At 33.1% G+C, this 72089-nt stretch overlaps 3 protein-coding genes across 3 annotated transcripts; all 3 read left to right on the forward strand.

Annotated features, from left to right (window-relative positions):
• The first annotated feature begins 5142 nt into the window (after window positions 1–5142).
• On the forward strand, window positions 5143–15271 carry LOC128996380 (procathepsin L-like). The gene is made up of 7 exons (XM_054421678.1): window positions 5143–5213; window positions 6611–6711; window positions 7364–7516; window positions 8085–8270; window positions 10421–10612; window positions 13544–13709; window positions 14980–15271. Exons 2-7 carry the CDS (start codon window positions 6616–6618, stop codon window positions 15186–15188), a joined length of 1002 nt encoding a protein of 333 aa, XP_054277653.1. The 5' UTR covers window positions 5143–5213; window positions 6611–6615; the 3' UTR covers window positions 15189–15271.
• A 4811-nt stretch (window positions 15272–20082) lies between these two features.
• On the forward strand, window positions 20083–28867 carry LOC128996382 (procathepsin L-like). Its single transcript, XM_054421680.1, has 6 exons — window positions 20083–20179; window positions 21223–21375; window positions 23137–23322; window positions 25509–25700; window positions 26441–26606; window positions 28644–28867. The coding sequence occupies exons 1-6, from the start codon at window positions 20084–20086 to the stop codon at window positions 28850–28852; spliced, it is 1002 nt and encodes a 333-aa protein (XP_054277655.1). The 5' UTR covers window position 20083; the 3' UTR covers window positions 28853–28867.
• Window positions 28868–32693: 3826 nt separating this feature from the next.
• Window positions 32694–42609, forward strand: LOC128996381 (procathepsin L-like). The gene is made up of 7 exons (XM_054421679.1): window positions 32694–32712; window positions 37111–37211; window positions 37854–38006; window positions 38783–38968; window positions 40580–40771; window positions 41161–41326; window positions 42199–42609. Exons 2-7 carry the CDS (start codon window positions 37116–37118, stop codon window positions 42405–42407), a joined length of 1002 nt encoding a protein of 333 aa, XP_054277654.1. The 5' UTR covers window positions 32694–32712; window positions 37111–37115; the 3' UTR covers window positions 42408–42609.
• Window positions 42610–72089: the final 29480 nt, after the last annotated feature.

A 72089-nucleotide genomic window follows, 5' to 3' on the forward strand; every position in this document is an offset into this window, starting at 1 on the left:
ATGCATTTTATTTGCAAAAAGAATGGTTTATTGTAAAAATACATAAGAAAAACATTGTAAAATTGTATTGTAAAACATTTTTTGGGGAGAAAATAAACCCTATAATATACTTTATTGCCTGTAAAAACGAATTTAAGATAATAGATTTTCTTTATAAAATTAAAATAAGTCGAATACAAAGGTTTTTACGATCCAGGTTAATATGTATTCGAAGTTCCATTACTGTTCTAAACTTGGCATTCAATTAACTCAAAGACTGTTAAGTGACTTAATTAACAAGCAGTAAACTAACACTTGTTCTGCCAACTTTAAAATATATTACTCCAAACCTTGAGTCAACTCTTCAAATGCAAATGAACCAACTAGTTAACAAAGAAATCCACTGACTGGAAAGTAAAGAATAATTTTATGCAGTGAAATAAAAATAAACTAAATATTGTAAAGTCTAGTAATTTGATAAGAGCTAAATATTAAGTTTCAGGAGGTAAGAGAACTCCTCCCATTTTCAAGTAATTAACTATTAACTTACCTTTGCTTATTTAACCTAATCCATCTAAAGTTTTTCCCACACATTGATTACATTTCATATAACATAAAAAAACTATTTACAAATCACAAGGAAACTAAACATAATCAACATTGTACTTATTAGTCCGAAACCTCCATTTAAATCAATTCATAAAAAACCTTAGGGGAGTTAAGGTGAATGAGGTAAATTCAGATAAATCCCCACGTAAGTCTCTTAAAAACGGGAGGAATTAATTATCTTACCTCGCGAAGCGTGGTGTAGTCAAAACACTTAGCGCGGGTAAAGAACATTTTTAAACTAAAATTTAAATATTTAATCTATCCTTCTCAATAATTGATAATTTATAATTATAAATTATTTATTATTGTAATAACAGTTTATAATTATTATTAAAAACTAAAAAACTGTAGTGCAAACTGTTTGATGGTTAATCTTAACGTTTGTTTAGTAAAAATAAAAACGATAAAGCTTACGGTACATATCATGCTTTAATTATATTTTATTTTGAAATAACACTTTTCAAGCTAGGATTATGACACAAAGGATGTTTGAGGATACTTAATTATCATTTATTTAGTTAATCAGTTCAATCACACTTTCATTACTGGATGGATTGGGCTGAAATTTGGTATGATGATAGCTCACATTCCCGATTAACATATAGACATATTTTTATCTAAAAAATTCTTTCGGGCTCTGCCCCAGTGGCTCTGGAGTTTCCCATGTTAACCTTATGAGTACTTATATTTAAATGGAATTAAAGAATTTAGTCAGCTGTTGCAACTAAAAAGTTAGGTTCTGTGGTATGCAAAAGCATTAAAAGTCGCAGGATTAATAGTAACAGGAACTGAAATGAAAAGATAATATGAAGAAACTTTGCCCCGACCCGGTAATTTGCCAACATTTGTAACTTAGTCAATAAATTATGCCCTATCTTCCTTTCTCAGTTTTATAGAGTACCCCACTCTAAACCCCACAGTGCAGCTCTATACCCCACTTTCTCTCGTTTCTATTGTAATCAATACTGCCAGAATAACATGGTATTAATGTGTCATACTTATGACCAAAGTGTGTTTTTAAAGTGAGGAAGATCCTTTAAGTAAATAGTATTTTTTTACATAATTTTATTTCCATAAAATAAATTTATGTTATTATACATCAGTTTGAACAAGGCTAAGGCATACTTTCCCAGATATAAGTTTTTCGTCAACCAATTGTGAAAACCCTTTCTTTTATGCTATGACAAGGCCTTTTTTCGCAATTGTGTTCAATATCATTCCTCAGTATTTCGTCTAGTTACGATTACAAAGAAAGATTTCTTAATCTGATGTTTGATAACACAACGTTCTAATGCATTCTTATGCTGTTGAGCTATTAGGCACAACAGGGAATAGACAAATAAATTTACTTCTATATGGCAAATCAAAACTTCAGTAAAACTAAGATTGTAAAATCAGAATGCCAATAAAGGCTCATATTATACATGCGATCGTATAATAAAGGTATAGGTTTCCTAAAAAATTAATCCATAATCGAAATAAACATAAGGGACAATTAAATAAACGTACTATTTGAACGTACGTTCTTTAAGCCGATAGTTTTGACAAGTATGAGTAACACTTCTAACTGAAATTAAAAACGTGGATACATGAAACTTATCTTTGTTATTTTGACAATGATTTATTAGTCTAGCCATTCGTACAGCAAAGCTCAGTCCACAGAGAGGAAGGTCCTGCATTACAATGACGTCATACAAACTGCTAGGATCAGTGTGAACGTTCAGCAAAGCTCGGTCCCCATAGAAAAAGACCCTGCATTACAATGACGTCACGCAAGCTGCTAGGATCTGTGTTAACGTTCAGCAAAGCTCGGCCCCCAGAGAGGAAGATCCTGCATTACAATGACGTCACACAAGCTGCTAAGATCAGTGTGAACGTCCAGCAAAGCTCGGTCCCCATAGAGGAAGACCCTGCATTACAATGACGTCACACAAGCTGTTAGGATCAGTTTAAACGACGTGAGGAGCAGCACAATCCCACAATGTGTCTCTTTTATTGGTCTTTTGTGTCGTAATAGTGTCATTTAAAGACTGTCCGTAACGCTCTATATCTCTACGTGTTCACATTATGTAATGTAGCCCATTACTTTTGTACCTATGTGGAAATATATGGTATTTTAGAGGTTTGTGGTGCAGTTTATTTTTACATTACTAATGCGTTTTAATTTTATTTTTTATTTTCTCCTCCTGGACATGGTATACGGATAAGTTTTATTTGCATCATAATTTATGCAATGAGTATTATTATATGTGGAAATATTTGTTTTGTTCACCCTGAACACAAAAATTGTTTTCGAGCTGATGTCTGTGTGTGTGTGTGTGTGTGTGTATTGATGTGTACAGCGCTACAGACTACACCTGTTTTTAGATTTCTATTCAATCTAGTATGCAGGTACTTATCCATAGTTTCTCAAATCTGATTAGATTCTGAAGAAATTGCACAGGCTGGGCCAAAGATAAAACTCCATATATTCAATAAATTTTACACTGAGCTTGGTTATTGGAGTTTCCAAACACTAACTTATAAGCAAACTCACTACGTTTATACATCACAGCGTAAAAATGTTTGATTCTATCTCAAGATATACAACCTTAGTATCACTTTGACAAGCTCAAGTGTTCTCATTCATAGCTTAATTGTTGTTTTCTTCTTATCTACACACTCCAAGTGTGACTTTGCTCTAATAGTTACATTATAAGGCAATATATTTTGTTTGTTCTCAACTTTCCCACTTTTATTTTAAGCTCTGTTCCTGATTTGAAGATAACGAATTATGTAAGAGATTAGAGTATTCGAGGATTTTTATGCTTTAAATCATCTATGTACTCATATATCTGTACTTTTTGTAATGAATTTTATGATGCAATTAACAAGATATTTTAAACAACTTGTCCAATCTTCTAGGGTCATATCTGTTCTTTGATGAGGGTCAAACTTTAACCTAGCCTATGTGTTATAGTGTTTCTGTCAATTTAGTTTAAGACTTGGACAAATTGTCTTTACATTTTCTGTGCGATTAGCCTACTGGCTGCTCTGGTGATAACTTATATCCCAATAGAAATATGTAGAAAATTATTTAAAATGTAATAATGCATCTAATAGGTCTTAAAGGAATTCATTTTGACTTTGCGTGTGCACTAAATAGTATACACCTGTGTATCCAAGTTTGAACTTCAGCTTATACAAATGTTATACAATTCATATGAAAAACATTTCGATATACCCATACCCAAACCGCAAACATTTGAAAAACCTTAAATATATATAATACCTTAATCCCTCTTGCTTTACATATTTATGTAAACGTGCCCATTATGTTCACATCCTTCCGTAATAGTATATTTCGTACCTAGGGTCAAAAATGGGACTTCGTCTCGAACTTAAAAACTATCTTGAGCCGGCAAAACATTTCGGTCTGAGGTACGAACGCTATTTTTCACCACACTATACCCTATTACCACTATTCACCACAATAATAATGCACACTGATACCCAACACAACTACAACTTTAAGGTTATGTGAAGAAAAAGATTGATGAATCAGCAAAAATAATAATAAATAGTTGCTAGGCAGCGTTGACAATAAAACAATTCAATTACAATGCAATAGATACTGATTGTGTAATGTGTATTTAATATGCATTCGTGTTTTAAGAATTTAAGCAGGCAGCTGATTTTGCTACCCTAGGGATGTAAAACCCTGCTCGGTCCCCAAATAATGATGACAGCTGGCATGGCCAGCAAAACGTAACTTTCAGCCAATAATTTTATGTTATACAACTAAAAACATCATGGTGTGGTGAAAAATAATTATTGTTTTATGTATGGATTTTGATTTTATTTGACTACTAATCAGTTTTCTATGTGGCTTTTATATTTTATATTTACTACCTTTAGCGGTTTTTTTTATATCTAATTCGTTGAATATGATCAAAAGATTCACTATTGCATCAATGGATACACATTTCGTACGTGGTTTTGAGATATTCTACTATCAGGAGCTTTCGAGTTAATCAACATATCTTCATTACGGTTAAACACCAATAGCATATTAAAATCGGTACCTACAAAAAAGTAAATATTTGATGGGCTTGTTTGTATCCCATTAATTGTTTGGTAATTAATACATACGATAGTAAAACAAGCTGTAAGGTGTTGGAGATTTATAGTTTAGAGGTTCGGAAAATGTTCCCTTCTTCTTAAAATATTACGAACATAACTCATAACTCATAACTCATTTATTGAACCAAAATAACAGATACAAAATTTGCATTGGTCATGTCAACAAAGTTTGTCATTTCTGTCCATGAAGTTAAAATAGTACTTTTACTTTGGCGCAATCTCTTCCATTGAGACCTAGTCAGTTAATTTCAAACGTAACAGTTTATGTTTGGACTTCTGAAATTTCTGTTGTTTTTGAAATATGAAATCAAGACACTTCTCACTATCTAGCCACAACAATGAGATAATCCTTTATAATGGAAAGTGTCAAAACAATCAGTTCTTATCATCAAGAAAATTCAGCATTGATTGACACTTTTATCAGTCGATTGATCCACTCAACATGACTATAAATTGGTAGCAGTCAAAAAGATTAGTTATGCTGTTTTTGTTGGACAACTAAGGTAAGTTGTTACTATTAGTCCTATTGTTATCAGTTTTTTTTATAAGGCACAGGCATTTTGATGCAGTATGTTCCACTTTTTAAAATTTTAGTATGATAGTTGTTAGGATATTAAAATGATCGCTCTCTAATGAAACCATTTGAACTTAATCCACTAAGACAATGTAATCTTAAATAAGTTTTAAAGTCGCTACAAATGTACATATTGACTTAAGGTTGGAGTAAGAGTGTATCTATGGTCTAAACCAGGCCAGAATAAATGAATTGTCAATTAGATATTAGTATTCCATTAATTAAATTTTTTTTTAGTGGAATAACCTTTATGTTTGCATGTTTTTTTTCTTTTTAAAAGATTGTAATACATCTAACTTTTGCAAACAAACATCAAACGATGCATCGATTATTTATTCCAAATGCCAATGGTGATTGAAGATTATATGAAATAATATGTTTTTGATTATGATTCAATTGGAGGAATCGTGATTTAGCGAATTTTCCATGTAGGGAATAAGCTATTACCTTTATGGTAAGATCTGATTCCGGGACTCATTTCATCATTTTTAGTTTGAGGTCCTCAAAAACGAAAACACCTAAATGCTATATAAATTTTGATGAAATTTTGTAAAATCTTAAAAACCTACATTTAATCGAACGAGTTTGCAAACCAGCACGAACAGACAATGGGAACGGGGGTTTATGAGGGGGGGGGTTTATGCTGTAAATAATAGTGTTCTCATTTTTGACCTTACAAATTGTTTGCAATTTCTCTAAACCATTTTGTAGAGATTAAAACAAGTCATTTATTATACTGAAGTGCTGTTAAGCAGAAAATGCCGAAAAATTTTAAAATTATAATTCCCATGTTGTTTTTAGTGACGGCAAATAAAATTTTAGTTTGCTTGTTAGGAACATATTTATAACAAATTCGGAAAATTTGTTTTTATTATATCTAAAATATTAAAATTTCACTGAAAAGCATTTTATTACCTTCCCTGTAGCAGCATACCAATGTACTCGTAAAACGAATTTTATTTAAATAGGGAATAAGTATGTATTTTATTTTCTAATGAGACATTTTTGTGAAAATTCAATTAGACAAATGGAAATTTAGTATGCAGGTTTGCCACGGTTGGTGTATTTTTGGTAATGCATTCAATAGTTCTATTAGTTGTCAAAGTATTCTGTAATTGGGAATGTTAATGAAGGAAATTTAAACTTTATCTGAAAGCTGTGTTAATTATGAACGATTCATCAGTCTAATAATACTATTTTAACAATGTTGCTGGCAACAATCAGGGCTATCCAGGTTATCAGAATGACCTCCTGATATTGGATAATGACTCATGGGTGCTCTCAGACAACATAACGTTTGTTGATTATTTCAATGTTACTTTTCAGTCAAGATGAAGCTGTTATTGTTGTTCGCCCTTGTTGCTTTGGGTTACTCCCATCACATCGCCTACCCCGAGGAGGACGAGGCCCAATGGGAACTCTTCAAGGTAAGACATCTTCAAATTTCTTGATAAAAAAAAGTTTTTTCGGCCTCAAAAACGTTTTTATTGCCTCTAAAACAAAATTTGATATTGTGATTTTCTGATAGTAATACATAGTCCCAAAATGCTTAACTTTGACATCAATTAACATATAATTTATTTAATTGTTTTGTTATAATTAATTTGATACAATTTGAACGCAAACCTTTTTTGGGCGGGAATTATGAATGGAATCTTAGACAAAGTTAATCCATACGTACCACTTTCGATACTACATAAAGATATTTACACCAACACCAAATCAATCCTTCCAGTTTTATAAGAGAATAAAATGAACGAAAATTAAATAACGACTCGAATTTATTTATATCTTTCAACTAACCAAGAAAACCTGAATTAGCAATATTCACCTTTAATCTAAATTAATCTAGCAGTTTGTTTGCTTCTGTTTATTGTTAGAACAAAATACTATATTTAGTATTACGATTGTACAGCACTACAACATAAATGTATTTAAACCTACTTCATAATATAATTTCAGTATTGAAAACTTTTAAATCTTTCACATTTAAACGGAATTTTATAGCAACTTTTACTTTTAAATACATCAATTTCAGTAAATTAATACATTTCTAACATTGATAATCTTTTATTTCAGATCGAACATGAGCGAGTGTATGGAGATGAGAAGGAGGAGCACGCGAGGAAGGAAATCTTCATGAAGAACCTCAACTTCATCCGTGAACATAACAAGAAGCACGAGCGAGGAGAAGTTACCTTCACCGTAGGAGTCAACCAGTTCGCTGACATGGTGAGATGTGAAAATATCTTTTGTTTACATTATCTAAGCCCATTATTTGTTATACCATACATGAAAAATTTAAAGTACTATTTCACTCTGTGGTTGTGTATATAAACTTGTAATGTTTTGTATATGGTGTATCTGTTGCTATGATTAATTATATTTAAATAAATGAGTAGGGAAATTCATGTACTTTAATGAAACATTGAAATAAGATTTTTTTCCGATTTTACACGCTTTAACATGATATGGTTTTAGACATTTCTATTTCAAAGATTTTTGAACTCAACCAAATACACACACACATCAATCACTTTAAATTCCTCTTTCTTGGGAGGTTTAGGGGGACGCAAAACATATACTTCCACCCAAAAACTCAAACTCAAACCACAAAGCCTACGATGTCAAGGGATGGAGAGGGAAAATGAGAAAATTGGATTTTGGGCTATACAATTTCTACGTGATTCTCATTCAAAGATTTTGTATAGAAATTTATTTCAGCTGGGCCATATCAATTAAATGTCAACTTCACTATTCAAAAGTCAACGGCTTTTATACATGACTAAATTGCTTTTAGACCAACGAGGAGTTCCGCCAGAGGATGAACGGATTCAGACTGCCCGAGGGCTACCAGAGGAGTGGAGCTAAGTTTGAGATTGACGAGTACCTGGAAGCTCCCAAGTCTGTTGACTGGAGGAAGAAGGGAGCCGTGACTCCCATCAAGGACCAGGGACAATGTGGATCTTGCTGGGCCTTCAGTACGGTAAGTTCGCAAACCTGGGGTGTTCCAATAACTACGGCCCGATGTGTAACTTACTTACTGACTCACTAATCAGGTATACAAATGTTTACCCACTTCTAGAATAGCTAGAGATCTTAAATTTTCTAAAATTATAGGTCTAGGTCCCAAACTACCAGGGAAATTCCCAATAGTTACATTTTCAAATTTAAACTCCACAAAATATATCAAAATGGCATATTTTAGAAAATTCTAAAAACAGGTTTTTTTAACGACAAAACACTTTAAGAGCTAGCTGAGATATGAAAAAAATGGCATGGTCAGGAATTAGATTTTCTACTTAACACTCATTGGCGTCTTCCCAAAATATCACACTTTCACCCGTCAATGCCCTACTTCCAAAACATTTTAAATTTCTCGGACTTTTAAGTGTTTTAATTTTTTTTAATTACTTTTAGCACATATATTTGTGCTTTTATGCTCCCAACTTTGAAGGAACTTTAAAAAATAAACTTGATGTACAAAATATACATTAAACCATCTTAAGCCCCCCCTTTCAACAATCATCATTTAGAAAATTTATGATATACTGTTTATAGATTTCTTTACATTGATGCTTTAATCACAACAGTGAGGTCAGGCACCGAAATGACCTTTTCACCGTACCGATGATGTTAGCCCCCGTGTCCCCCAAAAGTTTTCCCATAAATAAATAACCCCTATATTAACACTTTGCAACTGCCAAGTTATCATTAGTTTTTAACCAAGGAAACATTGCCCAACAACCTGGGACACTTTACCATGGTGGATCCAATAATAAAGGAGGTTTGGGAACCTTATGCATGTTATGTATGTATAAGTCGGCAAAGGGGTGGGAAAATGGACTTTTTTACGTAGAGTCGAAAGTTACAGGTTTAGGGGCAAACAGCTGGCCCAAACGAAGAGTATTGTAAAGTCAACAATATAGTTATTCTGTATAAACACGCATAATCAAGAGTGAACATCGATATGAATATCATAAATTTTTGGGTTAAGCAATTATAAGTTCAAATATGGTAGAAATTTTTAATTCGGTATTTTTATTTGTTCATACAAGAAGTCAGTTATTTATTTATACAAGAATTTATCAAGAATAGTCATTGATTAAAAACACCCTTCATCCACAACTAAACACTCAAAGAGTTAATTTACCAACACACTAGTTTTGTGTATTGGTAAATATATCGAACATTTGTGTCCTCAGCTTGTATTTTCAATTTGGCACTACATTTAAAATATCGTTTTACAGTTTAATTAATAAGCAGTTAATTAATAATTACAGTTTTAAGTTTCCAGCAAAACTATTTCGAGTTTCCAAAGGACGTACAGTTACAAAGGAATGATTTATAACGGCTAAAATGAACATTAAGTTAACCCTTGTCATTTTCATGATTCATTTCCTAAAACCACATCGGTTGGCTCTTTTGTTTCATTTTCATCTCGAGATAGAGGACATGTTTCTTTGAAAATAATCAGTATCCTACATGTGAGGGATTTATTTATAGCAATACGATTTATCATAACAACAAAAATTCATTAAACCTGTTCCGTTTGGTACTAATAAGTATTAATGTTATAATTTATAACTATTATAAATCACCATTAGCTTTTTTGTAATATTAAACGTTATGAAAATGATAAATAAATTTTAATGGCTTAAAAACAAGTTAACATTAATAAACAGTTTAGGTTCAAAATAAAAAGTTGATTTTTTTATCAGCATCACAGTGGTATAAAGTATAGCTTTTAGTGTTTATATCTTAACCTGTAAACAAAAAAAAGTTTTGTTAAAACGTTTTTAAAAAAAATAACGGTTTACTTTAGACATTTGTCATTATGATGAGTGAAGAAAGAGTTTTAAGTCTTATACAGTTCACCATGTGACTTTTATTTTGAGATATAAATTTTGTTCTTGCTTTGTGTACTATTTTTGCAGGTATTTTTGAAATAGAGGATAGTATTAAACATCTCTCTCAAAACGTCTCAAAACTCCTCTTATTTATAACAATGCAAATGCCCGCAATAGTCTCCTAAATTAATTAAACACTTTACCACTATGAAAAAAATTAAGAGTCTACTTTTCAATTTATTTACTTACTAAGACATCCTGACGTAATACATTCTAACTGTTTCAGACTGGAAGTTTGGAAGGACAGACCTACCTGAAGACCAAGAAGCTGGTGTCTTTGAGTGAACAAAACCTGGTTGACTGCAGCAGCAAACAAGGAAACGAAGGATGCGACGGTGGTTTGATGGATGACGCATTCAAGTACATCCAACAAAACAAGGGAATCGACACCGAGGCTTCCTACCCCTACGAGGCTGAGGTAAACTGATGAAAGAGGCAGAGGTTACGTGGGTGCACTCTTTTCTCATTCGTAGAACTATATTTTAATCTATTTTTCAGTTTCCAACCTAAATATTTATACAAAGAATAAATTCCTGCATCAGTTATCCGTATACGTTGTCTCCTGATCGAAATAGCATTCTTTTTCTGACACTACGTATTATGCAGAACGGTAAACATTAGTAATAGTAATCTAACAGTAACTTAACAGGATGACTCATGCAGATACAAGGCCAAGAACAAGGGAGCTACTTGCTCTGGCTACGTGGGAGTGACTTCAGGGAGTGAGAAGGCTTTGCAGCAGGTCGTGGTCATTAGTAATATGAATCTAACCGTAACTTAACAGGATGACTCATGCAGATACAAGGCCAAGAACAAGGGAGCCACTTGCTCTGGCTACGTGGGAGTGACTTCAGGGAGTGAGAAGGCTTTGCAGCAGGTCGTGGTCATTAGTAATATGAATCTAACCGTAGCTTAACAGGATGACTCATGCAGATACAAGGCCAAGAACAAGGGAGCTACTTGCTCTGGCTACGTGGATGTGACTTCAGGAAGTGAGAAGGCTTTGCAGCAGGTCGTGGTCATTAGTAATATGAATCTAACCGTAACTTAACAGGATGACTCATGCAGATACAAGGCCAAGAACAAGGGAGCTACTTGCTCTGGCTACGTGGGAGTGACTTCAGGGAGTGAGAAGGCTTTGCAGCAGGTCGTGGTCATTAGTAATATGAATCTAACCGTAACTTAACAGGATGACTCATGCAGATACAAGGCCAAGAACAAGGGAGCTACTTGCTCTGGCTACGTGGATGTGACTTCAGGAAGTGAGAAGGCTTTGCAGCAGGCCGTGGTCATTAGTAATATGAATCTAACCGTAACTTAACAGGATAACTCATGCAGATACAAGGCCAAGAACAAGGGAGCTACTTGCTCTGGCTACGTGGATGTGACTTCAGGAAGTGAGAAGGCTTTGCAGCAGGTCGTGGTCATTAGTAATATGAATCTAACCGTAACTTAACAGGATGACTCATGCAGATACAAGGCCAAGAACAAGGGAGCTACTTGCTCTGGCTACGTGGGAGTGACTTCAGGGAGTGAGAAGGCTTTGCAGCAGGTCGTGGTCATTAGTAATATGAATCTAACCGTAACTTAACAGGATGACTCATGCAGATACAAGGCCAAGAACAAGGGAGCTACTTGCTCTGGCTACGTGGATGTGACTTCAGGAAGTGAGAAGGCTTTGCAGCAGGCCGTGGTCATTAGTAATATGAATCTAACCGTAACTTAACAGGATGACTCATGCAGATACAAGGCCAAGAACAAGGGAGCTACTTGCTCTGGCTACGTGGGAGTGACTTCAGGGAGTGAGAAGGCTTTGCAGCAGGTCGTGGTCATTAGTAATATGAATCTAACCGTAACTTAACAGGATGACTCATGCAGATACAAGGCCAAGAACAAGGGAGCCACTTGCTCTGGCTATGTGGGAGTGACTTCAGGGAGTGAGAAGGCTTTGCAGCAGGTCGTGGTCATTAGTAATATGAATCTAACCGTAACTTAACAGGATGACTCATGCAGATACAAGGCCAAGAACAAGGGAGCTACTTGCTCTGGCTACGTGGGAGTGACTTCAGGGAGTGAGAAGGCTTTGCAGCAGGTCGTGGTCATTAGTAATATGAATCTAACCGTAACTTACCAGGATGACTCATGCAGATACAAGGCCAAGAACAAGGGAGCCACTTGCTCTGGCTACGTGGGAGTGACTTCAGGGAGTGAGAAGGCTTTGCAGCAGGTCGTGGTCATTAGTAATATGAATCTAACCGTAACTTAACAGGATGACTCATGCAGATACAAGGCCAAGAACAAGGGAGCTACTTGCTCTGGCTACGTCGGAGTGACTTCAGGGAGTGAGAAGGCTTTGCAGCAGGTCGTGGTCATTAGTAATATGAATCTAACCGTAACTTAACAGGATGACTCATGCAGATACAAGGCCAAGAACAAGGGAGCTACTTGCTCTGGCTACGTGGGAGTGACTTCAGGGAGTGAGAAGGCTTTGCAGCAGGTCGTGGTCATTAGTAATATGAATCTAACCGTAACTTAACAGGATGACTCATGCAGATACAAGGCCAAGAACAAGGGAGCTACTTGCTCTGGCTACGTGGGAGTGACTTCAGGGAGTGAGAAGGCTTTGCAGCAGGTCGTGGTCATTAGTAATATGAATCTAACCGTAACTTAACAGGATGACTCATGCAGATACAAGGCCAAGAACAAGGGAGCTACTTGCTCTGGCTACGTGGATGTGACTTCAGGAAGTGAGAAGGCTCTGCAGCAGGTCGTGGTCATTAGTAATATTAATCTAACCGTAACTTAACAGGATGACTCATGCAGATACAAGGCCAAGAACAAGGGAGCTACTTGCTCTGGCTACGTGGGAGTGACATCAGGGAGTGAGAAGGCTTTGCAGCAGGTCGTGGTCATTAGTAATATGAATCTAACCGTAACTTAACAGGATGACTCATGCAGATACAAGGCCAAGAACAAGGGAGCTACTTGCTCTGGCTACGTGGATGTGACTTCAGGAAGTGAGAAGGCTTTGCAGCAGGTCGTGGTCATTAGTAATATGAATCTAACCGTAACTTAACAGGATGACTCATGCAGATACAAGGCCAAGAACAAGGGAGCTACTTGCTCTGGCTACGTGGATGTGACTTCAGGAAGTGAGAAGGCTTTGCAGCAGGCCGTGGTCATTAGTAATATTAATCTAACCGTAACTTAACAGGACGACTCATGCAGATACAAGGCCAAGAACAAGGGAGCTACTTGCTCTGGCTACGTGGATGTGACTTCAGGAAGTGAGAAGGCTCTGCAGCAGGTCGTGGTCATCAGCAATATTAATCTAACCGTAACTTAACAGGATGACACATGCAGATACAAGGCCAAGAACAAGGGAGCTACTTGCTCTGGCTACGTGGATGTGACTTCAGGGAGTGAGAAGGCTCTGCAGCAGGCCGTGGCTAAGATTGGACCAGTATCTGTCGCCATCGACGCCAGCCAAGACTCCTTCCAGTTCTACAAGAGCGGTAATGTTAATCATAACTACACACATAAATTATTCCTTTGAATTCGTACATCGTGGTTATGGGGTTCTTTTTGGCCATGAGGTTCTTAATCATTAATTTACCAAACGATAGCAGTTACAATCCTGCTAAAACTGTAGGAGTTCATCACAATAAACCTAACGTATTTCCAATGCTGAGCACAAGGACAAAATGAAAGTTATGCTCCATTTCTGTTTTGCATACCAGCCAACCGTTCGAGGAAAGATGCTGATAGGAATGGACTCTCTGATCTAATGTGATCGAATCTCTGGTCATGCATTACTTACGCCCAAGAGTTCCTTAATTGCGCTAAGCCCTCAAAGGGTCACGAAAATGTCCCTTAGTCGCGCTTAGTCCAAGCCAGGTAGATGTGAGTTGCCGGCAGAAGGAATGTCCCTGTTTACATGTCATCCTTTAAACTTACCTAGCCTAACCTAACCTTATCAAACCCAACCTACTCAATAATAAAGTCAAACAGGACCACCCCTTGGGGCAGTTAATGAACGTATTGGGTGGCTCCCTGGAGTATTTGGCGCAATCCAGGAATACCCGACTACCTGACTCTGGTCAGTGTGCGCAATTAATGCCCACCCGAATCTCTGAGGGTGTATACACTAGGATACACTGTTATAATGCTCGCATTTAAGTAGATTCACTGAATATCCCTGTAGTTAGTCATTTTAAATCTAATTTCCTTCTGAGACAAAGGTTTTGTCTAATGTATTCTACAATGTTTGATCTTATCATGTTTACATATAAACCTTCTCCATGGAGTGATGGATCACTTTAAACGTATACTCTTCGTATATATCCGAAATATTACCAGGACGTGATGTGAGTTCAACCATTGACTTTACTCCACAATATATATCACAGAGTCAGTGTGGTGTGATGAGCACCACTCTACCAAGTACGTAGACTCGCCACTGGTTATAGATAGTCAATGTTGTAAATATGAAAAGTAATTAAATAGTCTGTATGATGGAACCTGTCTCCTGAACCTCCAGCTACGTCAGTGAACCGGCCAGTAGTTTAATAAATAAGGCCTGGGTCAGTTCCATGTAGATGAAAAGTCAGGAGACTGATACTCATTGGGCGACAGGTGCCATCGACTATAACAGTGGCGTTGGCATTATTACCGAGAAGTCTACGGTCGGTAGCTAGCTCCTTGCCAACTTCTAGCACAGAAATAGTATGTTTTCTGTGCTTCTAGTTGTATTGCACAGTTGAATGTTTTATGTTGTGGTTCCAGGTGTGTACAAAGAGCCTCAGTGCTCCAGCACGGAGCTAGACCACGGAGTGTTAGCTATCGGATACGGCACTGCCAAGAAGGGAGGAGACTTCTGGTTGGTGAAGAACTCCTGGGGAACCTCCTGGGGAATGAAGGGATACATCATGATGGCCAGGAACCACAAGAACATGTGCGGTATTGCCACCCAGGCCAGCTACCCCAAAGTCTAGACCTTCTTTACCATGGCCAATGGCCAGCTCAACGTCTTCACTTTGTTATTGTTAAGTTAAATATAACATATTAGTAAATCGTATTTGCTGTTCAAATATAAGCCCTCATTCCATCTCTAACACCAGCTCATATAAATATTTGTTGATCAGACATACACAAACAGAATGACCAATAATATGTCTTCTTAAGATTTGAAATACAATCAATTAGTTAGCTACATTCAGTGGATCAATTAGTAAATTTGGCCTGGAATCCGACCATTTCAAGCTTTTTTGGTGAAAAAAATAATATAATCATTAGGTTTTACTATAATAAAGCAATATCATAAATAAGTTAGTTTTACAATTATTCCATCAACATTTTACCTGCGCAGTTATTCGGTTCAAGTAATTTGTGTTCAATCCTTAAGGAAAAGATCAAGGAATTTTATGGATTTATTTTTAAACAGTACTAAAACGTAGACTTTAAGACTGTGCGAACACGAATGCATTGGAAATAAAGAAATTAATAATTACCTTTTCCAAGATAGATGAGAAACAAGAGGACAAATATATATAATCAAAGCTTACTAGCAGATTAACATAGAATTGAAACGTACACTAGTTTTCAGGTGATAGACATAATAAAAGTTAAATTTAGAAGCTACAAGATTCAAAAATAGATTACAGAGATTTTTTTCTCCAAAGCTAAAATAACACAGTCAAAGTAATGGTAATGCTAAGTACTATGGTTCGGCCGCTTAGAAAACGACCTGCGCGCTAATGCTAAACCAATGCTGGAGGAGGTCGCTTTCTAAGCGGCCGAACTATAAGACTTAAGTGCTGAGTTATTTGAACGATTATCTGCAGAAGTTATAGATATTTGTACCTACTTCTCGCAAATTACCCATAATACAACTGACCCGAGATTACTGAGGTGGACAAAAGAGCTCAATATTTCAAAAGTCATGTGTTTTGGCTGTGACTGATGACGTAGTTAAATAACCTACGGTTCACCGTCACTGTTATTGTTCTGCAACGAAACTCAAAACTACAACTACATTGTAGACTGTTTTTTTTTCAAATTAAACATCGCTGTTCACGTTCTTTACCATTACGATCTGTCCCACTAGAGCATAATGATTCACGCAGAGCTGTAAATATCTATTTGTGTATTAAGAGCGCAAAGTACGTCATTACCGTTTCGCAGAGTACATTATGAGAGTGGCAATGACTGTTTGTGTTCGTAATACACACAAGATCTTTCCTACCATCGTAATTAACGTATCGTAACTCACAGATTAACTGTTTAGTTTTATTTAAAATTGTATTTTGGCTATGTTCGCTTTTTAGGTTATGTTATTTGCTCACCGGTTGTTAACGTACCAGATCCGCGATTGTGGTTGGTGTAGGAACACCATCAGTGAAATCAGCTGATTAGCAAGCGGGAATGATAGTTTCCTGCTCTTGTGCGTAAATGAGCTATTTTGCGTACTGTTGACTTGTGTGACTATGATATAATTTCCATGCAATGTTAGGAAAATTAATTTGTGTACATTTGTGTAATAAAAGACCGATGAATAAAAACACAAAAAAATTTAAATTACAATTTTATTCATTAAACTAGTTTTAATAATTGGCTATAGTTTTACCTTGTTAGCTCCCCACAATAATTATGCCATTGTTTTAAAGGTAGAATTAAGTGAAGTGGATCGATTTCTTCCCCTAAACCACCTGGATCTGTGAACGAAGTACAATCATGATGGAAAATGTCCCAAACAATCCTTCAAATACCATGAACTCACCATAAAAAAGAACTTCAAACAAATGACTCTTGCTTTAATTAATAAATGAATTTATTTGTGTGCACTTATTACAAACCCTCTGCGATAAACCTTATGACTGATAAAAATATGGTTCAACTCACATAAATTAATGTTAAAACTACTGCAGTGATAGCGAGTGTAATAACTATAATGTGGAGTGGACGCATGTTTGAGATAGGTATGATAGGACAGTCACGGATAGCTTGACTTTGATGGATCAGGCTAAACTACATGAGAGAGGCTGGGAAGCATTACAAAGCCTTAACATCGAGTGAAAAAGTTGATCTTTTAGCCCTGTGAACTGGAGACTACAAAATTACCTATTTATTATACTTCAATAAAGTACTTAAAACTCAACCAATTATTAACGTATTTTGTTTAGCTACTTGTTTTGCGCAAGTTATGATTTAAAATATTGTCTACTCTTCCAGGTTTCAAATTAAAGGCCAATTAGGATAAATGAGTTTTTATATTCAACTTGCATAAACACATTTTTTGTGTTCTTAAAGTTCATAATTGCAAAGGAGAACTATTTCAATTTTATTTTATACACTTTTCCAACGCTTAGGGTTATGACTACATATGTTTCGGGAGGTAAGGACATGCCAAGGTTAGTAGAGAGACCTCCCGTTTTAAAGTGACTTGAATATTTCATTACCTTCTGGAATGTAGGCTAGTGCAGTCAAAACACTTAGCGAAGTAAAATTGCATGATTTAAATTTTAACCATTGTGTGTTTAAAATAGCCTTGGTAAAGCAGCGGAGTTTTTTTACAGTTGCTATGTTAATTTTATATTTAGGTCAATTTGTAGAGGCTATTATAAAACTGGTGTGGAAGGTTGTAAATTCCATCATTTCCCAAGAAAAACATATGTATGTACATTAAAAAAGAGGTAATCCTTCATTATTTAAATTAAAATGCATGGATTGCTCAGATTTTTATATTGGACAAACAGTTAGAACCTTTACCCAACTGCACAAAGAACATCGCCCAGACCCCTGAGCAGACAAAAAAAAATATGCTTTTGCCCAGCATTTATTAGATGGATAAAAATCACACTGTAGATACAACAATAGCCTAGAAATTCTTCATATTTATAACAAGGAAAATAAATTAGATTCTCTAGAACAATTTTAAACATACAAAGACTTAGTAGATTCTCCAAGACAGCCATTGTAAAACCATATTTTAAACGACCAGCTAAACTTCAAATCTCCCTCAATTTTTAACGCCATAATAGCCTACAACAATGGACAAGAACAGTTTGACCTTTTTAGTACAAAATAAGGGAAGAGGGATCGGGGTTACATAATTCCAGCCAGTCTGTTTCAACGTTGGTCTGTCTCCGCACTGCAACCGGTAAATAGTAGGCCTACTCTAAATGTTTAAATGCGTTTCCAGTGTATGTGTATCTATTTTTTATTAATTGATGAATCTTATCTAGATGAATTATTCCTGTTAAGATCACTTGAAAATGCCTGAATGAATAGGCAAAACATGTCGTGAGATTGAACACCGCTTGTTGAAATGTTGACGTAAGGTAATAATAGTCTAGTTCCTGAAATTGTCAAAACAATCTGTTCCTATCATTGTCCAACAAATTCAGGTTATGTTATCAGTCAATTGCTCCACTCAACACGACTTTAAATTGGCTGCAATAAAAAAGTCCACTTATATTGTTTTTGTTGGACAACTAAGGTAAGTTGTATTAGTCTTATTGTTATCCGTTTGTTACAATGCACAGGAATTTGATTCAAGATTCAAGAGAGAGATTCAAGAGATTTATTAAACCATTAAGTGATAAATACAATACGTCAAAACTATGCTAAAAATAAATTAAACCAATTTATATAAATAAATGAAACGTTCTCCATTACAAACCATGCTGAAATTGGTTAATATCACACAGCAAAGAAAGCAGCAAACCATGCAGTTATGGCAAAAAAAAAACAAAAGAAAAATTGATGCAATCAACTCCAAATTTAAATTTAAGTTTGATAATTGTTAAGATATTTAAACATCTGCCTTCTAATGAAAAGGTTTTAACTAAATTCACTGAGAAAATGCATTTTTAACACAAATTTAATAATGTATGATTTTTAAACTAACCATAAGTTCCTATGCCGCAATATTTTTTTTATTTTGATATTTTATGCTCAACTTAAGATGTTACAGTAATTAATGCATCGACATTTTCCATGCAAACATCTTCTTGGCGTGACGCCGGAGCCTGCCTTCACCGGTTTGTTTTTCAGGCTTACATGTTAGAACACCCACCGTCTCGGTGAGTGCTTTATGGTATCTAATTTTAACCGATAATGAAGTTACACAACTATCGCCTATCGTAAATCGTGATAGATCAATTTATCAGGAATCACTCGTATTCACTTGCTTGGCTTATAATGGCTTATGAAAAGCTATAACATTGAAATTATATTGACCCTGCTCTCTACTTGACTTAAAGCATACTAATTATTTGCTATGTCCTTAGGCCCACTTATAGAACTACTTTCTTTTATTAATGAACTTAATCCATGGTCTTTTGGCCCCATCTGCCCTAGATAATTAAGCTGTTATATACATTCTTTATGCCTTGGCTAAAGAATCAGATGAATCTAGTCAGTGCAGTCAACAACGAATCTCTTATTCTTTACAATGGCAATTAATTTCTATTCAATCAAGCAGCGCCGATGGCGGATCGTATGTGATCCAAAATCTAAAAAAACCGAATGTATCCTCGATCCTGGATTTTCGGTCAATACCTTTGTATACTGTGACGCCAGTCTCGGTCAAAATTAGATACAAAAAATCGCTTGGGACTCTTCCTTTCGCCTCCCGTAAAACTCATAACCAAAACACCCAAAACTCTTCATAAAACACCCGTGACCCGTCCGTCCGGAAAACTCACCAACATCTTGCAGATAAGTTTTAGATTAGGCCTAGCACCCCTTCCCTGGAAGTGTGTAATTTTAGGTAAACGATTGGTCTCGCTTAGCGGTATCAATCATCTCACAAACACAACACGTTTAATTAAAGAATCTAACATGGCAGGAAAATGTTTTTATATTCCAATGTTAATTTGTAGTCAAGATGAAGCTGTTACTGTTGTTCACCCTTGTTGCTTTGGGTTACTCCCACTACATCGCCAACCCCGAGGAGGACGAGGCCCAATGGGAACTCTTCAAGGTAAGACATATTCATTTCTTGATCAAAGAACACTTTTACGGTCCCTTTAACAAATTAATAATATTTTTGGTAAGGTTTTTTCTAGTGATTTTACATGGTCACTAAATGACAAACTTTTACATTAGTTATCTTTACCTAAAATTATAGTGAGTTACGAGTTAACATAACGTGCGAATTTTGAGGAGAAATCGTGTTCCCTATTTATTGGCAAATTTAGTTCCCTATCATTTAGTTCCTTGTTCAGAATGGGTAGCCACAGTGGCCTTATTTCCACCCGAGACTGACTGGTTGGTTGGTCTACTAATTTAATGTATTAAGCTTCATTGAGTTTACCATTGAAAAATTGATGTTCCTTATAGACAATTTCTGCCTCTTCAAAATTCATACGATGATTTTCGGACCAGCAATGATGAGCGATTTTAGATTTTTCCACTAAGCCTTTTTTGGTGTTTTCGTTGTGTTCTTTTATTCTAGTGTTCAATGGTCTTTTTGTCTCGCCATAGTAAGACCTGGAACAATCATTACAATATATTCTGTAAACAAAGTTTTTCATATCCTGAGTGTCATTTTTGGGTTTTGTTTTGAAGAGACCTAAGTGTTTCGTGTCCTAAACGCTGTTTGCACTTTGAATTTCTTATCAACCCTTCTGATTTTCTCCGATAACCCTGACTACGGCATTGACATGTGGACGAACCTTTTCTCCCGATTTTGTAAAGTTTCACGCGTAGCCTTATCTTTCTTGCATTTATTTATTACGGATCAAGGGTATCCGTTACTAGCCAAATCCACCCTTCATACATTTTACACCCTTCAAAGTAGAATTTTTCCACCATGCGGTTGCATCAAGTTTTACGTTACACCAATAATTGTAAAAATTTAGCAATACCACCTGAACGCGTTCGAAAATACTTCATAATATAGTATGAAAGTGAAACACTTTGAACATTTTCACTTTCAATGAAATGTTATGGCAACTTTTAAGTTTAAATAAATCAATGTCAATATATTAATAAATCGGTAACTTTGATGATCTTCCATATCAGATCGAACATGAGCGAGAGTATGGAGATGAGAAGGAGGAGCACACTAGAAAGGAAATCTTCATGAAGAATCTCAACTTCATCCGTAAACACAACAAGAAGTACGAGCGAGGAGAAGTTACCTTCACCGTAGGAGTCAACCAGTTCGCTGACATGGTGAGATGTAAAAATATACAATTGACCTTAGTAATGAGGTTTATTAGATACCATGTTTATTATATTATGACTATGGTATGATCATATAGGTATGTTTTGCTACCATGGGCCTGTGGTGATATCGTAGTAACAGTCTGTATGATATTTTTCTCCACACTATGATTTTTTTTAGCTGTTTGCAAACGTTAATTGGATGCTGAAAGCTATATATTGCTGTTCATGCTAACTGTCATCTTCATTTGGGGACAGAGCAGGTTTTTAAATCCCTAAGGCCGAAAATCTGCTGTTCGCTTATTTACTTAAAACAATAATGTATATTAAACACAAACCGTATCCATATTATGAATTGTAATAGACTTGTTTTATTGTTACCGCTGCTTAGCAACTATTTATTATTATTTTTACCGATTCCTCTAAATATATCTTCAAATAACCTTAAAGTTGTAGTTGGGTTGATTGTTGGTGTGCATATTGTATAATGTTTTCTCAATATCGTATAGTGTGGTGAAAAATAGCGTTCGTACCACGGGCCGAAAGGGGTTTGCATCTCTCGATAGTTTAAAGTTCTCAACTTTGTCTCCAACTTAAAAAAAATTATCTCGAGCCGGCAAAACCTCATTTTCAGCCCTAGGTACGAAATATACTATATTGTGACCGTTTAAGCTCACAACAGTAGCCTACATATCATGGTGACGATTAAAAAAGAGTATGAATGCCAACTTTATATTTCCATAGCCCATCGTTATTATGCTTTACGTAGACGTGCATTATACAATTTAAGTACTATTTCACTCTGTTCGTTGTCTATAAAAATGGTTAGTTTCATCCAAAACTTGAACTTGAGAATTTTGATGAAAACAATCTTACTTCTACAAACTATGTATAGTTATGGAAATTAAAAAGTAAAAGTTGAACTTAAACGTGTGAAAACGTTTAGAAAAGTATCGAAAACACGTGATTTACGAAAGTAGAGAAAATTATGAGTAAGTTTAATGCTAAGGCTAAAAATGTATCAGAGATACAGCAGTCAAACTTTGCATGCTTGCTCTTTACATATACAGGGACATTGTTATGCATGGGCATTCCATTATCTAAAGTAGTTTTTACCATTTTTTTTAAATTACAGAAATTATTAAATATTTTTTTTTGTTAATTTTCATAAAAAAACTATAGGGATAATATATGAAGAGATCAATTCAAACCAATGCAAAATAACTTTGTTTGCAGTTGTATACTCTTTCAAATGACACTTAAATATTGTTTCTAATGTTTATAGTCAAGGCCTTGGCGATTCTTGTGAAAGTCTACACATTTCGTAAACAGTGGTAGAGGGAAGGGTGGGTGGTAAATAAAATAAACAGAATAAAAACTAGTGGTAAAAAACGGGTTACATTCAAGTAGAGTTGATATAGATAGTAAAGATAAAATTTTCTCAAAATAATTCATAGCTAAAAGTCTATAATTTTTAGTGGGACCTCCACTTAAAGTAGACGCGCATCATACAATTTTAAGTACTATTCCACACTGTTAGTTGTCTATAAAAATGGTTGGTTCCATCCAAAACTTGAACTTGAGAATTTTGATGAAAACAATCTTACTTCCACAAACTACATATAGGGATGTAAATCAAAAAGGAAAAGTTGGACTTTAACGTGTAAAAACTCTGTGATATTACAATATCAATTTACTAGCTAGGCTATGAATGACAAATTCAGTCATCAAAAGTCAATGGCTTTTTATAAATTGCTAAATTGCTTTTAGACCAACGAAGAGTTCCGCCAGAGGATGAACGGAATCAGACTGCCCGAGGACTACCAGAGAAGCGGTGAGAAGTTCGAGATCGACGAGAATCTGGAAACTCCCAAGAGCGTAGACTGGAGGAAGAAAGGAGCCGTGACCAAAGTCAAGCACCAGACCTTCTGTGATTGTAGCTATGCCTTCAGCGCTGTAAGTGGTACCTGGGGTGTGTGTTTTTAGTGTAGAAATTACAGATAAAATAGAGATTTTGTTTAATCTTCGTCAAGAAAGGGTGGGACTGGTGGGGAAGGATTGAGTGTAAGGAAGGAGGTAAAAAGGGGACGTTTGTAAGCTTCTGTCCAAAGGGAACAGTCCAAATGGTGGTGTTGTTACTGTCTAATGTCAACTTTTTGCTAATTACGATAATAATTGTTACTATTATCATCCACCTTCACTGTGGTAATTGGATTGGATACAAAATGTGATAGAGTAGCCTAACAAATAGTTTAAACTTTCCACCAACTAGCCCAGGCAAATTAGCCCAAAAAGAGCTATAGCTCCTAAAAATTGGGGGAATGCAGGAAATCGTTTATCTGCTCTGGAGATCCTAAATAAAGAAAAATGAGTTTACGACGGATTCTGAAGTGAGCTAAGTGTATGGGAGGCAAAAAACTAGGCCGATTTTGCTAATATTTTACCATTAAATTTCGTGTCGAATGACGTTAAAATCATTAAAGTCGGTTCAGTAGTTCTGCTACAACAGGTCTTCAACGATCAGTAATTTTAATATTCTCCTTGTCATCATCCTCTTCTTGATGATTACAGCTTGTTCCGCCAGATGGCAGTGTATGCTACAGTTTTTGGTTAAAATTACTAAACTTTGACAACCTGTTGTAGCAGAACTACTGAACCAGTTTTGATGGTTTTAACGTAATTCGACGCGAAATTTAATGTTCTTTAGAAAAGTACGTATACACTTTTTTGTGGGATGCACTGTTTTTGAGTTAAAGGTGAAAAACTAAAAATGAGCAATATCGGCCTAGTTTTTTGTCTACCATACACTTAGATCAATTCAGAATCCGTCGCAAACTCATTTTAACTTATTTAGGATCTCCAGAGCTGATTACGATTTCTAGCTTTCCCCAAATTTTTAGGAGCTATAAGTCTAATTTGCCTAAGCTACAACATAAATAGAAAATAACTACTACATGTATAATAGCCACGTTTTTAACTAAATGTCTCACTACGAAAATTTGACGAAATTGAACCATGCCCTCGTGCCTGCACCCAGACTAACGAAATGGAAGCGTGATCCATGCGCAGGCCCGAGGAGCGGCTCACAAAACTTTACTTAACGAAATGAGAACCATGGATGGAGGTTCAAGAACAACACGCCATTTGAGAGAAACGAGCTGTAATTAACTAAATAAATAAACACAACAACAATAATCAACAACAATACATGAATTAAATACTCTCAATTAAACTTTAAATAAATTTGGATACCCATTTAATCTGCTGACTTACAGTCTTTTCTTTTATTATTCAAAATATCAGAAGGATTATTAAAAATTTAACCTTTAATTAAAATTACCAAAATTAACAAATTATAACAACAGATAAATATAATGACTCTTTTTAAAAAAATCATTTCATCTGGTAACTATAGAAAATTTATGGGCCCCAAATTAGAATTTAATAGTTAATAATAAAATTATAAAATTAAAAAAAAAATCAACAAGTAGCCTAAAGAATTTAAAATTTAAAAAGAATAACAATTAATAAATTTCTGTGCACAAATTAACAAATAACAAAATCTCCAAGTCCAGGACGGTGGTTAGCAATAATTAATTAGGGCTAAAACTTGCGGAATTTGCGGTAAGTACTAGTTCATGTTTTTGGGCGAGCAGCACCGGAGGGGGAAGCAGGCATGACGGAAGAGGGGGGCCATGATCCAGGGGTGGCCAAGAGTTGTAATTCCCACTCCGCCAAGGCTGATGCAGACTACCGGTACTCCATGTTCCTCCTCACGGGCCCCATCAAGGTGCCGGTGGCACGAATAGTTACTCCATGATTGACATAAGTATCCTCTTGAACAAAAATGAGGCGAATAACATTAAAAACATGCCACAAAATAAGATGGAACAGGATAACAAAATATGCCGACCGAAGTATTGAACAGCCACACAACCTCTGAATGTTGGCGGTGGGAGTAATAAGAACAAAAAAAAAAAAAAAAAAAAAAAAACACACTTAGCCTTGTTCGGGGTCGTGGAAGTAACAAACGAAACACTGAACTAGCCTACTATAAAAAAACACTTTGACCATTGATCATGAGTCGTGACATTCGCCCGGTGGAAATAGTCACGGCTCAAAATACATTCTTACTGTTTCAGACTGGAAGTTTGGAAGGACAGACCTACCTGAAGACCAAGAAGCTGGTGTCTTTGAGCGAGCAAAACATTATTGACTGCAGCACCGATCAAGGAAACCAAGGGTGTGATTTTGGACGGATGAATGATGCATTCGAGTACGTCAAGGAGAACAAGGGAATCGACACCGAGGCTTCCTACCCCTATGAGGATGAGGTAACCTAATATAAGGACACAAGTCCTTAGCTGTAGACCGTTTATTCTTCATGGCTAGTCATAGGTCTCGTCACTTTAATATAGCTAAAAGCCATTGTTGATTCAAAGGATTTTGACCCAAGACCCCGTTTTACAACTGAACAACTCACACCTCATCACTAGAATCTGGTTGAATTGTTCTTGCCTTCAAACCCATTGAAAATAATGTTAGATTTCGTTTTCGTATATACATTTTCAAACTATACCTATACTAGTTGGATTTAATTGTATAGATTTTGCCTCAAGTAATTATACTTTTCACAACCCCAATATTAGCTTAAATGATGCTGAAAAGTAACATCTGGCTCATGTGTCAACTATATTTTACACCATTTTCTACAATGTTTCAAGCTTAATGTACCATATTTTTTACATAGATTAACCTTATAATTTGGTAGCAAAACAACATGTAAAAACGAATTAGGTGCAAAAGGGATTATTTCACCAATACTTGAATTGAAATTAAAATCCTGAGATGATTGAGCTCTTTTGATGTTGTTACAAATATAAAGTAGGCTTTACCTTCGTAAAATATTTACAGTTTTAACGTTCGAAATGATTGACAAAGGTAGGTAAAGCTTACTTTTTAAATTTAAATTTAAACTATTTAAATTTTCTAAATACCCTTTAATGGACATTATTGTAGTGAAAAATATTTTCAGTAAGCCATGACCATTAATTCTCTATTCTTTTCTTTACAGGAGGGCTCTTGCAGATACAAGGCCAAGAACAAGGGAGCTACTTGCTCTGGCTACGTGGATGTGACTTCATTTAGTGAGAAAGCTCTTCAGCAGGCCGTGGCTAAGGTTGGACCAGTGTCTGTCGGCATCGACGGCAGCCACTCCTCCTTCCAGTTGTACAAGAGCGGTATTGTTAATCACAACCACAAACATCAAGTATTTCTTTCAATTCGGGATCGTGTGTTATGGTGTTCTTATTGGCCTTGCGTTTCTTACTCAGTACATTAAATATATGAACCAGAGCCCAGCTAACACTATGTGGTGAAGATGACGTGTTTCTGAATAAAAAGTAATGTATAACCTAATTTTCATGCAGAATCCAATGCAGATAATGAAAAAAGTTCGGCCTCGTTTCTGTTTTGCATGCCAACTGATCGATCTAGGGAAGATGCAGACAGCGATCGACTCTCGCTCTTGATTATCTAGGAGACACTTTCATAATGCTCGTATTATGTAGCTTCGCCGAAGATCTCTGTCGTCAGACATTCAAAATCCAATTTACTCTTAGACAAAGGTTTTTTTTCATTGACTCTACAATGTATACACATACACCTTTTCTCCATGGATTACTTTCATATCAGTGAAAGCCAATTGAACATAGCGATCACGTTTCATTGGTTTTTAATAATGCAATCAATAAAAATATTTATAGATATAACACAAAATAAACTGTTTCATCAATTTAACTTATCAGTTTTGTTTAGAAATATCAACATACATAACAATTTTCATTAGTAAACATGTAGACATTACATTTACAAACATATCCGTTGTATTGGTATTCTTCCTGTGTTTGCTTGCTAATGTCATCTGGTGAACCCACAGTTCTGGTTGAATCCGACCTTGAACCTAAACCAATCGACATTTTCTCAATTTTGGCCAATTTTTTTTCAATTAGCCATACAATTAGCAGATGTAACTTTTTAAAGAATTAGTTGTTACCACACTTAATGAGGTTTGTTTTCTAATTTGTCTTTAGATTTAACATAATTATGAAAATCATTGTTTTCAAGCAAGTGTTCTACATTCAACTAACTCAAAACATTGCCAGAAGTAACTGTTCGTGCGTTTATTGCTCGTCTGCATTTTCTACAAATATTAGGCAGATTTGAGAATGCATTCCGCAATTTTCCTTAATGACACTCTAATTCGAATTAGGTATTTTTCTTGTGAGACGAAAACGCAAAAAAATACTTTATCCTTCTTGGGGAAAAATACCCCAAGTCATTGTCAACATAACAGTCAATACAACAAGTGTATTACCAACATGATGATATCATAAAAAATATTTCAAAGTAAATAACAATAAAGCAAGTTCATAATAGCCATTTAGATACAAAATATTGATTTGAGAATATCTAGTTATTTAAACCTGCAAAATCATGTAGTTGTTTTTATCCCAATATCATAAAATAAATGTTAAATGTAAACTTAAGGCTTTCTCAGTATTATTTGATCAGTGGTCATCATCCACATTTTTTCCTTTGTACTGTGTTTAGGTCGTGGCTTGATTTTAACATATGCTAAGATTCATTATTTTGTTTACATTATCGTCGTTATTTTGTAACCATCATGGCAACTCATAAGGCCAATGTTAACATTAAAAAACGTTGAGTTACTTTTAAAATATATAGGCTTTATCAAAAATTGAAATTTGTTTCGATTAAGCCTTCCAAACATTAGTCAACACATCTTGGGTAAGTTTGGCTAAAATATGTTCAGCCGTTATTGAGTTAAATGTGCTAGAAAGTTTTTATTGAAGTCGATCCCAAAGAGCTTCGATTCGCTCCGCTCATTTGTAGCATCCTAAAATACCTCCAAGAATATTATACTTGTTTCTGGAATGGAATATGGAAAACAAGGTTGCGTCTTTAAATATACAATATATTTGTGTTCACCGAACTGGTTTCACATTTAAACAATATATTCCTTTTTTTAACAAACAAATGACCTTGACACCAAGTCACAACCCTCATGCGTCAATATGACGCTGATCCTACCAACCCCCAAATACGTCAGCTGCCACGTCACCACCATCTAAGCACCTGCTTAGCACAGGATGTGACGTCACTTCCGGCCCAGAGTCGTCCAAAAGCACTACCAATATCTCTTTACTAACTTCGAAATGTCACGCAAGGTTGAATGTGTGATCTTATGGTTTCAGGAGTGTACAAGGATCCTGAATGCTTTGATAAGTACATAACCACTGGATTGCTGACTGTCGGGTACGGAACTATCAAGAGGGGAGGAGACTTCTGGTTGGTGAAGAACTCCTTTGGAACCAACTGGGGAATGAAGGGATACATCATGATTGCCAGGAACCACAACAACATGTGCGGTATTGCCACAATGCCCAGCTACCCTAAAGTCTAGACTTAATCATGGCCAATGGACAGTTAATTGTCTTTACTTTGTTATTATTAAGCTAAAAATATCTTATCAGTAAACTGAAATTGCTGTATTCCATCACTACACTAGCTAATGTAAAATTGTTTTTGATCTGACATAAAACAGAAGAATCGGTTACATTTCTTCTAATGTTTTGGTACATAAGTTTAAGTTAACTTTATTCAATGGCTTTATATGAATTTTATTTAAACCATTCAAAGCTTTTGTTGGCAAAAATAAAAATAAAATCATTACGTTTTACTATATATTAGTTATTACATTTTAAATTGAAAGAAATTAAAGATGAGTTCCTTTGTCTATTGAATCAACCAATTCCATCAACCTTTTCCCTCTGCATTTATCTGGTTTAAGTGATATTTGCTCAATCCTAAAAATAGAAACATCAAGGAATTTTATCGATTTTCAAATAATTACTTAAATGTAAAGTTTAGAACGTTTGAAAATATATTTATTAGAAACGGATAAATAAATGAATTCCTGAGGCCCCTTCTACACGCCGCTGCGTCCTGTGGCCCTGTAAGTGCATCGAGTTAAATGGGTGCAAGACGGCGCACCTAGGAGCCGCAGAAACGTGCGGTCTCTAGGTGCATTAAATTATATGGGAGCTATACTCTGCGGCGTGCCACAGCGGTGTTGTCAAGTGCTGCCAACTGATCGAAACAAACTCAGCCCAAAACGGTACTGCCTTGCCACAGCGGTGTTGTCAAGTGCTGCCAACTGATCGAAACAAACTCAGCCCAAAACGGTACTGCCTTGCCTCCCTCATTTCCCTTGTTACCAGTGTCGTAGGTGGTTTTGTTTTTCTTCTCTGAGTATCAGTTTTCAACTTTTGCGTATGACAGAACCTACTACGACTGAAGTCAATATTGAATATTCATTCACGAAATAGAGTCTAGACCAAGTTTGTGGGATTGTTCATCGCAGGACTACAAGCTTAGGGATTTCAAAGGATCTCAGGATGTTGACAGGAAGTTTGTGTTGAATTATACCCAGCCATCTCTCACTCACTAGAAATCAACACTAGTGGTGTGGTGAATTGAAATTCCCACTTTGGTAGCCCTGATACCCACACCGATGCCATTGAGCACAAACATACGGTGCCTGCCGTCGAATGCAGCTTGGCCCGCCGCAGAGTATAAAAGGGGCCTGTACGCAAAGATAAGGGACAATAATATACAGTATAATCAAAGCATAAAGGAAGATGTCCATAGAATTGAAACGTCAAATCGTTTTCAGGTGATTAACATTATAAACAATTCAATTAAAAAGCCAGTAATAAAGCTCCAGCATTCAAACATACGATAGTTAAAAGATTGAATATTTTCAAGTCCAATGACAAAATACCACATCCAAAGTTCAACATATCCTCTTCACTGAGCTGCAAACTACAGTATGTTATCGTCAATTTAAAGGTGGCAATAGCATTACTTGTAAAATCAAGTCAAAACTCGAGTATGCACTACTTTTGGACCAATTAAGAAGTTATAAATAGGTGTAGTTATTGCTTACAAATTATTCACAAAACAAACGACTCCGAGATTATTAAGATAGACAACAGATTTCGACATTTTCAAAGTAATGTGTTTATGTTAGACTTACAGTTTAACACGATGCTTTCCCATGCTAAAGATATATTTTCACATTCTTTATCCCTACAATCTGCCCCACTAGAATGTTTCCACACCGGACGTGTGAGCATAGCATAATCTATCGTACGGGTTTGTTTATGTGTGTTTGATTTATGTATTTAGTTCTATTTATAAGTTACATAGAAACAGTATGAAGGTAAAAATAGTAGGTGTTTCAGTACGAAACCTAATAATACATTTTTCACCACACTATGATGTTTTTGGCTGTATTACATACGTTAATTGGTGGTTGAAAGTTACGTTTTGCTGGCCATGCCAGCTATCATCGTAATTTGGGGAACGAGCAGGTTTTTACAGCCCGGGGCCGCAAAATCAGCTGTCCGCTTACTTACTTAAAACATGAATGCATTTTAAATACACAATCAAAATCCATAGCATTACAATAGAATTGTGTTATTGTCACCGTTGCCTAGCAACTATTTATTTTTATTTTTGCCGATTCCTCAAATTATTTCTTCACATAACCTTAAAGTTGTAGTTGTGTTGACTATCAGTGTGCATTATTATAGTGGTGAATAGTGGTAATAGGGTATAGTGTGGTGAAAAATAGCGTTCGTACCACGGGCCGAAATGGTTTTGCAGCTCTCGATCGATTTAAGTTCTCGACTTCGTGTCGAACTTAAAAACTATCTCGAGCCGGCAAAACCTAAATTTTGGCCCTAGGTACGAAATATAGTATTGTGCAATTAAATTTGAAGATGCTCAAACTAACAATTAACATACGCATTTGTTTAATTTTCTTTAAGAAACAAAAAAAAACCATATCACATAGATAGGCTATTTGGCAATTAGTGTTTGTTCAAAATGTGTTTCAACATGAACTTCGTTTGTTTGGGAAAGGGAAGCAATGTTTAGGAAGGGGAAAAGTTTGTATGGGAATGAAAAGTAATACTCGTTTTTAGGACAGACGAATTCATATGTTTGCTGGATTAAAAATCGAAGATTTTGGGTTGGTTCTGCTGAACGGAAACGACCTAGTTTCGTGATGAAAGATGTATCCCTTATTTAAATATTGTTATTTTAACGAGTACATAGGTTTTGCAGTTACAGCGAAGTTAATAATGTTTTTTGTGAAATGTAATAGTTCAGTATGAAATAAATTCCAAAATTCCAAATTTAATCCAAATATGTTTACAAATAAGTAAGCCACAACCGGTTTATTATTAGGCATGAGAATAACATGAAGATTGTAAATTTACATTTTACGTTTCGAATTGTCTCCTACATTTTTACGTGCATATCAATGCTTTAGTATACCTACACTAAATTATTTGTTTTTTAAAGCTCTAACGTCATTTTTTACCAATCCTCAATTTTGGGTGGTAAAAAAAACTGGTTAACAGACAAAATCCTTAAAAATAGGGATAATTTGGGCCCTTATAAAGCCCACTACAATTTTGTTGGTGTATGAATAAAAGTAGAAATATAAGTGCGCCCCTCCCTAAACGAATTCCTGGATAGAATCATCTACGGTTTCAGATAGAAATTAGAGAAATTTAATAAAAACATATGTTTCACGTTTGTCTTGGGCCAAAACACCCGGTAAAATTCCAAAAAGTCGCATTTTAAAATTTTCACCCCCCCCCCCCCCCCGAGATTTTGGATTTGCCCTCATGGGCTACGGGGAACGAGCTCAAAAGTGGCATTAGTGGGTTGATCTGATCCATTTTGAAATCGCTAGTGACATGAGAAATTTGCAAGATTAGTAAATAATCTTGAAATACTTACCAATACCCATCCAAAAATGGGGGTCATGGGGCGAAACCCAAAAAAAATTGATGATGCTCTTATACGTCGAGCAAATTTGCCAGTTATTTCCCTTTCTTTTTCAAATAGTTTTCTTCTTGCTATTGTCATACCTGGTCGTACCATATTGTTCTAGATATATTTGCTACAGCTGGTCAGTAAAATTACACATTAAAGGTAATGCATGGACATAACAATTTTGATAATGTTGTTTTTAAAAAATAGATGAAATCTAGACACTTCTTGTTATCTAGTCTCAATTATTACATGATCCTTCATAACGGAAATGTGAAGATAATCATTTCCTGTCATTGCCAAGCCAATTCAGTTTTGATTGACAGTTATATCAGTCAACTGATCCACTCAAAAAGACTATAAATTGGCGGCAATGAAAAGACCTAGTTAGGTTCTATTTATTGGACAACTAAGGTAAGTTGCCACTTGTTCATTTATCGTATCAGTTTGATGGGAAATGCTTTTAGATGGCATTTCACCACGTTTAAAATTGTAGTTTGATAATTGTTGAAATATTTAAATATTCACCATCTATTGAAACTATTTGAACTAACGCTGAGTGAATGTAAGCTTTCATTGGATATCTTTAAAAAAATAAAAAATAAATTATAGCTTTTAAGCAAACATGTTTTGTAACGTTCTTCTATTTATAGACTAGCTGTACCCGCGGGCTTCGCCCCGTTTAACTTCATAAGTATTCGCATGGCTCATTCACATCCTGGTTGAAGTTCGTTCGCTACGCTCACTCACCTTTAGGTTGGAGCTCGTTCGCTGCGCTCACTTGCCTTTAGGTTAGCTCGTTCGCTACGCTAACTCGCCTCCAGGTTGAAGTTCGTTCGCTACGCTCACTCACCTTTTGGTTGGAAATTAGATGTTGTCATAAATAAAAAAAAAAAAAATAGTGCTGCACCCTGTTGGTAATCCTTGTCACTTTTATGCTATTGAACATCATAGAACAGAACCAACTTGTTTAATTGAAACAGCTGTTAAGATTCATTAATTCCTTTTAAATATGAAAAATCATAAGATTAACATGGGGAACTACAGAGCCACTGGGGCGGAGCCCGAAAGGGTTTTTGAGATAAGAATATGCTTTAATGTTAATCGGGAATGTGAGCTATCATCATGCCAAATTTCAGCCCAATCCGTCCAGTAGTTTATGCGTGATTGAGCAACAAACATTACACACAAACTCACAAACTTTCAGATTTATAAATTAGTAAGATAATTTAAGTTTCCAAGCCACAACTTAAATTTAAACCACGCAAGAGCATATAGACGGAACCGGTCATGGGTAAGAGTGACCTATGGTCCAAACCACGCCGGAATATACACGTTTTCAAATAATTAATGTGTAATAACGTCAATGTAATATTTGTTAATAGTTCATGGTTCAATAATTAAGTTTGTTTCTTTGGGATTGCATTTATTATGGATTTTTTTTTCTTTTTCTTTACAAGAGTTTTAATATATCTACCATTTGTATACATACATCAAAAGATTCCAACAGTTATGTACACCAAATAAGAAAGAAGGTTAAATATGAATTGAAACGATAAATTTTCAATATATTATTCAATTGAAGGTGACGTCTTGCTGGTAAATCGTAGTTTTTTTTCTAATGTTTTTTTTTATTTAGTGATTATTATTTTATTATATAGGGTGGTGAATTATCTAGAAACTATATCTGAGTTATGAATAATGTTTTAGTGAATTTTCCATGTCGGGAATGAGCTATTACCGTAGGTCTCAGGGTTAGATCTAATTCCAGGAGAGAATTAAATTGTCGTTTTGAGCTCCTTGGTTGTTATGGATGTTGGCACTATAACTTGAACAAAACTATCAGATTTTTGTGAAATGTTGGATGGACATGTGAAGTTACATTAAATCCAACGAGTTCAGGAACCAGCATGATCATATGGGAACGGGAGCTTATGAGGTAAAGAATTGTTTTATTTACCCAACGATTTTTCTTTATAAAAGAGGTTGGTGGCCTCTTTTATCCTTACATTTGCCCGTCCACGTAGGCTATGGACCAGTGCGTGAAACGTCAAAAGGTATTTTTACTATATACATAATAAACGGTATCAGCATTCTGACACATACTTTCTCCCTTAAGATTGTCAACAACCTTAATCATGGGTAAGCGGTGGGAGAAAAGATATTTTATTGTTAAAAATCACAAAAGTTGCAATAACTTTTGAACCCTAATTGTTACAGCAATGGGGTGTTGTACTATTTTTTTTTATTATAATGACCATAACATATAATTTTTAATAAAAACCAGATTTTCTCAACAAATCTGATTTGTTTTTTTATGTTTTTTTATAGGGAAATAGCACAAGTTACAATAACTTTTGGACCATAATTTTTATGGAAATAGGATTTGTAAAATTTTGTTCGGAATATAAAGGACTATAACATATTCAATTTTTTAGAAAATCGTTCGAGCCATATTCGAGAAAAACTGATTTTCCGTTATTTTATGGGGCTTTATGGAAAAATCCCCATTAAAAATCAAAATTAAAAAAAAATTAAAAAACTTTCAACTTTTTAAGGACCATAACATACTAAGTTAAATCAAAACTGGTTTTTTTCTAAAATCCTATTTTTCGTTATTTTATGGGATTTTTTATGGGAAAATAACATAATTTACAATAACTTTTGAACCGTAATTTTTACAGCAATGGGCTACAACATACTACATTTTTCTCAAAATCGTTCGGGTTATTTTTGAGAAAATCGAATTTTTCCGTTATTTTATGGGTTTTATGGGGAAACCAACATTGACATTGTCATTTTATTTATAACTAGGCGAAACCCGTCGAAATCGACGGTTACTTTCAAGGCTTATGCTAATTCATTTAACTGCGATAAATTGAGTGAAATTATACATATTTTGAGCATTTAGCATTGTTTAAAGATCAATAAGTGTAAAAACAATAACGATATTAATTGCGTTAGTTACCAAATATGGTTGATCATTCAACGAATAAAATATTTCCCATACTTTGGAAGAACCTTTAAATAGTATTAAAATCGTATTGGTGGATCTTCTTTTTGTTAAAATCTTCCCCGATTTCATCAGTGTAATAAAGATTAATCTATGATTTTATTTGAGAGAAAATATCTGCTTGTTGAGGAGACACGTTCCAACTTAAAAGGGAGGTCCATCCGTCACAGTGTAAGTTTGATTTTTCCTTCGTCACGTCGCATCAGTTTATATCGTACTTCTGTGCCAATGAATTACCCTCTAGTATAGTTTTAAGAAATTGGTTGTATGGGGATATCGTACTTCTGTGCCAATGAATTACCCTCTAGTATAATTTTGAGAAATCGGTTGTGGTGTTAATGTTAAACCGAAGATTTTTCCAATGATTGAAAACATGTATGACAATAATCTCACGGACCTATGATGATCTGTCTAGAATAATATGATAAAATATAGCCAAAAGTGAAAAGGCAGACACCAACCCGTACAATAGATATAAGATAGTTCAATAAGAAATAATTGTTAAATAAGAGTTACTGTGATAAAAGGATTTCCACTGATTTCGTAATGGAACGTTATATTGCAAAATATGACATGATACAGAAGAAAATCAATTTTGAAATCAGAAAATAACATTTCAAATACTTCTTTTGGACAATTCAGTAACTCCCAATAAATGTGTGTTGTTTAAAATACAATTCAAAAATTAACAGCTGTTTCATTAAAAAGTATTATCCACATGGAAAAATGTAAACAAATCTGTAGAGGGATCTTTAAGGGCTTCTGGGACAGAGCCCTAACGGGATTCACTTAGTTTTTCTTTTGGTAACTCATCTAGAGACCAAGGCCTTTCTTTGGACACCTCTACCAAGTTTCTACGCCCAGTCGTTCTCTCAAATTAATGGAGACAAAGTTTCCAATTAAATATTTAGATTCCCCCATGTTAATCTTATGGGAGAAAATCCAACTTTGATGGTAGATCCTGCCCAAACTAATAAAAATTTCAAAAAACGAAAAAGACTTTGCAAAACTACAGATCAGGGCCATTCATTTGACACTTAAATAATCAAAATCTGTCCAAAAATGAGGGAGGAGTTCTGTTTACAAAAATCGGCTTAGCGTATTATATATATAGATAGATGGAAGGTGGGAGTAAATAAAATGTTAGTTTTCTTTTTTATAAAATTGGAAATTCATTTTTCCTAAACTAAAGTTTTACAGAAACAAAATAAAAATAAAAAAAATATCGGTAGAAAACCTATGTATCTACTAGTTAATCTAATATTGATTAGATAGGAGATAAATTTGACTTTTTAAATTACATACTTTGAGAAAAATAAAATTAATCGTAAAGATTCGCTTAGTTTGCAGGTTTGCTGCAGTGGGGGTTTTATATCTGTACGAAAATAAGTAATGCAGCCGATACAAAGCATGTCTTTTTAATACTAAAGGTAAAATACCATGTTTTTGGATCTGTCAACAATTCTTTATTTAAAAAGAAAATAGTTTTTCAAAAAGACAGCCTTCACATGCTGGTAAATGTATTTTATGAAAACATTTAAACTGTAAGCCAGTTACAGATTAAGTTGGTGTCCAAAACTCAATTTTCTACATTATCTTTCCACTAAGATATTTGGCGTGACATAAAGGTGATGTAGTCTACAGTTAGTAGTACTATCAGCTTGATTTGGTTAAAAACTTGTCATATTAGACATAAATCAGTAATTTACTTCAGTGGGTTACTTCAAACATGACCATTTTTATTAGTACTCTTGGCAATTTAAATAACATTTGTTGATTATTCCAATTTTGCTTTGTAGTCAAGATGAAGCTGTTACTGTTGTTCACCCTCGTTGCTTTGGGTTACTCCTTCCACATCGCCTTCCCCGAGGATGACGAGGCCCAATGGGAACTCTTCAAGGTAAGGCATTAAAAACAAAGCTGGGATGGTACAGTACCTACAATCCTGTTGAGGCTATTTTCTAGGGATATTACATGGTCCCAATCGACAAACCTTCAGTTCAATTATTTTATTTTTAAATTAATTTTTTTGTTTTGGTAGTGTTTACATCAGATATTGTATGTAAAAGAATTAAATAGAGTTGTGAATGCAATTGTAATTTAAGTTGATCTAAACATTTATAAACTATAGTTCAATTTGGATACTAAATAAACCTTCTGTAAGTACTGTAACACCAAACAAATTTAATAAGATGTTTGTATAACTTAAACGTGATCTAAATATTGCCTCTAATCTAATAGTTTTACAATAACTTTTATTCTAAATTAGCTCCGTAGTTTTAATAAATATTAAATCGAAATAATACTATTTACACCATTCAACGTTGAATTCCCATTGTGCGGTAGAATCCAGTTTTACGTTACACCAATTGTTAAAATTTAGCGACACAACATAAATATATCATATAATTCTCCATATAATTCTAATATTAAACAATCATAATATTCCACAATCAATGACATTTTATGTCAACTTTTATCTTACACCAAAACAATGTTAGTAAATTAATACATTTCTAACATTGATTATCTTCCATTTCAGATCGAACACGAGCGATTGTATGGAGATGAGAAGGAGGAGCAGACTAGAAAGGAAATCTTCATGAAGAACCTCAACTTCATCCGTGAACACAACGAGAAGCACGAGCGAGGAGAAGTTACCTTCACCGTAGGAGTCAACCAGTTCGCTGACATGGTGAGATGTAAAAATATCAATCAGTTAAATTATCTTTGTAATGATAAATATGTTTACCTTTTTCATGATATTATGACTATGGTATGACCATATGCGTTCTTTGCTTTTTGGCCTATGTGGTCATTTCATTGTTATAAGCTTACAGTAGCAAGACCACAGTGGTAATGAAGAAAGAGCATAAATACCAACTTTATAGCCCACTAAAGCTAATCATTGTTATGACAAAAAGTATACGTACATTATACAATGTTAAGAACTGTTTCCCTCTACTTTTATTTATAAACATGTAATATTTGTAAATGGTATATTCGCTGCTATGAATGAATAAAAATAAAATAATAAGTAAGGTGGTTTTATGTATTTTTTCAAAACATTGAAAAAAAGGAACTGTATCGAAAATATGTTTATAGGATATTTTAGATTGAATACATTACTAAACATAATGTATTAGGTATTGTTTAAGATTTTTGAGCTAATTGAACTGAACACAGAAATCACTTCGAAACCCTCTTTTTCGAGTTACAAGGTCACAAAACAGAATATTACCACCCAAACTTTCTTTGAACATTTTCACACAAAAAATGCTTTCTTCAAATAGGCCAACTATGTATAATAATGGATATCAAAAACATTTCAATTATAAACTGTAAAAGTACTGCGAGATTCCAATCAAAAACTTTTCATAGAAATTCAAGTCAGCTGGGCCATATCGATTCAATGTATACTTCACTCTTTAAAAACCAATGGCTTTTTATATATGACTAAATTGCTTTTAGACTATTGAGGAGTTTCGCCAGAGGATGAATGGATTCAGACTGCCCGAGGACTACAAGAGAAACGGAACCAAGTTTGAGTTCGACGAGAACCTCGAAGTTCCCAAGACTGTTGACTGGAGGAAGAAGGGAGCCGTAACCCCCGTCAAGAACCAGGGAAATTGTGGATCTAGCTATGCATTCAGTGCGGTAAGTGGTTACATAAGTCTGTCACAAAAACATGATCTACCGGGAGGAGTGTAATGGCGGAGGACGGGGGAAATGGAACTTTTGTATAACTCTCAAAAGGGAACTTTCTAAGCCCCGGTCTCGTTACTGTCTTATTACTCAGTTTTGATATTTTTATTTATTTATTGGTGGCCCATAAACATTAGTGTAGTATTTGGGCCATGCTTGGTGTGCAAGGTAAAGGTAAAGCAGAAAACCTTGTTTTTGTTTAAATTACGTATTTTTTTATTTATAAATATGTTAAAAGGGCACTGTCCAAACCATAATATTTTAAAGTATAATGTCCTACATTTGTTATTTAGCATCATATAATGCAATGTGTAATTGGATCGTAAGGTGAAATAACTGTATGAATTTTGTTATTTGTCATATTATCATCCAAACCCTGGTCGTCCTACTGAGTAACATCAACCTTATGTTAAAACAAACTTTATCCATAGCCAAATGAAAAATTGTTCTTGGTTCAGTGACAATCTTTATTTTTATCAGTGACCTTCAAATTCAATCTAAATTTTGATCAGTGCGTTGTCAGATTCGACCTGTGGATTGCGTCTCAGACTTCGATGCAATATGGTTCGATCCATACTTCACAAAAAATATAAATATTAGGTTAAGCCTGCTCTCCCAAAAGCCTTATTTATTCATCACTTTACCCTTATATCTCAATTAGATTTTGTTTAAAGAAATATTTATTTACTAAGAAGCATTTGCACGAAGTTTACCTAATGTCTTTAATCTCAAAATTGTATGTCTCCATGTTATATTTTCAATTAAGAGTTTAATTTAAAATATCCTTTTACAAAACTGATTAATTATAGATGATTTCAACATTTCGAGTATCTGAAGGACATAGTGTTACAAGGGAAGGATTCATAATATGAATCCTTCATATTTATATAAACCAAAATATTATTTTGGTTTTGCCCAACGACTGAGGTGAACAATGAGGCCCTTGTAATTTTCATGATTCATTTCCTAAAACCATCTCGGTCACCTCTTTTGTTTCAATTTCGTCTCGACCTTTCTTTGAAAACATCAGCATCCTGCGTGTGAGGGATTTATTTATAGTATTAAGATTTATTGTAAAACATACATTCATTAAGCCTATTCTGCTAACGCTAATAAATACTTACCTAATAAATAATGCATAACTTATTAAAATATTGTTTTATTTACGACATTAACTTTTAAAATACGGAGAAGGAAAACGATGATGGCTTGAGAATATGTTTTAGCCTAAATTAGTTAAAAGTTCAGTTTTAAAATAAAAATAGTTTTTATTTTTTTAACCGAATCATATTAGTGTACAGCTAAAGTGTTTCTTTCGTAAGCATTAATCTTACTGTGTATACACTTAGTTTTATTTCAGATAATTTTGGATGAGGGCATATAAATACCTTTTTTAAGTAAGGAACATGGGTAAAAAAATATTTATTTATTTTAAAAACATTCTGGCAATACAAACCTTAATAATACAACATTTCCCCCCCATAAATAAAAAATATAATAGCCTACTTTTCAATTACATTTCTTGCTAAGAAATTCTGAGGTAAAATGTTCTACCTTTTTCAGACCGGAAGTTTGGAAGGACAGGTCTACCTGAAGACCAAGAAGCTGGTGTCTTTGAGTGAGCAGAACCTTGTTGACTGCAGCTATGATCAATATAACGATGGGTGTAACGGAGGATTTGCGGATTACGCATTCGATTACATCGAGCAAAACAACGGAATTGACACAGAAGCTTCTTATCCCTATAAAGCTGAGGTAAACTTAAATAAGATACAGATGTTTTGTGGATCGAGTAATAGTAAACTATTTACTTTAGGCTAGTCATAGATCATTTCACTACCTTTGTTGATTCGAAGGATTTTAACCCGAGACCCAGGGGACAGACGTGTTGAGCCCTACCACTAGAACAGCTCAAGTCTCGTTACTACCTGGTTGAATTTTTCTTGTCTTTGCATGATTGGAAATAATTATTTATACTTTACGCACTGTTTCACAATCTTTCAAGCTTCCATGAAAGATCTGAATTTAGTACATTTGTTAACCTTGTCAGCTGGCTCCCTGACGAAAAAACCATCGTGTTTTATCACTATGTATGCCGTAGGACGTCAGACATTAGTTATATTAAGCTAACCTCAACTTTACAGGAAAACGAATGCAAATACAATGCCAAGAAAAAGGGCGCCACTTGCTCTGGCTACGTGGATCTGACTGAAGGGTATGAGCAGGAAATGCAACAGGCCGTGGCCAAGATTGGACCAGTGGCTGTCGCCATCGACGCCAGCCAAAGCTCCTTCATACTGTACCAGAGCGGTAAAATTAATTATAACTACACATAATTATGATTGCTTTGAATTAGTACATGGTACATAGTACAGTGGAATTCTTACAGGCCAAGGGTTTCTCACTCAGTAGTTTAGCAAAAGATAGCAGTGACAATCAATAAACATGAAGTGAAGTCTTGCTTCCAATGCTGAATCCAAGAAAGATAATGAAAGTTGTGCACTTTGGTTCTACATAACAGCCAAACATTCAATGAAAGATGCAGACGGTGGTTGACTCTCTGATCCAATCTGGTTGTAGTCTCTGAGAGTTTTTACGTTAGGAAACACTTTCAATTTACTTTCATGAATCTGACAACTTCATGAGGCTTCGTAGAATATCACTGTCATCAGACGATTTCCTTTTTTTCTTTCCGAGACAAAGGTTTTGCCTGATTTATCCTACACCGTTTACTCTTATCGTGTCTGCATGTAATGGTGGAAAGCATACTCATAGTTAATATTTCTGAAATATTACTAGTACGTGATGAGTGTTCAACTATTGACTGTACTCCACAATATACCACAATAGAGCTTACAAGGTCATCGTGGTGTGAGGAGTACCACTCAAACAAGTTTGTAGCCTTGCCAATGGTTAACTTATATATCATCAATGTTATAAGTATAAGATGAATTTATAGTCTGTGTGATCACACCTGTCTCCTAAATATCTAGCTAAAGTAAGTACGTAGGGCCAATGGTTTAAGGTCCGGGTCAGTTCCAGGTAGACGAAGGGTCAACAGGTTCCATCATACAGACTATAATAGTGGCTCTGGCTAGTACCGTGAAGACTACAATAATAATTAACTATTTGCTAGATTCTAGTTGTATTGCATGACTGAATGTGTGCCATTGTGGTTTCAGGAGTGTACAATGACCCTTTGTGCTCCAAAAAGGTCCAAGGACATTCAATGTTGGTTGTCGGGTACGGCACTGCTAAAAAGGGAGGAGAGTACTGGTTAGCAAAGAACTGCTGGGGAACCTCCTGGGGAATGAAGGGATACGTCATGATTGCCAGGAACCACGACAACATGTGCGGCATTGCCTCCCAGGCCAGCTACCCCAAAGTCTAGACCATCACTTTACCATGGCCAATGGCCAGCTACCCCATAGTCTAGACCATCACTTTACCATGGCCAATGGCCAGCTACCCCATAGTCTAGACCATCACTTCAATATGGCCCATTGCCAGCCACCCAACAGTCTATAACATCACTATACATCATGGCTAGTGGTCAGATCAACGTCTTTACTTTGTCATTATTAAATAAAATAAAACTAATTTGAAAAGTAAATTTACTGTTCAGATATAAACATTTTACCCTACATTCTCCATCAAAACCCATCGCATATGAGCCACACAGGCTCATATCTAGGACTTTTTGATTAAAAATATTATAAAACAAGTAGAGCAATAATGATTATTTTTGGATTTTGAATACAACTCTAATTAGTCAACTGTATTTTCTGTTCTTTTATTTGAATTTCACGCAAATATTATATAAAATTTCCTCTTGGGCTTAAAAATATAACTAAGTAGTAAATAGTTTCTGTCAATGGTATTCTGATGCCCACTGTTTAAATCTTAAATTTAACCAGTTCTAGAGTTAAATAATTAAAACTGAAAACAAAATCATGCGGTTTTGCTATTAACTAAAAAGCAATCGATTGCGTTCTTATAACCAAAAGCACACAATGTAAAATGAGCGTTTTTTAGCTTCAATTTGTTTGTTTTACCTGGTTAGGGAAAGATCACTAAATGTTATGGATTTGAATCTTATTTTAAAATTACTAAAACGTAAAACGTAGGTGTGGCAATGTGATCTTTCCATGAAGTGTTAAGGGAAAACACTATAATGTCAGGTCAAGAATTTCAAAGGCCAAAGTTAGATCAGTCATTTAAAAGATTCATATTTTGGTATAAAAGTAAGCAGTTTGGAGATCCCATAATATATTCATGCCTGTCAAGTTGCATTAAGTGTTCGAACGTTGACAAAATGTATATTGGACTGTATTTGTAAGACTGTGAGGGCAAGCAACTTTCAGCTCAACTTTTTTTAACAGATTTACTAGCTGTAACCCGCGGGCTTTGCCCCGTTGAACTTCTTAATTTTCAAGATGATCTCGTTCGCATGGCTCAATCACGTCCTGGTTGAAGTTCGTTCGCTATGCTCACTCACCTTTTGGTTGCAAATTAGCTGTTGAAATTGATGGTGTATAAACCTATTCCATGAAATTCTACACGTATGTACCAAGTGTCGTGGCAATCGGTTCAGCAGTGTCTGAGTTTATCACTGCCAAATATATATATATACAAACATCCTCTTTTATACTTATAGATTCGTAAACAAAGGTATTTGTCCAGGTGTATACCTGAAACAACGGAAAACAGATGTAATTATTTATCATAAGCTGGATTTAGTAATATTTTACAAATAGGTATTGTGTACCTCATTATTACGTTAAATAAGAAGAAAAATAGCAGATTTGTATTTTGTTCTATTACTTCAATTTTAAAATGCTACTTTCTCCCCTTATTAGCCCAAAGTTTATTATTTTGGAAACTTGAGTGTTTAAAGCAGTTGTAAACACTTGAGTGTATTTTATTGGCATATTCTGTTACTTTGGCTTGAAAGACCACACGAAATCTTGGCTCTAATACGGTCTGATGTCCAATCTATATTCAGCGCAAATAGGTTGAGATACAAAGTGCTTTCTAGGTACTAAGTTGCTGTGTTTTGGAGCTTGAAACATCTTAATGTTTCTGAGATAGGCCAAAGCCCATTCTTCTTCACATCAACCAATATATTATAGGTTTTTTTATATCAACTTGGGTTTGTATAAAGAAGAAACATAATGTGATAAAAAATAAATGTCGTTGGGGCAGATTTACTGCTAATGTGTTTTCTAGAGCTACAATGTAGCTTAGGTAAATCGATTTAGTAATATTTACATTACTACAAACTTATGCTTTATATTATCATCTCTAAAAATTATAACATTTAAAGTAAACACGTTTTCAAAGTATTTGTAGGGATTTGCAAGTAAGTACGTATTTGAAGTAAGTATATTTGAAGTAAGTATATTTGAAGTAAGTATTATTGTAAGTATTTGAATATTCACACAGTCTTGGGCCACTTCTACAATATTATAAAGAGGTGCTGAGAACATATTTTTGGCTTGCAACAATGAATTTGAAATAAATGCATCAAAATCCACTTGAAAAAATTTTTAAAACGCTTTCCAAATGGCAGGAGCTACACCTAAAATGCAAAACTGATCATTGGCACAATAATCCATCTTTCATTGTTTCCATTGTTTCCAGAAATTCTCCATTATTCATGTCACGTTGGATCTTCAGATGAATTCCGAACTTTCATACGGTGTTGTTTTGGGAATTCATTCAATTAAATCGTCCATTGCAAAAACCCCACAACCAACATTTTTTCGCAGCTGTGTGATTTCTGTCCCATGTATTTCAATTTGCACATTAATATGCTTACAAGTCGGAATCAGAAAAAAAAAATTTACGGGCTTTATGCAATAAAGGATTCAATTTTATTGTAGTTTAATGCTTCAGTAATTTTTTTAACCAATAGAACCATTGTCCGGTGTTAAGCTGTTTATTTCAGGAAAACCCTGTATGTTAAAATGATTGAATCTGTCAGCCAAACATTGATGTTGTAAGCTGTAAGCTCTAAGCTACTAAGGTTAAAGCAATGACCGAAATGTCAGAAATCTTTGAAATTGTCAAATCTTGAAATCTCCATTCTGCGATTCGGGTGAAAATTAAAAAGGATTTCCTTTTTTTCTGGTTACTAAACTATAGTAGGAATATTTCAATTTTGAAATAGCAGTTGTATTGAGTAACTAATTCTATGTGAGAATGACATCGTCATGAAAAACTTTAATATAATAATAGGCTACATGTAAGGAAGTTTTTATGAGTTTATAGAAATGTCTTGGTCTACGATTCATGTTGTTTTCTTTTGCTATGAGATGTAAATCAGCATGATCAGACCATGGGAAAAGGGTTTTATGGGGGCTTTATGGGGTTAAAATTGGGTTTTCTCATTTTGACCATTAATAAATAAAATTTCCCAATTTCTGTCTCAACCTTTTTAAAGAGCTTAAACAAAATAATTCAGTATAAAAAAGTGTTTTGCATGGTTATTGGTAACGGAAAAAATGTAAATTTAAAATTTCCATATGTATTCTTATGGAGAATTTTGTAAAATTTTGTAGTTTGCTTCTTTATGGATATATTTTGATCAAACTTGGAAAATTAATTATACTAAAAACAATTAATATTTTACTAAAAAACACACTTTATTAGCTTACTTGTAGCAGCAAACCTAGGTACTCGTTAAACCTAATGTTATTTAAATAGATTCAATTGAAAATCTATTCAGACAAATGGAAATTCGCTTAGGCGGCAGGTTTGCTGCGACGGGTGTATTTATTGTAATTACGTCCACACTAAATTCCAAAATCTATGCTAATTTGACTGCCACACATGTGTCCTATATTAATCAAAACAACAGTAATTGTGTAAAAACGGATAAAGTACATAAAGTACAGTGGTATTAATAAATGACTCTGTCTAGGCTACAGTCAGTACCAAGGCCTGAACTTTATTGGAACACCGCAAATATCGTGTAGTGGTCGATATTTACAACAGTGGTATATTAGATGTCTGCTGCTCTATTTCATATCTTCTCTGAAATTGCAGCCGAGCTTGTCGAATCGAAAGTATAATCTTTCCTATTTTAGGGTCGAAAGTGTCATGCTTGGCTTATATGGGACAGTTTTCTATCCAACATTCACATTACAGTAGTTTTTAGGAAATTGTTTTAAATCAATTACAAATTAAGTTAGGCCAGTTTATCCGGAATTTTAGGTTATGATTCCTTTTCTGGTATTATAGGCCTACATTACGTATTTGCTTGTTTACGGATATATCTTTATAAAGTTTGGCAAATATTACCATTTCATACTAATCTGTTGAAATTTTACAAAGGACACATATTACCTTCCCCGTAGCATAAAATCCAACTACTCATTAAATCTAATTTTATAAAAAAAGGAAATAAATCTGAATTTTTGAGAAAAATATTATCAGGAAATTAGACATTTTCTTAGTATGCAGGTTTGCTGTGGCGGGGGTTTAACTGCATGTTTGCTACGAATCATTTATATGAAGTTCGTATCTGTGATAAAGAGAGTGTATATTTAATGATTATCAATTATTATCTAAATTGTTTCATCTTAGGGTTTCAATCTTAGTGTTCCCATGGACCAACAACCATAATATCAATTATCTAATGTGTAAACCAAATATTTATTCTGTTAAACACTTAGTAAACCATGAAAAATATATATAAATATGCAAAATATTCCAAAGACATTTTTGACAACACCACATTTCTTCTAATGAAAACTAAATTTTCAATAGTTTTTATAATCATTACTTTTTTGTTACTATCCGAGCACGTGTTAATCCTTGGAGGGTTGTAAAAATATATGACAAATCACACCTGTTATTTAAGCGAGATTATTTTAAATCTCAGTATTCGTGGTGCAAAATTTTACGAGGCAAGTCCTTGCAAATAATCCTGGATGTAATAAATCACAACTAAGCGGCTTCAAAAATAACAGTGTTTTCCTACTTTAAAACAGATATACCTTGAACGGAATCGCTCAAGGCGGAAAAAAATTCTGTCGTTCAATAATTTATTGTAGTCTATAAATTAAATAAAGAGTAATAAAAACATATTGTATAACAAAAGGTACTATAGTAGAAATAAGTATAGTACTTTAGTATAAAATCTTTCACTTCTACAGTTGATATTGGATTTGTTTCTTGACATACCTGTGAATCTGATACTTTATTTTGTCATCCAACTTTTTACAAAGTTTTAACGACAACAAATAATTTATTTCATTTAATTTCAATGTCTATTTCCATAACAGCCTAGTAAAGCTTTGCGTTTTGAAAGCGACCCTGCTTTTCAATCTCAAGGCTGTGGAATTACATACAAACAGGGATCAACCTGTTTTATATCACTTTCCTTATAACACAACACTATCACACTACTACTTGATCTAATTATGACGTAGGTTGGTAACAAAACTTTAGTAGTAAACAATAATTTCAAACTTATTAAATTGTCCATGTCTTTGGAATATCTTACAAATTCAATATTCTCATAAAACACTTAAAACTGTTGTTGCGGAGTTTTAAAAGTTTTCCAATAAGATCATTTAATTCCAAGGTTATGGTTTGCGATATTTTGATTTAGTTATAAGTACAACTAACTTCATTACTAAAATCAACCTTATTGCCTCTTGGCCAAAACGAACCAACTAGAATGCAATTGAATTTAAATAGTCAAACTAAAGTATTTTTACTGTGAACGTGCATAACAAATCGACTTCGTAACAACAAAGTTTCACCTTATTAAATTAATTACATTTATCAAACGGAATGTTTACCTTAACAATAAGAGGACTGACGTAGCCTTAAAATTTCGATATTTATAAAATTTGAGATATAATATGCTCCGAATTCTGATTCGTAATGAATTGGCTTCAACAACAACTGAGTGGCAGAGAGCCTCTAGGCAACACTGCAGTCCTCCTCACTGCTTCAGAGCCTCTTCTTCGTTTTAATTAGACTTTCCTAAGGGGAAGTTAGATGGATAAAATAAGTTCATTTTAATATTATGTATTTTCTTCACTTATTTTTTATTCGTATACTAGCTGGCCCGACAGACGTCGTCCTGTCCTATTGTGGTTTTATGTCACATGCTCGTTCATTTTCAAGATGAGCTCGTTCGCATGGCTCAATCACGTCCTGGTTGAAGTTCGTTCGCTACGCTCACTCACCTTTGGGTTGGAGCTCGTTCGCTGCGCTGACTTGCCTTCAGGTTAGCTCGTTCGCTACGCTAACTCGCCTCCAGGTTAAAGTTCGTTCGCTACGCTCACTCACCTTTTGGTTGCAAATTAACTGTTCTCATAAATTAAAAATAAATATAGTGCTGCACACTGTTGGTAAACCTATTAACTTTTTAATGCTATTGAACATCACAGAATCAAATTGTTTAGTTGCACCAGCTGTTAAGATTCTTTAATTCCATTTAAATATGAGTACTCATAAGGTTAACATGGGAAACTCCAGAGCCACTGGGGCGGAGCCCTATTGACGGATCTGCACTAAACTTCACACAAACCATCCTTGAATAATGCTTAATAATGCCTGAAAGTTTCATTACAATCTGTCGAGCGGTTTTGGAGTCCATAAAGGACAAACATACAAATATACAAACATACAAATATACAAACATACATTGGATTTTATATATATAGATGAGCACGCAAGTGGTATAAATAAGCAGATATCCTAATTTTTTTATGAGCAATGTTTGCTTGTAGGTATGTTTGCACAAATATCTTGAAAACTGCTTTGACGATATCCTTCAAATGCTGTAAATAGTTTATATCTGACCTAGAAACTTGTTTTCTGCAGCTAAAACTGCCAACAAAGATTTAACAACGTAAAAGATAATTTAAAAGTTGAATTTTTTAACATCGGCTTTACGGGATGCCAAGTACCCATTTTGGCTAAACAAAATAACAAGGAAAAAGTAATTTAAAGAATTGTATCATGTGTTTATAACAAGCCATCCACAGTACTCTAGCAGATTACCAAATACAGTACAAAGGGGAACACGTCAGTTGTTATTATTGAGCAAGGATTACACTGAAGATTCCTCGATATAGGGATACAATGGGTACAACCCCAAGTACTATTATAACGAAGCGGGATATGTCGATGCAATGTTAAAGGATATCATTTTTTTACTACTCAAAAACTATCTCTATTTTCACGAGTGGCCTTAAGCTACAAGAAGGTTACCTAACAAGTCCTTATGTTCTAAAAAAATTGGTAAGTACCGTTGCTGTAAAATACTGTTCAAAAGCTGCTCCAATTTTCTTCATAAAGCCCCACATTTTCTCCCACCACTTACCCATGATAGAGGTTGTTGACAAGCCCACGGGAGATAGTGAGATTCTGAATTCAGATACCGTTTATTTAATCTAGTTTATATCCAAGATAGGTTTACCTTATTGCTTAAGGCTAGTTCTGGAGAGGGTCTTGACGTTATAATTAGACAAAATTCATATGAGATTACAGGAATTTTAACCCGGAAAGGGGGGTCCGAGGCCCCACGCTTCACCACTAGACCAACCCGCTCCGACTGGCAATATAGCATTTATGAATCTTTCTTGTTATATTGTATTTGCATTCGATATAAAACACATTTTATAATATTTGTGTATATTAACACCGTTTTCACACAATAAATGACACGTATGTAAGTACAGACCATTACCATATCATTTAGGGGTGTTCCATCTTTAAGCTTGTAAGGATTATCCATCCCCCCGTTATAGCGGAGCCCCTCGTTCACCCCTCCTGATATAAGGGTGCCAGTAATTTCACGCTCTCCCCTCACAAGACTCACATCAAAGCATAGCGTGTGGCAGAACAAAACCAGAGTGGTCATTTTGCGGCGTAGTAGCCACAAAATAAATTTATCTCTTGGTTGGGGCTGCAAAGCAAAACGTCTAAAGTATATATTTTTTTCTTCTAGGTAGTTAGGTACGAGTGCGGAATAGTTTTTGAAATCACTTCAGGTTATACCTAGGGGGGTCATTATCACTTAGATAAAATCCATTGGTGATTTGGCAGTATTTGAACCCGGGACCTCAGGGACCGAAATCGTACACTCTACATTTGGAACAGTTCGTTCCCAAAAATGAATACACTAGTTGTTATAACGTTTATAATTTTAACATAGTGTAAGTATATTAAAAACATTTTGGACATTGGACATAGTAAATATAAGTAAAGTAAGTGTTATCAAATATATTAAGATATAACTAGGTCAAACATTTTATCTTGATGAATTCCAAATATACACATAATATTATACATACAGCTAAACGTGAAGTCAATAATGCATCATTATTAGGTACAACTGCTGAATACAGGTGTAAGTTAGTCATATTTTAAAATACAAATATTTATTCTAGCCATGATGTTTCATCCATAAAAGGCAAATTTTATTCTCAGGGAATTACATTGTATGAATCAACAATGTAAGTTTAAGATGTTGTTTAAACAGATTAAGTACGGCTTCATGACAGCCCCGCCGGGATTTTCTCGACACTTGTTATAAATGTTGAGCATTCTTTGGTTACAACACTGAGCTCTTTTAACGAGCTGGAAAATTGTCGAGATTTAAGGAGAAGATAAATGTTTCCTGTCATCTTTGTTTGCAAAGTTTGCTTTAAGAACAACGGTATTACGCAATAAATATGAATTAAGCTCTCTTAAATCCTGTAACTAGAAATTGTTTAAAGTTGCAGAGTTGTTTAGTGACGTTTAATCACATCAGCTATTCGTTGAGTCAATACATATATTACATACTCTCTATAAGCATAATATATTTAATTTTGATTTGTCTTTAAACATTTTGAAGTGAAACCTTTGAAGGAAATACATTTTGTCACAAATTTGATAAACGTATGTTATTGAGGCTACTTTAGGCTAGGTTCTCATTGATGTTTTTTTAGAAGGGGTTTAAATAAAATAAATAGAACTCAATAACGCTTTATTAGAGGAAAATATGTGTGTTGTAAAGCAAGGAAAATATGAGTTTCGTATTTATTGTACATCTAGCCTAATATTAGATCATTAATAGACCAATATTGGATATTGTACTACGAAACTTTAAAGCAAACCAAATTTATAGTTAACCAAAGTTAGTTTACGTGTTATTTTTTACCATAAAATATTAAAAAGCCATTTTTTTTGGAAATTTGTTTATGGTGTAAATGAATTTGTGATAATGTTATCAACGTTTACCATTATTTAACTTTAAAAGTATTTGGTGGCTTTTACGTTCTATATACATTTCGGAATAGAAAAGATAGGAAAGGGTTCAGGGCAAGGTATGTTGTGAATGTATATTTCAGTCCTTCTAGCCCAATGATCTATGAAAGTTATATCCGCGTGGGGTACTGAAATTATCCACGTTTATTTTCCTGAAATGCTTGCATTTTACATTATGTTAAAGACAATAATATATTTAACAAAAAAAATTACAAATAGTATGTAACATTATTTACAGGTATTTACAGGCATCAAATAATTAATTATATTTCTTGAGAGAAAATTTATTATTTAGTAAAACCTCATTTGGGACCTACGTCGAGTGCTTCTCACCTTTTCGTAACTAGTAATTTAAGGGGGGTTGAATTTGCGAAAAGGTTATTAATTTTGGTAATATAATGTTGGTAAAAGGTTGGTACCTCAAGCTTACCTCCAGTATTATTTGAATCATTACACTTGCAAATACACGCAAACCCTTACCACTGAATCAATGTATCAATGGCACAGAACTCTGGCTGCAATTTGTACTAATAATATAAGATACAATCCCATTATTTAGAAAACTGCTAAATCTATTAGAACTCAAAACACAATGTATTTTCTTTAAGAGATAATACTGCTCCCCTCTCCACCTGACCTGAAGTAATGTGGAAACAATTTTGGTGTGGAACCAAGAGGAAAAGGTAAATAAAATAAATTATATGCATTCTTTTAGTGGTTTACACTAATGGAAAACCACCGGATTCCCATAGATAAAAACCACATTCTTACCCTTTATAGGTTTTAAGGCTAGAATTCTGTACCAATTTAAAAAATTCCTAATCATTTTAAAACAGTTTGACATTGTAGAATCTTAACAATTTCAGTACCTTATGGTTACTGTTGACTAAACTACTGTGAATAATAAACAGAAAACTATACATGAAAGGTCTTATGAGTTGAGATAGTAAAGATAACTCTCGATATGATAAAAATATCTATGGCTAGTTTAGGTTTGTATGTAGTTTTACTTATCAAAAGATTAATCTATCAAATCACAAAAAAAATATTAATCACCTTATACAAAATGTAGATTTTATTCTTAGCGCTAAGAATGAACAACTGAGGAAGGAAGATAGTGTATAATTTACTGGCTAAGTTACAAATGTTGGCAAATTACCGGGTTGGGTCAAAGTTTCTTTCAGTTACTCTTCTTTTAATTTCAGGTTATCTTTATATTTCGTTTTTGTGCGTTGTGCTTTATGCTCTAAAATATTTAATGATAAATCAACTTAGCTAGTTATATGAGAAATAAGCGCTATGTAGAATATTAAAAGCTAACTACATTTGAAGCGATCTTGAGTTTTATTTTACTGGTATGTAAAGGTAATCATACAATATAGCTTTTCTCTTTATAATGTTATATGGTTAATGCTTTCTCTATCAAAACTGTATCTTTTAATGCATATTGTAACAAATGTTTCTCATCGGGACATATTAACTTTACTTTATGTGTTGCTGACTACTTATAATTTTAAAAGTAATCAAGTTTCCGAAATCCCACGAAGTACAGTGTTCTAGACAGCTGTTGATTAGACAATTTCCTCTGCGGCTAGCAGCTGACAGGGTGGTTGTGGTCTTGTCTGAATGTCTGGGACAAGTCAGACAAATACAAATTAATTTTTGTGCCAGAGTTTCTGTGGGAAAAGCTCTCTAAAATGATTTTTTCCGTCCATTAAAGACTAAATTTTCAAACTCAGTGTTTGATTAGAAAATACAGTTAATCCGGTTTTAACTTTTCTTATTTTAAAACCACGATTATTGTAAAACATCATTAACAAAGAGGAAAAAATGTACATTTGTAATAATAATAATAATGGAACGAAAGTAATTTTGGACTTTAAGTAATTTTACAAACAAAAATTAATTTCATAATTACGAAATTATCTTTTTTGTAATGAAATATTTATGTAGCTTGGATAAGAGGAAAAAATATGGTAGGCTTAGTGTAAATTGATTTCAATAACTTTTAAACGGTTATAACAAATTCATGTTCTCTTATTATTACTCTCTCTTTATTTTCTAAAGTTTGTACCTCTATGAACTTAATGCTGTTTTACACATTGGTTTTATTCTATGGCCAGGTACGGATATATTTAGTTTACAATAAACTAGACCACCTAATTACATATTCTAACGTCTATCATAAACATTATTCCCTAAATATATTAATTGTTGGTGATAGAAGAGTTAAAAATAAAAATTGCAATTTAGAAAAAGTATTGTCCTTAAGGAAAGCTACTGAAATATCAATTTCCATAATGGTGTTGTAAAACAATCTCCAGGCTTTGAAGACGTCTTCGCATTACAATCTCAAGGGTGTGGAATAACATGCAAACGGAGGCCAGCTTTTTATAACACAAATTCTCCTATAGTCCAATGTAACGGGGGGAAAACGTTTACTCATACAATTGTCTTCTACATCGATTTCCTGGTTGTTACTGCTCCTTTAATTCATATCTTGCAGTAATTTTTGCATGTACCTAAAACTATGAAAACCGATAATAGTGTTGAACTTTGGTAGTTTCTTACCTTTTTTCACATAGTTTAGCTGTAAAAATAATGATTGTAGTAATATAGTTGTGTATTATGTTTATATACATTGTGTGATTTTACAGTTTGATGGCCAAAATACATAAATTCTTTTCAACAATGATAGTATACAAAACAGAAAATTTGTGAAAATCTTTATTAAACAGCAAACATTTTTTTGAAATTCTGTGTAGTAATGTATTTTGTAAACAAATCTAGTCATCCTGATAAAATAAACTTAACCTAAATTGAATTGCTCCTTGGTCAACAAATCTATTTCGCAACGTGAGAAACGTCCACGAGATATACATTATTGTAAATTTTAATAGATTGGCCAAATAGACAATGGAAGAGAGTCTCAAGTCATTTCAATACAGTTATCCTTGCTGCTTTTCTGGGCATCGTATTAATATTTCGACATTTAAAGGAAAACTCTCAACTCAAAATGAGAAATTAAGCCAGAGCAGAAAACTGTGAACTCTACATGAATCGATGATAGTAAATTCTGAATTCATCAATAAGATTGGATATTTATTTTACGTTAAGGCATATCATACATTCTGTTTACATTACACAAACCTTTATACTAGTAATTCTAGAGTATTAACTCAAGAATTACTAGTATTAAGGTTAAAGTCTCAGACGACAATTTTCACGAGTAATCTTGAGTTGCAAGAAGGTTAGTAAACAAGATTGAGAACAAGACGTGAGAAGACAACGTTAGTGAGTTGAGAGGAGGAAATGTTATGTAACCGAAATATCTTGAAATGGTAGTTCGCTCAGAATCTGCTAATAGTGTAATCATTACTGTACTAAAATTGGATGGACTAAAAATGGATTAAAAGATAAATAAGTACGAAATCAAGTGAAAATTAATCACAGTGATTGTTAAATAATGGTAAATTCTATGTAAATTGTTATTACAACCACACATTAACTTACCAACAGAAACATACTCATAACAAGTTTGGACTGATAATTGAACACTACTACGATAAGAGTCACAATGAAAATATACTAATGTTGGCAACAACTAGGGGTCCTTAGAAATCAACTAGATCAGTGTTGAAACAGTTATTTTGTAGGAAAAATATTTCGATAGGCATTTGAAACTCTAAGTTAAGTTAAAAATTGAACGAATTAAACCGAATAGTTGTTATAGATTATATTAGAAGTTTCTTGAATAAACCTCGTAACTTCTTCACAAAACTAGTTCAGTGAAAATCTATGGGGATATTTATTAGTCCAATCATAATTATTAAGAAATGAGAAGACATACATTTAAGAAACTCGATTTTTTCTTAATTGTTTGATATCAAAGGGAAAGACTGATATTATAAATGAAGTAACATCATATTGTGGGTTGATTCAGCTTTCATTGTCTTCAATAAAAGATCCATCAATCACTTTTCTTGACCACATTTTCAATCACAGATCACATGTGGAAACACTACTGTTAACTTTATCTGCGTCAATAAAAATCTCTTCTTTTATGAACTTTTTTTGTTTTACTCCAAGTATAAATATAAGTAATATATGTTTAAATAGCTCTGTTATTTGACCTGCATCAATTTTAAATATGTGTGTTGCATCCACATTTTTATCTTGCTTGTGAATAGTATAGCTTACATAACCTCTTTGGTTACGAAAATTAAGACTAAATTACTAAAAACGTTACTTAAATTTGACTTTGTTAGCCTAACTAGTAAATATTTGAAACGGAAAATCTGGATGCTGAGCTATATTTCCCTAGAGGGACATTAAAACTTCCCCTTATATTTGAGTTTAGTCTTAAGTAAAATGCATTATTTACCTCAGAGAGTAAAGCTATAGGAAAACCATAATTTAATTTAACTTTAGAATGTAACAATCCTTTCGAAATTAATTTAAGTAATTAACCTATTATTTGATTATGTTATAAACTATTTGAAGTCTCGATACACTTGTGAATTTATTTTTAGCCTTCAAACGGTATATTGATAATATGTATATTTCAGCTTTTACCTTATGATTTTTACGTCAGGAATCGACCAATTGAACTCAATACGACCTATTTGAAACCAGGCAAAATATTTTTTTAGAATCTTTATAAATACTTGGGCTCACTGCAGTTCAGCAATGCTTCAGTGTTTCCTCTTGGTTTTAATTATACATGGCATGAGATAAAACTTAAACAGAGAAATAATTTATTTATCATTTATCATTATTTTCCAACAATTCGTAACGTTATTTTTAAGAACGGAAAGTAATGTGCAAATTTTAGCATTTATGGTCCTTAAACAAGAGGGCGTTGATAAACGGAATTTTTAGGTATTTTACGTAATTAGGTCACACAAAACATAACCTCGGTAACTCTGAAGTACCAGTAAATCTTAAAAGACAAATGCATGAGTTACTTTTAGTACAAGGTTACTAAACAAGGCTGAGCAGGAGATGTTGGAAAACAACGTAAATAAGTTTAGAGGTGGAGATTAGATGTGACTGAAATATCTCAAAATATTCACTCTACTTTAATTCTTCTGATGATGTCAGATTAACTTTTTCTTGAACCTATTTTATCTATCGATGTAATTTTTCTAATTATTATTTTATAAGACTTCTAATCTAAATATACTAGAACTATCCTATACAATGTATAGGATAGTTCTAATATATTACTACATGTCATGTGGTAAAGAGTAAAACCAAAGGTGGAATATCCAGGTACAATCGTTGGACATGGATGTAAAATGTTTTTTCATCCAGATATTTTTTCTCATACCCCTTTCCAATGCGAGTGGAAATAATCAAGTAAACATAATAAGCAATATTCATTGAAGTATAAGTTTTACCTAAACAAAGTAATCAATTTTGTTTCTATATTCAAGAAATCCTAAAAAAAAATAATTTTAAGACGCTGACGTTCAAATTTGTATTTTACCTTTAAGTAGCATTGTAATTATACTTACCTATGTATAAAAAATTGAAACAAATTAACCCAAAAGATATAAATAAAATTAGTTACTAAGCAATAAAATATGCCAGTTGTAAATTACTTATAATTTATTTTATATTCTTGGCTCCAAAGCAAATCTATCTACGAATTTAAGCCAAAATCAGTAAATAACAAAGTTAAGTCAAACGCTTATTTATTTTATGAACATAAAAGGATCTATTTAACCAAATGGCTTATCAAAATTTATGTTACCAATTATTTCTTCATAATATAACTATATAGTAAAAAATGTGTACCAACTAAGTTTACTAAAAACAGAAATAAATATATCAGCTATCTTTTGTCATAGCTAATATGTTTGTTATTGCGTGGGGTAGATCACAAAAGTATTCATAATTTTGTCTTGCTCTGAGCGCACCCCAAAATAGAAAAGCTTCTCCCCTTATCTAGAAATAGTGAGGGATCTGAGTCAGTGGTGACTTTTATAAATCGTATTAGTATTAACGAAAATCCTGATATTCTTGGTGTATAGAGTAACAATGTGTGTATATGTATAGAAAATTTGTTCATAAATGTTGAATCACCTTCACTCAATACATTGGTTAAAATTAATAGTACTGTCCATACCATTGAATTTAGTTAGAACAACCATTCTTAGGGTAAAATATATTCTTGTAAGATAAATTATAGCCTGTATCTTCATATAAACAAATTGTGTGCCAAAAAGCCAGTCACAGGTATACGAGAGATCAGGAGACAAGTTCCGTCATACAGACTATAGAGTTCTCAAGTCCCCTCTTATGAACAGCCATTTATAATACCAGCCTAAATACAGACAATGTTATGACATTTAAAAAAATATTCTTTGTTCCAATATTTTTTGTACCTGATCTTTAGTCATAAATTTTCTTTGATTTCGGTTCTTTCTAACTCGAGATGCTATCAATCGATTATGTCATCACAGACCAATTAAAAGTGGAACTTTTCAGAGTAATTATTCATTTACAGACACAAGATTCATTCAAGCAATTAAAAAATAAAGTTATAGATATTCCAATAATAGTCCATCTCAAATAATAATATTTGTTCTATTGAGCAATTAGATAAAGACTTACTGTTTGAGCAGAGTATTTTGGTGAACATTTATGCATACTTAGAAAAACATGTTAACTGTCTTCCAGAAAGGCTTCTATTTAAAATAATACGTTTGGTCTTAAATACACATTTTAGACATGAATAACTAAAAGGTTACATCCAAAGTTAGCATCTTGCACATGTACGAGAATAATCAGTTCTTCTGACTGAATATTTCAAGTCAGTGATCCATGAAAGTTATATCCGCGTGGGGAGGTTGAATATTTTGGGTTTATTGTTCTGAAATATGCACATACCAGAGTGAATTGCAAATATAAATTATGTGATTGTTCATGTCATAACATTATTAAGACTCTTGAAAATGTATTGTTTGAATAAAATTGATTTGATTAGAAAATATCTCTAGTAAACAGGTTAATGTAGGATTAAGTAAAAATATATTTTAATTTAAAAACTCAACGAATAAATATTAATTGCTTTTGTAACGTTTAAGTAATTTCCCTCTTCTATTAGGTTACATTAGTAAAGGAAGGGTATTTTGCAATACGTTAGCATTGTTAAACTTTAATAGTGAAAGTTGTTCATGATAGCATGATTTGTTATCTACTTTAATTCCACTTAAGCCCATAGAATATTAATTTTAAGAAGTTAAGGGTAGTGCTTAAAATACAAATATGTGTGAAAACAGTAAAAGGGCAAAAGGGTATTGAATTAAAACTTCAATAAAACCCTGAACAGAAAATTAAAATATATATTTCACACAGTTTGATTAGTTTAGACTCTAATTTTTTTTTCTGAGGTAAGTTTGAAAAGCCTAAACTCTTGTACAGCTAATATTGTCTGTACAGACATCTTGAGTCTCAAGAAGTTAAATAAGATTGAGTAGAGACGTGGGAAGCAGCCTAAGTGTGTTGAGAGTAGGAGATGAGATGTGCTCGATCTTAAACAATGTGAAACTTTATTTGCGTCACAAAAGTTTTAAACATTAATCATACAACTACATTCTGAGATGTTCAATATCAAATTTGCAATTTGTTAACGATTGTAATTTGATGAATACATTATATTATGTATTAATTTTGAGTGTGGTTATTAAATCAATGGCTTACAATAGTGTGACAGTCTATTTTGGATTATTACTTTAACCTATAAACTTAATAAAAAATATAATTGTACTACAAATTGTATCTATAACAATTTTGTGGAGTAAGACTGATCTGACAATAAATTGTAATGAAATGAATAGTGAAAAAGAAATAGAGCAGTTTCAGGTGAAGCAGAACCACGAACAGCATTATTTTAGAGGTTAATCATCATAAAGAACAAAAGCTTGTTACAAGACGTTAGTTTAAAAAATCCTTTCAAACTGAGTTAGACAATTATAAACACAGACAATTGAGCTAGAGTAGGCATAAAGTATACAGTAACCACTCTAATTAAATTTGATTATATTATAATATTATGGTTAATTATAATTGTAATGTATTACTACATGTAGTATTATTAAATAATATAATAGAAACCCTTCAGATGATGACAGTGTGTTTTGAAGGGAAATATTTACTTAAAAGTAGAAAAAATGACAAATAACACTTGTAAATGTACAACAAGTGTTATTTGACGTTTTTTTTTCTTTCAAGTAATATCAACACGTCCGATGTTGGTAAAGAAGTTATTTAGCTACATATTGTGTAGCAGCAGGTTATCCGTCCGCTTGAAATAATATTAATGCGATGTTCCTGCCAGAGCAGTGTTTGAATTTGTCTGTTCGCTAATGAAAAATAGTAAACTATAAAAATTGTGATGGTGTCCAATCCAATCGTTTTACCTTTAGGTTGGATTCAAATTAATCTAACTTGCAATATAGGTGGCAAAAAAACTAAAAAAACCTCATCTCCTAGAATATTAGTTTTAGGATGGTGTTCTACGTAATCAGGAGGTTCTTTAGCTGGTAGACCGGGGCACAGAAAACGTACTACTTCTGGGTTATAGTAGTACGTTTTCTGTGACCGGGGGCATTGAGCACCTCAGTCAGTATAAACTCATTTTTACCTCCTCCCCTCAAGGAAAAAAAACTACGAAAATCCTAAAACAATATAGCATCATGTTTTTTATCCTCTGTGAGATGCTAGGGGTTTCTTACATCGCTTTATCAGTTAAGTTGTTAAGTTATGAGTTAAGATGTTAATTTTTTTTGCCTTGTTACATAAAATATTATGTCTTCTGATATTACATCAACAATCAAGTGCATTACTTAAAATATAGCAAATGTCACAAGCATCAATCATTAATTATACTACTTACTTGTACAAGAAAAGTCGCTTTTAAAGTAAATATTATTGGTAAGGTTTGTACTGATTTTAGCACCAAAAAGAAAAAATCATCTCCTTATACAATCTGGAAAATAGTTAGAGGTGGAAAGAGATTTCTCCCAATAAACGTTTCTTCAGAGAAGATTATCGGCAGAAATCTCTTCTTGATTACCGAATCGACAACAGCAATATACTCTACGGCAGCCTACATCTGACAATGGGACTTGATACTTTTCTGATTATCGGTTTATAACATTGGATTTCCATAGTGGTAATCTTCAGGCTTTTCGCTGGATAAATATTTGTTTTGCTTTAAATGGAGCTCAATGCCTCCAAGTAAGTGTAATACCTTGTTCAAATCTCTCACTTAAAATATAAATGGAAATTAATATTGTTAAATTGAACAATTATTATAATAAGTTATCACAGTTTTAGTAACAATACAATTAAAAACACAAATTAACATTTGTCGTTCTATTTCCTTAATAAAAACAATTGGATTTTGTATACTGGTATGATTTAATAATAGCCAAGTTTAGTTGCCTAAATCTAACATTTTTCATATTTCCAGGGAACATTTATAATACAACCAGATTATCCCAATTTAGTGTAGAATCTTTCTCTAAGTCTTTGTTTTTTTATGGGTTATAATTATTTTCGAAGAAAATATAATCACAACCCTTTCTCAAACTAGAAGCTGTTTACCAATGCATTAATAATTCAAATTGCATTAAAATTAAAACATTAAAAATTGTCAAACTAATGAACAAAAACAAATAACGAACTCAAGAATGTTTGTAACCCTCTGGGGATAAATTTAACAGCAAATGTGAGAAAGCTGCAAGTGTGTAAGACAGGATATAATTATACCTTTGTTGTCGGACTTCCACAAAGAACCGAGCCAAGACCATATTTCTTGCTTCCTGCGCAAGATGTATTGTTCTTACTCGTATTTCTATGTTTCTTTCTTTGCTGCCTTACAAAATAACATGTTAACTGTGAATTGTAAAATAAAATGTTGAACACTTGCCGAATGTAGTTTTTTTTTTAAATTAGTTAGTTAAAGATTTTTACCGTTATGCAATCTTAGAGAAAATACTTTGGTATTAAGCTTCCCGAAACTATTACCTAACATTATCAACACATTACAATTATTATTATAAGATTCATTTCACTCTAAAAACCACAGGTTTTTGTTTACGTAACTAGTTTAAAAGTTCAACAATCACAAAGAAATATCAAGCTAACTTGAATTAAAGGTACCACATGAGTAAAGTTTTTTTTTTTTTACATTAGTATACACGCCTTCTTATTGGTTTTTGAACTACTCCAATTATTTTTTTCTTTAGGTTTTCAAAAATTTTCTCGTTTTCGTGTCGTTGGTAAACAATTATTCACCTTTTCATGTGAACATAGCAATATTGTTGTACTGTATAAATAATTTAGAATACAAAACAAACCATTTAGTAATATATATTTTTTGCATTCTATATGTAAAAGTCTAATCCTATAAGCTAATTCCTTGATCGGAAGTCATAACGAATTTTAATATTTATGAGAAACGCAGAATCAGTGATAAGTTCAGCTTTCTATCAAGGCTAGACCATTTCAAATGTATTACACGATGTCTATTTATTGTACAAGATTATATGTAAAAGGTAATGGATGTGTAAAATATGTTAGCAATTGTGAGTCTATAATTTTCAGTCACTTTATACTTCTTAAGTTTCAAAATATTCCTTTTGTTGTCAAACAACACACACTACACATATATGAAAAGCTATGTTTGGACCATCACATAAAAAGCAATTTTTTTTACAATGTATTAAGTGTGATACTATTATATTAGTACATTCGTAAATTTTAGAGTAAGATGTTGTTATTTTGTAATTTATAAAAGGACATTTTGAACGTAACAAAGAATGGTTTAACATTCCGGGCAACAAGACGTAGTGGCTTTAGCTTATGCCAGGCTCAGGTTTAGGGATTTAAGATTTAAATTGTATCTCCTTGCTTTTTACCTTATTCTTTTTCTCTAAAGCTAAGGGCTTTTCAGTTAAACCTATGTTGAGTAAAATATAATTTGAAAGAATAAATGATATTATAACCATGAGTGGAAATTGATAACACATCCTTGGAGATTATTTTAGAAAATAGTCACAATTATCATTTAGTTCGTGAGTAAAATATTTTTAAACAGATGTAAACTACAGTATATCCAGACAGACGTGAAAGAGATAGGAAAATGCCATGACTAATTTGAGCTCTGCACAGTTTGCCAATTCATAATTCTTCTGCAAGAATTTTTACTATCGTTAAAATGCACGTGTTAATGTTAGTAAACCCTTCTGAATACTACTTAGAGTAGATCCTTGGGAAATAGGAGGGTTAAAAAAGTAAATACGTTAAAGGTGAGTAAAACAAAGTTTCTAAAAATATTTTACTGATTACATATACTAGAAAAGTTTAAGAAGAGGAATTAAATGGTTAATTTAGATGGCGAAGAGAGACTCAAGTATAGATTGAAACATATATAACGAATTATAAAATAACGTCGAAGAAAGATAGAGGAGTAGCAGATCCAAGGCCGTCTTTCTCTTTGTACCATCGATAAATTAGTTTATAGACATAATTTTACCAATGACCATCCTGTTCGATAAAATTAGAAGCTAATTCCTAATGTAAGTTCATAACTATTACCAGAGCTATTTGAATTATTTTTGAGTAATAATCAAACATGTAATACTTGAATAAAGAAAGATCGATAGTATATTTGAACATCGGCTTTTTAACTATTTTTTTTTGAGTTCTGTACAAATTGAGCACGGAAGAAACCAGCTGGCAAAACATATTGACAAAAAAAGTTACAACTGATTTATCACATATATTTAATAATAGTGTTCTCACAGTAAATAAACTCTAAAGTCTGCAACCAATTAAAGATTATTGGTCGTATATTATCACACGAAGATAAATTTTTAATATTTGAAATGACCAGTCAATACATTTGGTTGACCACATCATTTCAACAGTTTCTAGCTCATTACCCGAAGTGCACGGTGACCATTTACCGCACAGGCGGTGCCCGGTTGACTGGAAAATGTGACCAAATGATCTTTTTACTCACATTCTACAGAATTGGTGTTCAATATTGTATAATGTCATGAATACAGCATTTCTCCATAGAATTAGGTTTTTAGAGTACAGCAACTAATAATAGAAGATAAAAAGAGAGGTTGTAGCATAACGTTACTAAACTCACAATACTTATCTAAAACAATTACATGATGGTTGACTTCTTTCGTCGATTAATTGCAGATTTATACTTAAAAATAACTTTACGTGGATATGTTGAAACCTATATTTCAATGTTTGTCAAAACGTATGGTATAAATATTAATGATTTTTAAATTTGGATTTTGTAGTACTTGATTGATATTATAAAAGTCCAAATATAGAATTTTAAATCAATTTTATTTGAATTTTCTGCATAATTATGTTTTGTTTTTTCAACATAGCACTTACATTATATGTTATTATTTTTTCAAGCTAAATAATTTTTAACTATCAGTAACAAAACGTATTCTATCTTGAAAATGGGGTATAATGCTCATTGCATTGATATTACTACAATTAAACAATTCCGTACGAAAATTTCATAGATCCAAGCTTTTCTATAAAACATTGACATGCAGAAAAATCAAATAAACGGCTTAGCATCCAAAACCGGACCAAAAACCTGAAGACATTTAAGTTCTAATGCATGATAAAATAATGGAAATCATAAGGATTGTTTTATTTTATAGACAATATGGATGGTATTAAGTAGCTAAGATGTCCTAAAACAGTTAAAACAATTTGAGTCCAAATATTAGGATTATTTTATATCTTTTTTACTAGTTTGAAACATAATAAAATATTCTAAGTTATACTTACATTTATTACAAGCTAAAGAGGAAGTTTTAAAGAATGGACTGATAGTTGCATTATAACAAAAATTGCAATAGTGAAATCTATCGGTAGTAATAAAATATTTGTAACACCCATAGTAAACCCCTTGCAGCTCAATGCTTTTGTATATACATTTTTTTCATTTATCATCCACTATTGTTTATTACCCATTGATAAGTTTTGTATAATGAGTATTGTTTTTTGAAAATGCAAATTTTTTATCCATTTTGGTAAATGTATATCAGATGATTTTAATTGATGATTTTGATTCCCACCCCCCTTAAGATCTAGCATGAATGAGCTATGCTTTACACAAAACGATGTTTATACCAAAAAACCAAAAACATAACAAATTTTAACGTTAATACTCAGTGATCGTTTTATAGATTTTGGTCAGATTTTAAACCATTATCCCCATTTTATTCGTTTACTAAAAGAAAAATTGTACCTACGGTATATCCTAATGTTATTAATTTATCCATAATTCATAAACTGAAAGGCGCTTAAAATATTTTAAGGAATCCTTTAATTTTATTTACTCACAAACCATATTATATCCAGTATTTCCATGTTTACCTCACAGTGGACGTGTTATTTTCAAAGCAGCAGAAGAGAAAGCAAGATACAAATAATTAAGAACAATACATCTTGCGCAGGTAGCAAGAAATATGGTCTTGGCTCTGTTCTTTGTGGAAGTCCGACAACAAAGGTATAATTATATCCTGTCTTACACACTTGCAGCTTTCTCACATTTGCTGCTGAATTTATTCTCAGGGGAAAGAACAATCCAGCTAAAAATGATTTAGAAATGTTAAAACAAGGTTTAGAAAAGTTGTAATTTATACAAGTATGCAAACAGTAATAATTTTCTAATAACCTAATAGCTGTGTTTTATTTCTAGTTTTTTTTTTTTTTATTGTATCGACAAAGATGATACATACACATTTTTTAATAATGCGCTGTCAAAAAGAACTCTACACGGGAAAAGTATTACAAGAAATCTATTCCAGAGGATGGATTACACCCATGATGTAACTTTAAAAACATATTTTAATCGACCTGGTATTTTCCTATCATGTTATAATTTGAACTATCTTGGATTACCTTTGTTAATGTAGACTGTTGTTCTTTAATAGGTAAGCTCCTTACTTACTCAAACACTAAAGGCTACAACAACTAAGGTAATCTAGTATTATATTTTTTCAAAATCAGTACTCTGATAATTAGCAATAATCAACACAAGTTTGGTCAAAACTGGGTAAAAGTTAATACATTTACAAGATGTATGCTGTTAGAAAATATTTTGAACATTCAATCAGACTATCAATATAATTTTGGACAAGTAGGATATTTTAACTTTATTATAAGTACTTTAGTTGGACCATAGTTAAATAAATGTATTTAGTGACCAGTTGACTCTCGAGTATTGTATATTTAATATTTAAGTATTATTACCATACAAATATAATGTGTATTGCTTGACTTAAACAAGATAATTGTATATTTGATCCAAATAATTCCTATCAAGTAAAATTATTTAATAAAAACTGTACATATAAATTATAAGGATTACTAAACAGTTAATTAATTTTATTATCTCCTGAGATACGAGCATTTTAGAAATCAGTTGACATATTAAACTACCCCGTGCGGATATAACTTTCATGGATAACTGAGTCAAAATATTCAACCAGATGGACTGAATAACACATCTGCAATATGCAAACTTCGTACCACTCACTGGTGATTCCTTCCTGAAATTCTGTTTAAAGGTTTAATAAGTGTAATATACTTTATTTGTGTTTGATCTTTGTTGCGTACTAAAATGTAGCCAATCAAACATTTTGGATTATTGAGCTGTAATAAGTGTTTAAAATATTCTTCTATAAGTCATAACATAACATAATGTAAATAATAAACATAATGTAAAAGTCAATACTATGTAATCTTAAGATGTGCAATACATTTAAATAACTGTTATGGCTAACCATTACAAATATACGTCTTATGCATCCACACAGATTCTGTGTATATTATCCACACAGCCACACTATCTACTGGCATACGCGACGCTTGGATCTTATTCGGTTTCATGGTGGTAAAAGCGAGCGTCAAATTGCTGCCACCCTAATAGCATAAGGGGCCAGGGAAGGCTCTATAGTAAGGGGAGGGAAATCGAATCAGCTTAACTAAATGACGGGAACCCCTATTGACATGATTACAGCCTCCAACAGTCTTAGGTACATACTCCCTTTTCTTGCCATAACCTTAATTGTATCTTAATTAATAAAGTACCTGGGAACCGAGCCATGGATCGGTATATGTTTTATTTCCATTGTACCCCTTTATCGAGTAATCTTCAGTGCAATCTTTGCTCAATATTAACAACTGATGTTTTCCCTTTTGTAGGCCTACTATTTAGAAATTTGCTAGTATACTGTGAATGGCTTGTTACAAACACATGTTACAAGTATTTTTTTTATATTTTTCTTTGTTATTTTGTTCAACCAACATGGTTATTTGGCAACTAATAAGGCCAAATGTTAAAATATTTTGACTTTTAATTGCATTTTTTTACGTAGGTTTAATTAGAATTTTGTTGGCAGTTTTAACTGCAGTAAACACGTTTTCAGCCAAAAATATATCTTACTTACAGCATTTAAAGGATATCGTTAATGCCGTTATAGAGATCTTTGTGCAAGCATATATACCAAATACAGACAAGCAAACGTTGCTCATTATAAGCGTATAGGATTAGGAAAACAAAGTCAAAACAGGAAAATGTAAGCCAGGAAAAAACTAACAAACTTTTATAAATAACAAAATTAAAACATAACAGGTTTTCCTTAATGCAAAAAGGGTTTTCTAAAAAAAAGAAATGTTTACATAGCATCATTGTTAGGTTTCTCTATCATGGGCCAATCATCACAATTTAAATGTTTATTATTTAGTTCATTTTATAAACTCTTTCAATCGCACTTTGAATTAAACACTGAGACCAACGGGTATTTAGCTAGGGGACTAGCATGAAAAAAGTGCTTCAGTAAATAAATGACATGAGTTTTGTGTATACAAGTTTTGAAATTGAAAAAAAAACCTTTTTAATATGAAGTTTAGTTTGGCTATAAAACATTTTAAAGAGTATTTCATCACTTATTATGGCAGAAGTTATTTTATTTTCTTTTTTAATATAGCACGTAAAGTATTTATTTAATTGACTTTTATTGGGAAAAATCTTTAACTAAAATTAGGTGAAACCATCCCTAACAATACTTATTGTAAGATATCCAGTTTACAATATTTATATATATATATGTATTATACATTATATATATCCTAAATATGTATTACAAATATACTTGCATAAGGTCAAAATTAAACATAATTCTGTGCTATATTGTACGTAGTATGTATGTTTGTTTTACAGATTGTCGTTTGAGTCAGGCACCATCGCTTCAAGTTGAGACAAACTTTGAATATTTTATGAGTCAGTCAACAGACCCTGGTATACAAACCCTTTCTACCAGGAAACACTCCGAAACTACACGTACTTGTTTGATACAGTAGTTTTTAGTTGCAAAACATACACTTTATTGACCATCGCAGTGCGAGAGAAAAATGTTGACTCAACCCCTGACTAGGAAATGTAAGTAATTCCTTCATTCCAAAAATCTTTTATTCCCTAGTCTGTGACTTAATTAAAACTTTCATAACATAATACCAAAACGCTTGTCCTCCAACCAGAATTTCTCCCTTAGCTTGCGTCTGTTTCTATCAAACATAAATTCCACCATACAATCATAGACAAAAATAATTAAATATAGACGTCAGCCGTGCAGTGGATTCCATGGTTACTACAGGTTCTGGCGCACACCACTGGGAGCACCGTGTAGTTACGTAGCGCGTGGGCCGCAGCACATGGTAACGACAGCACAGCTGACGGTCTATATTTAATTTGCAATAAGGTTTTTTTATGTATGATGCTTAAACCTTTAGTTTACATATCCTGAGTCCAGGCTTAATATAAATTAAAGAGTTAATATTGTGTTTCTAAAGAACTGGAAAGCACACTATTCCAAATGCAAATTTTAGAAAATGTTATTTTACACACTTACATGAAAGTTTCACACATCGCTAAATCATTATTGTACAAAGCTTAAAAAGCAAATATTGTAATATAAAAACTTGAGAGGTTTTGTTACAAAGGAGTAAACTAGTTCAAATGTAAAAGCTACAAAGGGCTTGTGATGAAATACGGCGTATAAAGAAGGCAATTCCGCCACACCCTTCTCTCAAGTGGCAATTTCCTTACAAAGTCGTGCTTGTTCTAGTTTCAACTTGGTTACAAAACTAAAATTGTAATTTGTTTAGTAATTTAAAAATGCGAATTTAATTTTGTAACCTAGTATAACTTGTTGTTTGTTATAAGTAACATTAATCTTTCTTTAAATAAATTTAAACAAATGTTGATAATGTTAAAATTCTTTTTAATTATTAAATACAATTGGACAATAGTTTATGGTACTTCTTTATCTACAAGAGGCCTCCTTTACTTACAACAAGGAAGATTCTTTACTTATAACAAAAGTTATACATATAAACAACAGAAACAAATGATTGAATCAGCTGTTATGTTTTAAAACACCTGATTGACGTATAACAGATTATTGTAAAGATATTTAGACAATGTAAAAGGAGTATTTAAAAAAATCTCAACAATTATTGTGATTATAAAATGTTCTGTGAAATGGGAAATAAATTCATTTATTTATTTATTCAGTATTAGCATTATTTAAATGGAGAAAAGTGGTCATGCATTTGGAAAATAAGACATTTCTCTGTTATTATTTTTCTAATATTAACAAATAAGGTATCATTGAAAACTACATAACGTTTATATTTTTTTGTTATTAGCAATGTCTTTGTAAAGTTAAATGTTTCCATGAAAATTGGCATCAAATATTTTAAGTGGCTGCCAGTTTGAAACGGGTAATAATTTATTAGTATAATAAAAAAAAAAAAAAAAAATTGGTCTTAAGATGATAGACATTTCTGAAAAATATCAATGTTGTATCTCAAATCGTTTAGTAGTTTTTATAAAAAAAAAAAAAAAAAAAAAAAAAAAAAACACATAGATACAGGCAGACGGAAAACTACGCATCACAGACCCATGTTCCTATGGTGAAATTTGTTTGTCTTGACCTAAATAATAACGCTATATCCATGAGTTACGGGACACCATGTATTTAATAATTCGTCAATAATCTACTAATCTGTTAAGGACTTTGAATACCACTGGAAGTACGATATAACAGCCTTCAATTGGATTAGCTCTGTTATATAGACTAACCTAGTTTATTTTCTTCTAACCGATGTAAAGGAATTATGATATTTTCAATGGAATTATATGCTGGTAATATCAACATTCCCTACATTTATATCAATGTATATTTTTTATTATTTTGCAACATCCAACGATGACGGCTGATCAATTACCTTTAATTCGTTTAGTTATGCATTTATTTCAATTGAACTGATAACACAACTTAACTCAGTCCGGGTGGCAACACGATACATTAATCAATTTAAGTGAGGTTATAGGGATGTTATGCTAATGTGCATACACGGAAAATGTGAATATCTCACAATTCATTCAAAAATATTAATTTTCAAACATGAAAACAGAAAGATTCTTTTAACTGACTTGAAAAGTTTTGTTCCTATTTCGAACATATAAGAAAGAGCAGCAGGAATCTTATATAATCATGATAAATATCAACCAATACATACTATTTGTGGTGTCCCAATAATGTCACCACAAAAGAATGGGTCTATGGAATGTGGTTAGAACAATAACATATCTCTACTATTTGTCGTAATAACCTTTTTAAATGCCCTGAATTTAGTTCGAAGATACATCTTAATCTCGGTTATTTGGCTGAACGATTTGTTCAACATAATGCTATTTAACTATTAATTAAACTTATATGACATCTTCGTAGACTAGTAAATGTGTGTATAAACTCTCAGATAATTTGATGATTTAATAAACAACCATCAGTTGTTAAAGAAACTTTTGCACAGTACTTTTGTCGTTCCTCCCATGTTGGCTACATCAAATATTAAACACTTTCATATATGTTCTCTAACTTTGTTCATCTGATTTTTGTGCTTTTAAAACTTCATAATTTTAAAAGACGTTTTGTTGCATTAAACACCAGTAAATGTTCCAATAAGCCTGGCATATTGTAACAAAGATCTTGAAGCGAGAGACGATACGATCACATCACAGAGTTCCCGCGTTATAACAAAGGCGTCACATAAAGGCGGGAATTCAATAACATCTTCAACATCACCGATTATTTAACCAGGTAACCTATACTGCTTCCGATATTGAGATGTTTTGAATCGTGTGTTTTCGTAGTAAACTTTTTTAAGTCTATGTAGACAACTTATAAAATATTCTTCATAACATAGAAAAACAGTTGATATTTAATGTCTAATAGTTAACTAAATATTGTATTGGGATTTTTTCTTATAGGCCTACATGTTACTAGCTATTAAGCAATCATAAGGTTATGAACAAATATGTACAATCGACAATGATTCATGAATTTTAGTATCCTCCAAAATGTGCATTTTATTCCACACGCAATTAAATTTAACCGATTTGCACTTAAGTTCGTCATAACCTTTGGCTGGTTATTTTATTTGTCCGTTTGCTCGTTTAAAATCTTAAAAAATATACATTACCAAGTTCATGAACCTGCATTAGCACCTAGAATATTCAGACCCTTAAATATAACGCAAAATACATTTCAGAGTTATAATTTTTTTTTAATTATCATATTATTTAAATAAATAAATGAATATGTTATTTTACGGGCATTGCAGAAGTAAGACAAGAGTTTCACTGCAACCGTTACATAGATATGTGCATTATTATCACAAACTTCCTGAAACGTTTAACGGCTTAATTTTTTGAAACGCAATGTAAAATATTTAAGTAAACAAGACCACACTATTCAACTTCAGTAAAAAATATCAAAAAACTTTCTAATATTAAACTAAAACACACAAAAACCTTAACTTAATACCTAGCGTAATAATATTTTATGTAAACCTAGTTACAGGAAACACAATTTTTTACATTGTCCTTTATGGAAAAGTTCTTGAAGCAAAAATTGTAATAAAACAATATCAGACAACTTAGCATTTAAGTTTAGTTAATTATATTCTGCCTGTGTTCATAATTTCATATCTTAGAAATTGTAGATATAACAGGGAAATATGTATTCAATATACTAATGCAAATCCTCCTCAAATCCCTTCCATCAATATGTACATTGAGCTATGGGTCAATCAGATTACTTGCTTCTGTAGGATCATCTTGCTTATATACCTTAGGTGTATAGCCTGCACTACAGCTTATAGTAAATAAATCATAGGGTATTAGCATTGACTATACACATAATAGACATCCCATGTAATGAAAAAATTTGAAGATAGTAAACAGATGAATTCCAAGACAATGTCACTAGAGGGTACTAGAGTATTGGGTTAAATATAATTTAAAAACAATGCAGTATCATAGCAAACAGGTGATTGATTTATCACTTGACACAGAATATTGTCATTAGTTGGTAGACCATCTCAACAGATTGCATCATATTAAATCATTAAAAGCGTTAAACATTTGTGCAGAAATCATTACCTTTGTCTATAATGCGGAACGCTGTTAGACGCTAAGATTAAAAATGCATCAGGTTTTTTTAATTCTTGATGAAGTCATGAAGAAATCATTAGTGACGTTATTTTCCTTTGGGAAGAATTTCACATCGATATACATAATAAGATTGACATTGGTATGGGATTAAAGGTACCAATGTTTTTATTGTTCATTCAAATTTATGTTTGTATATTCAATTAT

This window comes from Macrosteles quadrilineatus, unplaced genomic scaffold (genome assembly GCF_028750875.1).
Source record: "Macrosteles quadrilineatus isolate MER2022 unplaced genomic scaffold, UCM_ALF_1.0 Scaffold_6__1_contigs__length_79288215, whole genome shotgun sequence".
NCBI classification, from domain to species: Eukaryota; Metazoa; Arthropoda; class Insecta; order Hemiptera; family Cicadellidae; genus Macrosteles; species Macrosteles quadrilineatus.

Bases quoted from the DNA above. Each gene is read 5' to 3' on its own strand.
- LOC128996380 (XM_054421678.1), top strand. From the start codon at position 6,616: ATGAAGCTGTTATTGTTGTTCGCCCTTGTTGCTTTGGGTTACTCCCAT. The intron at 7,517-8,084 runs GTGAGATGTGAA...AATTGCTTTTAG, and splicing joins TCAACCAGTTCGCTGACATG to ACCAACGAGGAGTTCCGCCA. The intron at 13,710-14,979 runs GTAATGTTAATC...TTGTGGTTCCAG, and splicing joins CTTCCAGTTCTACAAGAGCG to GTGTGTACAAAGAGCCTCAG.
- LOC128996382 (XM_054421680.1), top strand. From the start codon at position 20,084: ATGAAGCTGTTACTGTTGTTCACCCTTGTTGCTTTGGGTTACTCCCAC. The intron at 21,376-23,136 runs GTGAGATGTAAA...AATTGCTTTTAG, and splicing joins TCAACCAGTTCGCTGACATG to ACCAACGAAGAGTTCCGCCA. The intron at 26,607-28,643 runs GTATTGTTAATC...TTATGGTTTCAG, and splicing joins CTTCCAGTTGTACAAGAGCG to GAGTGTACAAGGATCCTGAA.
- LOC128996381 (XM_054421679.1), top strand. From the start codon at position 37,116: ATGAAGCTGTTACTGTTGTTCACCCTCGTTGCTTTGGGTTACTCCTTC. The intron at 37,212-37,853 runs GTAAGGCATTAA...CTTCCATTTCAG, and splicing joins CCCAATGGGAACTCTTCAAG to ATCGAACACGAGCGATTGTA. The intron at 38,007-38,782 runs GTGAGATGTAAA...AATTGCTTTTAG, and splicing joins TCAACCAGTTCGCTGACATG to ACTATTGAGGAGTTTCGCCA.